General features: G+C 46.8%; 1 protein-coding gene and 3 pseudogenes across 1 annotated transcript; 3 read left to right on the forward strand and 1 right to left on the reverse strand.

Annotated features, from left to right (window-relative positions):
* Nucleotides 1-2,747: 2,747 nt before the first annotated feature.
* On the reverse strand, nucleotides 2,748-4,379 carry LOC146205141 (putative nuclear transport factor 2). Its single transcript, XM_084589832.1, has 4 exons — nucleotides 4,132-4,379; nucleotides 3,782-3,853; nucleotides 3,529-3,627; nucleotides 2,748-3,091 (listed from the first exon to the last, which is right to left on the reverse strand). The coding sequence occupies exons 1-4, from the start codon at nucleotides 4,240-4,242 to the stop codon at nucleotides 2,978-2,980; spliced, it is 396 nt and encodes a 131-aa protein (XP_084445958.1). The 5' UTR covers nucleotides 4,243-4,379; the 3' UTR covers nucleotides 2,748-2,977.
* Nucleotides 4,380-28,820: 24,441 nt separating this feature from the next.
* On the forward strand, nucleotides 28,821-29,249 carry LOC146205142 (ras-like GTP-binding protein Rho1 pseudogene; annotated as a pseudogene).
* Nucleotides 29,250-30,206: 957 nt separating this feature from the next.
* LOC146205143 (ras-like GTP-binding protein Rho1 pseudogene) lies at nucleotides 30,207-30,421 on the forward strand (annotated as a pseudogene).
* A 1-nt stretch (nucleotide 30,422) lies between these two features.
* LOC146205144 (rho-related GTP-binding protein RhoC pseudogene) lies at nucleotides 30,423-31,362 on the forward strand (annotated as a pseudogene).
* The last annotated feature ends 40,727 nt before the right edge of the window (nucleotides 31,363-72,089 follow it).

Below are 72,089 nucleotides of genomic sequence, written 5' to 3' on the forward strand. Positions count from 1 at the left end.
TAAGAAGGGGGGGCGCAAGAGCAGAGAGGACCCGAAAGGCAGGAACCAGGAGATTTCTGGGTGCAGCGGAAGTGCCGCCGCAGTCTGGAAAACAGCAGCATGTGGTTGCAAAAATTCTGCTGAACGTGAACAGAGAGGCCGGTAAAAGCATAAGAAAGAAATGACAGGAAGAAAGACAAGTGCTTACAGTGACGATGGGAACTGAAGTTTTCTTTCCCAAAGCGCAATGTGTGTTCCATGAAGCCGTTAACGCTTTTCGGTGAGAGTTAAGACACACTCACAAAATAGAGCGACAAAAGAAAGGCGGCGTACGAACACGCAACCGGGACCGGGCGTCCCGTCCTGGACGCGCTTCCTTCTCATGCTCCTGGTTTTCGTCCCTGTTGCACTGCCGAACTGCCAAACTTTGCACATGTCGGCTTCGCTTTGAGTCAACGATGCGGCCTTGACAAGGTCTGAGCTCTTCGTAGTCGGCTAGTCGTCGTTCTAAACTATACTTCAGCTTGCAGTGTTTGTTTTATAGGAAGACATAAAAACGGCGCCAAGAAGATGGGATGTTCGATAGCCCTCTGCATAGCAGCTTGCCAAATTGACTCCCTTGCTTCCTTACAGAAACACTACAAGGCAAAAAGAGAATCAGAAGAATGGAAATGCAGAAAGGTTAACTAGGCAAAAAAGTGCAAAGCATCAGGAGCCTGTAACCCTCAACTTGAGTCTGGCTTTTGTCATGGCGGGAGTTAAACGCAAAAGAACAGAGCTGAACGTAGGCGCCAAGAAATATGTGAATACAAGCGGCAAAAGCCATCTCAGTCAATCCAAGCCGCGAGGGACTAGTATCGACAGCTCAGCTGTTTCCTCGCCTCAGGAGAATCTCAAGCAGCTTCTTAGCGGCTACTTTGCTCAGTGAAGAGGCCACTTTGGAAGTGGCGGTGAGTAGAGAATCAGACGCTGATTTATCGGCCAGTGAGGAGTTCGTGCTCGAAAGTTCGACCGACACAAAGCCCAACATCACAGGTGTCATGGTAAGCGAGTCGCTTCAGACTGCACTACAATTTTTCGAAGACAACAATGACAAGGATAATGCACTCAAAATTGCCGGTGTTCTGTGAAATTTTGAGTCCAGTGCACACCGTTATGTACAAAAGTGGTCATTAATTACAATTCTTTTTTCTCAATAAAACCCTTTTTGTTTTTATTCATGACTCGTTATTATGGATGACTCTCTTTATGGACAGTTTTGGTCGGAAACCAGTGTCCATATTAACGAGGCACGACTGTACTGCCTAAAAATGAAACCACGGCAAAAGGGCCTGTCAAAAACAAATGGCAAAGCCTGCCATTTCATTTCAAAACATAGAACAGAGGAACGAACAACTTTTGACAAGCTTAGTTGACAGCATGAAAAGGAGGAGTACTGAGCAAGTGCTGCACTCTATGCCAAGTTTGTGGTGGCCCAGCATGAGCATACCTGGCCAAACAGTGCTTTTTTTTTTTTCACAACCACACTTTTAATTACAAAGCATTAAAAACTTTCCAGGCAAGTGCTAGCTGAAGATATCTTGATTTTTGTAGTCTCAACGAACTGTATTTTTGTTATAATCGTTTTTTAAGCAATGCACTCAAGTTCCAATTTGTATTTCCAAGAATGCTTTACCTGCGAAATATGCCGGTGGTGGCAACATCTTTAATTTTTTAATTTCATTTTTCAGGTCCATGTGTCTTCATAGCCAGAGTCGCTTTGGGACAAACTCCATAAAAAACGCATTTTTTAGGTCCTTTCCACCTTACAAAAGTTCCATTTTCAGCAAGAGCAGTCTCTCTGAGTTTTACTTTGGTAAAAAAAAGTAAAACTGCTATAATAAGCCAACTTATTTTGTTCTCTGTGTATTGTTCACATAGTTTGTTTTCAATTCTGCAAGTTGTTTCACAAATTCAAGAAGACTGATGCAATGTTCAGAAGTGGTTAAGCTAACATGGCTTACAGACTTGGTGCATCTGCTTCATAAGTGGCATTCTTAGTGGAAGGCTATGATCCACTGCGCTATAATGGCTTTCGCCTCACCGCACTTTAGTGGTCCAAAGTGCCCTCTAGAATTTTTTTTCATTTAAATTTAAGCGCAATTCTAAATTAACAGCACTGCTAATAATTCAAAGGATATCAGCAACAAGGTTTAAATTAAAACACAAAGCATGCACAGTGACTAATTGGGATAATCAAGGGCCCAAGTATGCGATATGAAGAAAATTTCAAATGGGTCTACTCGTTTTCCATTTTTTGTGCATGCACAGTGAACTTATCATAGCATTCTTCTAATCTTTCCACAGATGAAAAGTAACAAACAGTGTGTCCCAACATAGCTATCAGCAACACGTTTTGACATTTGTTGCCACTGGTGCACTTTAAACATTACTTTTTCTAATGCTGTTAAATGCAAACATCCGACGTATTCCATCACAAACCCCAATTTCCTCTATTGCATCCACAGAACATTTGCAATTCATGCCTTTAACAATTAACTAAACAGAAGAGAGTATGTGGTCTTTCCAATGATAAAGCTACATTTTAGCAGATGCACACTGCAGATAGTTTCTGGAGAAGCAATACACAAGCTCACACCTGCACTTGCATGTTGCTTCTGTAAACTGTCCACATCACCATGCTGACATGAAGAGTGTCTGGGAAGTGGGCCACTGCCTTCCAGCAAGACGCTCAAAGTACAGCAATGATGAGTACACGAACTGTACACTGCTGATCAACTGTACACTGCTCCTCAACTGTACACTGCTGGCAGTGAACTGCATTTTGGGATACTTGTGAAAAAAGGAGCAGAATGTACATTTATTACAAACCATGCATACAACTTTAAAAAGCAAAGAGAGGGGCAGTCTCTGAAGTGCCCATGCAGTTTCTACCGGAACCACAAGACAGGCAGCAGAGGTTTCCTCTGATAACAGCTCAAGCTGCTGCCACTGTTCTTCACGCCGTATGATGCAGGGCTAGCCGGAAGACATCGTGCTCCACGTAAAAGCTTTCTCCAATTGGCTTCAACACAAACACTTGGTTGAATGTATGCGCTGGGTCGTCATCAGTCTGCAGGAGAAAAATTACACACTGCCTACAACGAGTGCCTTCTAACCCATGCAAGCATGAACACTTCTGCCCGCAATTACATGCCCAAGCAAAGCACATGATAGCAGAATTTTGCTCGGTTTTCACTGCAGGAGAGGGCCTTGCATTTAAATATCTTTATGCATGTGTGCTTTATAATTCACGAATGTAGATAGAAAAACACTTAGGTGCCGAGCACTGGTAAAATTCGACACAATAGTGCGGAGAACAGTTATTTGTGCATGGTAGCATAACAATGGCAGTGAGGCCGAGGTGCTGAACAATGCAATGTCTTACACTGGCAAAAATTCGAGATTAGTGCGGAGAAGTTATTTGTGCATGGTAGCATAACAATGGCATTGAGGCAAAAAGGCAAAGTTGCCAGTGCGCATACAAAAAAAAAAAAAATTTCGACTCACCTTGAGCTGGCCTAAGACAAATATTAGAATGCCCCCGTCGAACATTGGCTGACAGTCAATGATGGTTACCGAGTGGCATATCTTCTGAAAGCCGAGGCCCTTGAGAAAAAGAACAGCATCGTAACTCGTAACATATCATGCGCTAGTTTGAAAACATTTCACTGTGAGCATTGGTTTTCGAGCATCACCGCAAATCTGCGAATACAGTCGTGATCGAGCCGAACTTTTGTTGAGATCACTGCCGGCAACTTACCTGTATTTTTTCTAGAATTTTCGTCCGCCCAAAAATTTGCTGGCCTTCAAAAGTCATCAAAGATTTTTCTTCCTGAAAAGAAGAAAACAGAGTACACTCACTGCAACCCAAACAAGCCAGCGAAGTACAAACTTGGCTGGAATCTTGACAACGGGTCAAGCGCCTCCACCCACAAGCATGGAATTTCGTTCATTATCAACATACTTAGCACATTTCTCTACTAAAAAAAAAAAAAAGCCGCGTATCTCAGCAGGTAACAATAAACAGCAAACTGCAAAGCACAGATAAAGCACAGCATGTCTGTATTTCACACGCCTGCCCGACAACACGACCGAAGCAAAATAGCTTACATTGTACAGCGTCCCCAAATTTGGTCGCAGAGCAGGATCGTCGAACATAGCATAGTACTGCTGTATGAAAGTTCTTCCAATTGTGTCGTACTGTGCATTTAGCAGCGACATGCTGGACAGTACTGTTAAATACGTGAGTTCTAATACAACCACGGAAGAAATAAATAACCACTGGCAGTAGGCCTAGCACGGCAAGTCCGGTGCACGGGGGTACCGCACTACAGACTCCACTCCGCTCCTCCGCTGCTGCTAGCAACGTTAGCTCTCTGATATCGTGCAACCATGTTAAATATTAAAAAAAAAAATGTCTTGGACATTTTTTAGTTACCTCTAAAATCAATTTTATGCAATAAATAAATCGCAGCTTAACTTTTTAATAATGCGCTTTGAAGGTAAAATTATAAATCTTTATGTATCACCTTTTTGAAACCGTCGCGGGAATTATGGTATGGTCGTATGGTCAGTATGGTTGTAGTAGTTGCATGAACATATATATACCTTGGTAGTTGTAGCGCCAACGCGCTTGGTCCTGTGTACATGTATACGTCATATGGTACGTCGTGTGATCTGTGTGGTTTGTTACCTGGGCTGCATCGATTTGATTTGACTGTGAGACTTTCGTGTTGCATGTGTGGTGGTTGTTCGGCTCTAAATGTTCTGCACGACCGCGGCACCGCGGCACGAACGGAAACGCGTTGCGTTATACGCGTCCAAACGGTCGATTCGTGGGTGCTGCAAAAGAAAGTGACGTGACAATTTTGCGGTTAAATAAATGGCTAGTTATGCTGGTCACGCGTAACAGCATGGACGTTTGGTCAACTAGCCATAAAGTTCACAGTTTTGTAGGGGGAGGACGGGGAGATGAGTGTTCGAAGTAAAATGTGTTTTAATTGGAGGAGGACGGCGGGGGAAAATGAAGTCGCACCCCCTCCCCCTCATTTTTTGTTGTTTGTAGAGGACCATGCCTTTCTAACTTTGTTACAGGACTACTTGGGTAACACAGGAGTCGGGCAGGATGCCCGACTACTGGCACCCGGGTTCGATCCCGACTGCCGGCGACTGCGTTTCGACGTAGGCGAAACGAAGAGGCGTCCGTGTGCTGTGAGATGCCAGTGCACGTTAAAAACCCCGAGGTGGTCGAAATTACTCCGTAGCCCTCAAATATGACACCTCTTACTCTCAGCTTTCACACTTACCTTCCCCTCCCACTACGGTGCAGTTCAGGGGTCCACTGAACAAGTGTGACAGATACTGCAGTTTTCCTTTCCTGTGAACCAATTATTATTCTGCTTGGGTAGCTGTCGAAAGTTTGAGTAGTGCCCTACTTTGGTGTGACGTAAAAAAAAAAAAAAATTAGTATAACATTCAAAGTGCAAGTACTAATGTTCACGTGATGTTCTATGTTGTATCATAAATATTATATTTATGTGACAGAAAATATTGTTCAGATATGATGTTATAGTAATGTTTGGATCATAACCATAACACAACATGGCAACTGTATTTCAAGCATTGAGTCCCAGCACTTTTGCCCTTTTTATTCTAATAGAGTTTTTTTTTTATACATATATCACTTGTCTGAAACTAAGTCTTTGAGATGATGCCTGCAGTGGAGTGCTCATATGCATATCACTATTATTTTGTAAGAAGCTTCGCTTATTATCATTTCGCTACTGCCATTCATATGCATACACCCCTACATTATGGATATAACAGCTTCCCTATGCGCCGCCCTCATTGTTGGTCTCTGCAAAGCGTTCAAGTCGTTGAGTTAGAGTACCATCTCGAATGGTTGGTTTATCATTTTCAAGAATGTAACATTTATGTTACATGCATGTTATCTTTACGTTTTTGAAGCGTAGAATTGAAACATTATTATAACATTCATTTGTAACATTGCTAATGCGTTACATTAGGGACTAGAGGTGTGCACGGACCGAAATTATGAGCCCGAGCCCGGCCTGGACTCAATGCTACAGATCAGAGCCCGGCCCGGCTCGATACTGAAAGCGCATGAGACGACCCAGCCTGGTCCTGAGCTCAGGTCTGGGCTTCCCCATCTGCTATAATTTCAGTTGAAGTGACGATACAGAATAATGATAGTAATAATATTAAATGGACACAGCTCCGCTGTTAAGGGAACGACGTGATAGCGTTTCACACACACATTGGACGATTTTTTTCGTTTTTTGTTTTTATTTCTTTAATTATTTGTATTTTTTTATTTTTAAGTATTGCAGTTTTTTATACACCAATACTTAGCATAAACAAACATCGAACTGGCAAACATCTTTTATTTCCTTTTTGATATCTAATAATAAATAACCACATACTACTTCCATTCTGAGAAATTTCGCAACTTTGGATGGATTTCCGTTTTTTTTTTTTTGCGATTTTATTGATGAATTGTTCAGTTGCACACTCTAAATTTTCTTAATTAGCAATCGTTGGCTTTTAATTCTGAACATTCTGACGCATTTAGACCCCATTTTCCAGTTTTTCCATTTCCTTAATTCATTTATCTACAATGACTTCATTGATTCGTCATTGCCTATCATACGCCAATCAATCATAAATCACTAGAACCACAAATTACCATGATAATATTTTTTTTTATGCAGCCCCCGGTGCCGAATACTACAACGACTACTACCACGTCGACGACAATTATTTCTTGATTTCCATACTTGATGGAGGAGACTGCGGGTAAAAGTCGCCTTAGAAGCAAGTCCCTAAGGCAGGCAACGATATAACCGAAAATGGACATGTATAACAATTGACTTCTAATGAAATATGCGCAAAACATAAAAGCAAGGAGATATGAAAATTACATGAAAAATGCTCTTCAATTATTTACAAAGAATGAGTGACAAAGAGTTCACGTAAGGCTCGCACATGACGAGTATAATAATCAAGACCTGATTTTTGAAGCCAACTTAAAACTGTTGGCAGTATGTATACGATATTTTCTGCGCAGAATGATGGCCTCGTGGTGTGACCACCTTAATTTCACTGAAACAGACGGGGCTTCCGGCGGCATCGCTAAAGTACAATTTAGCATTGCTCCTTGCGTTACTTCGCCGTTGCCAACATTGTTGCGCATGAAAATTCCAGTCATTAGTTTTGTTTCACGTAAGTGGGTCGTGTCAAAAAATAATTGAGGTGTTCGCACAGCTGCGAAAGCTCCTCCGGAATGCGTTTCTGCCAGTTTCCTGGCATTCGGAGAAAAATGTACTGCGTCGCTTTATTGTGCTGCTCTGAGGAATATTAATAGCCGTATTATGTGTGGCAAGTCAGGCATCATCAGAGCATATTGAATGTTCCTTTCATAGGTGTATGTGAGAGGAAGTTGTACACTCTTTTTACCCATTAGCAGCTGATAAATGAGCGTCATTTGCGCGCTGATAATTTGTAAAAGTGGATGCAACATGGATCGTACATGGATCACACCACGTTGCACGTATGGCTTTGGATGGTTTGAGAACTGTTTGTGCTCATTTGTGTTTACATAGGCGACGAGCGAGCCGTGAAGCATTGCTATCTGTTTGCATGCTACGTTTGCTAGATTTTGCACAGATGGCTGTTCAGTTTTCAATTAGTTACGGAATATCATCCATTGCATGTATGTGCCGAATGTTGCAGCTCTCTTATTTGTGCAAATAATGCAGTTTCTAACAGACATGAAGCTGAAACATCGATGTACGTGTAGAACCTTTGAGGTCGTTTGATGCTAGTCACTTTACTTAGGTGCGCCTTACTTTACCTTCCCATTTGTTTGTAATTGGCGAGAATTTGGTTGCAAAGTTCTTTTCCAGTTTAGATATTACATCCGCGCCGGGACTCGTTTCGTAACTAATAACTCTTGTAGCTTCTTTGTTGACGGACGTTCGCTTTGCTTTCAAATTGAGCAAAGATGGGAGTTCGTGGGAGCCAACAAAAAGCACCAGAGTCTGCAGCCAGCATTTCGTTAATGGTGAAAAGTAAAATGGCCCGAGGACTCCGGCATACCTACACGTAATATTTCCAACAGGTTACAGACGCTATAAACAAACGAGAAGTCATAAACATTTATTTGTGTGGCTTTCTCGCTTTTCATTTCAACTTGGGTAATGCAAGTCAGGTAATTGCATGGCACAGAGTTCTGAGGCAAAAATGATGTGATGCCAGCCTTAAAAAAAAATGTGTATGAAATTGAAACTTTAGCATGCAAGACAAATAGGTAAAAAAAATACTGAATGCATTGCAGAATTCTCTCTCTCTCTTTTTTTTTTTTTTTTTCAGACCAAGCGCGGCTTGCTATATATACTGTTACGCCAATTACACTGCGCTGCGCGGTGTTGCGCATGTGCAGAGGAAGACAAAGTGGACGGTTGCGCTAGTGAAAAAGGAGAACGAAGTGGTGGCGCGTAAACTCGTTCGGGGATAAGCTTTGCTGAGACTGTGCTTGAGACTGTACGTAGCTTTCATGCATTCCCTGAATATTCTGTAAATATTAAACCCATTTCCGCCGTAACAATACGTACTATCGAGGGGAACAGCTAGCGTTAAGAGAGAAGACCTGAGTCACCTGACTACGCAAGAAGTATAACTCTGAGCAGCCGGGGTTGTCGCATTAGCTTCTTAAGCTTACATTCAAAAGCAGTTATAGGTAATGCCATACCCATTGTCGTGCGCGATTTTCATCCAATTATGCGGAACATCTTCACTACAGTCGTGTCTAATGTAGCTTAAGAGGGGACCGCATGCGAGGAGGCATTCACACCGAAAACAAGTGCTATTTCAAACATACCTGCCTGGTGGTACAGATGCTCTCTCGCTTTTCAACGACGCGTTACAACCGTGTCGAATTCAATAAAGACAGTGAAAAACTATCGCCGATTAGAGTTCAGCACTTTCGCCTGTTCACAAGCGCACCTCGAAAGCACGCTCGCCCCTCTTAATGGCCACTTGATCGGGCGCGCAAAGCAAGCCCCACTTGCGCTTAAAAAAAAAAAAAAAAAAAAAAAAAAAAAAAAAAAAAAAAAAAAAAAAAAAAAAAAAAAATTGTGTAAACGTACATATCGATTTTAAAGCGAAAGAGAGGGATTAGGCGCATGATAAGCTCGACGGCGTAGCCGGTTTTGGTGACACAATTATCTGTGGCAGACATTTCACTCGAATGCGGGTCGGGTCGTCCCACACATGCCTCCACTTCGGACACATATGTCCACTTTCGAGCAGTTCACTTTCTTTTCGGACGCTGTTACCGCAAAAATAATTGCCACGCATCCGCACGAACGGCAAATCGCATGTGCGAACTGATATACGCTTGCTGCCGCAATGGGGCAGCCGGGGACTTTGCCCCGTCTGTGCTTCTCGCAGCCACCGGTAATTGTGACCTTCAGTGGCGCCCCTGAACCAGAGACACCGGGTGAATGAATCTGCGGATACTAATTCTGCGGTGCAAGTTAGCAAAAAATGGTGGCTGAAAAGCAGAAAGGTGACATAAGTGTAGACATAAAAATTTAGTAACAGAAATGATGACATAGTTGAGGGCTTTATAGCAGCGTTCAAGATATAGGGGGAAAAAAAAAAGCGTAACATGGTGGAAGCTTCCACCAACTCGTTTCAAAGGGGAATCTCTTTTAATCCATCCGCAGGCGGTCGCTCACCGCATTGTGTTCCTTTCACAGCGCCGGTAAGGTGCCACCGCTGCATTACCTGCACCGAGAAGCAAGGAAACTACCGCGGATGCTTTGATTAGGTGCTATGTCCTGCTCCTACCGATGCTATGTCGAGTCCAGGAGCAAGCGACAGCAGAGACATGCGTGAGAGGCGACAACACGCGATTCTCGCAACGGATGTCTAAGGATCTGCGCCGGTGTGACCGAAGTTGGGGCCGCGAAAGTCGAAACTATAGATAGCCCACAAGCGGCCCTTCTGCTTGGTCATTGCAAAGGACCGTTCGAAGGCGCACGGTGGAAAGGCGCATCAACGTCGGCATCACGGTGTAAGAAGGAGAGAACTCAGGCGCTCTCGCTTGGGGAGGACGCATGAAGACACTTAAGGCTGCATATTCGAGACGCGTAACGCACCACGACCATGATCTTACTTTCGCTGAAATTGCATATACAGCATCAGTGTGTCCGGCCCGCCCGAGAGAAAAAAAAAAAAATGTGGCGGTTTAAGCATGGCTTGAACCAAGTGATAGAGCTAAAGCTGTGATTATTGCAGCGATAAAATAACCCCTGTAACATCGCCTTCTCAATCCGTGTTTTTTTTTTTTCCATAATTTTTCTTAAGTTATAGTTTAGAAGAACTTCTTGCTGGGCGAGTTGGTGCATACTATTGTAGAAACAAGTTGCGCACAGAAGGACACACACAGGAATAAAATAAACACAGGTAGGCAAAAAGAGCGCAAAAGTTATAAGTTATAGTTTTGGGGAAAGGAAGGTGCCTTTTACTTTTGGGTAGACTCCACGAAATGGTAGACGCCTACATCTAATCAGGTCAAGGTCACGTTTTCATATTTTTTTCTTGTAGTTATAAATTGATTGATAAAGAAAGCTTCGGCTGTGGGCGACCGAGCGTTGCATCGAAAATAACCAGCGTTTCGTTGAAAGCATCTCAGTTCACCGGCGTTCTAGGCAGAATCCAATTTCATGCCCTGCACATGCGCTGCCGGCAGACGCTTTCCTCATCCACTTAGGGGCCCTATTTTCGACAATTCGCCATTTTGTTCAAATTGGGACGTACGCGTCACGTGTGCAGTAGGACGGTGCCAGGCTACGTAAGTACGCATTCTGAAGAAAAAGAGAAATAAAGTGACAGAAAAAAGCACGCTGTCGTCTGCTACTATATATTGGCGCCAAGTGGCCAAGTATGAAAGACGACGATGATCCTGCAACAACAAATATGCTGCGGTGCATTCTGTGATTCGGAAGCCTCGAGTTGCTGTGAGGCGAGTGAAGTATGTTGTGGCGTTGAGGTATCAGTGTGTCATGGCATACTTGCGGTCGAACATTCGACAGCAGCTATGCACGGAGAGGCTGCACGAGTTTTAGCTGAAGGTCAAGAAAGGCAACGGAATATGCGCAGTGGGTTGGCGGAGAATGGGCGCGGAAAGTAGCATTGCTCCTCACAACCGCCGATAACCGCTCGCGTTCACTCATCAGCGGCGTTTAAATGCACGAACTAATACGTTTATGGACTTGGTCGTGAAAAGAAGGAATCGACAGATTTCCAAAGGCGCCGGCGCAGCTGGCATGGTCCATGTCTGAGGACAACGCTCGCAGTCCCAAAATATCAATTCCCGTTAGGTAAACCTTAGATATGCGGATGATACCGCTTTAATGGCAGTAAGTGAAGTGGAACTCGAGAGACTTCTGATGCGCATACAAGAAGAGAGTGAGAAGTTTGAGCTTAAACTGAACATTAAAAAGACAAAGATCATGGCGTCTTGCCCTATCAAGTTCTGGAGCATCAAGGGACAAGAAATGGAAGCTGTGACAGATTTTCTCTTCTTGGGCTCCAGGATTACCCCGGAAGGAGACTGCAGCCATGAAATTAGGAGACGCCTGCTTCTGGGAAAGAGAGCCATGGTTAGCCTTGACCGCCTATAGTAAACAGCAGAGACATTAGTCTGCCAACCAAGATCCGTATAACTCGTGCTATGGTCTTTCCAGTTGTGATGTATGGATGCGAGAGTTGGACTGTGAAAAAGGCTGATCGCCGAAGAATTGACGCGTTTGAATTGTGGTGCTGGCGGAGACTCTTGAGAGTTCCTTGGACTGCCAGAAGATCAAATCAGTCGATATTGTCGACCATAAACCCTGAGTGCTCATTGGAGGGTCAAATTCTAAATTTAAAGCTCAGCTACTTTGGTCATCTGATGAGAAGAGAGGAGTCGCTGGAAAAAGATTTGATGTTGGGAAAGGTTGAAGGTCGCCGGAGAAGGGGTAGGCAGCGAACGCGATGGTTAGATGGCATCCTCGAAGCGCTGCAGATGAAGTTATGTGATGTTAGGAAAATAGTGAGAGACCGGAAAGCGTGGCGTGACATGGTCCATAGGGTCATGAAGAGTCGGACAGGACTGAACGACTGAACTGAACTGAACTGGCTGTGCTACCCACCTTTTTCGAAAAGCCGCGTTATGAACAGCTACCGTAAGGTCACTAAGTCTGCTGAAGTTTCTAACATATTGTGTCGGCTTCAGAGAGAGAGTCTTCCACACACACACACACACACACACACACACACACACACACACACACACACACACACACACACACACACACACACACACACACACACACACACACACACACACACACACACACACACACACACACACACACACACACACACACACACACACACACACACACACACACACACACACACACACACACACACACACACACACACACACACACACACACACACACACACACACACGCACGCACACGCACGCACGCGCACGCACGCACGCACGCACGCACACACACACACACACACACACACACACACACACACACACACACACACACACACACACACACACACACACACACACACACACACACACACACACACACACACACACACACGCACACACACACACACACACACACACACACACACACACAGAGAGGAAATCGTGGTATGAAGCTAGGGCGGCGCCGTGCGCGCGTATTCCTTACTGTGGAAACGGTAAAATGCAAATCAATAACAGGGAGATTACTTTCCGGCTGGATTGAAAAAAAAAGCAATCAACACAAAATGTCACCCAACTACATATCATGGGATTAGAGCGTACCGTCATAACGTGCTCCGGAGTACTTACTTTTTTTTCTAAAAAATAAGCAAATGATGAGCCCGCATGCATATTGAAACCAAACTTTATATATGAAACACATCACGTGTGGCAAGCAAACATGTGCCATTTACATGGAACATATACATTCCTTTAATAAAATAGAAGCTGTGAGTATTTTTGCTTGCGGTTCCTATCGTGGAAAGGCTGTTTAATTCATTAGCATTGCAGTGATAGAGTGAATAGTGCAAGGCAAAAAGGCATTGTTTAGGACCGACGTTTAAGACAGTCTTTGGTGATCCATCGCTGCCTGTCGCGCGAAGTTCCTGCACAGCCATCGCACCATATTACCCCTCAGGTTGTACTCGCGAACCGACCAGACAGATAATTAGAAAGCATCGCGGTGCTCTTTGAAATTCATGATTGTTTGATGGGCCCTGTTTAACACAGAGACAAAGAGAAGAAAACACGGGACTGGCGCCTTTATTTCTCTTTTTTTCTTTGTCTCTGTGTGAGCCCACGAAACTATCATGAACAACCTACAACTCGCCCAACTTTCCTTTCTGTTGCTTTCTGAAATGCCTCGTCTCGCGCAGATCTGCGCTTGGCAACGACGGCGCGGATCGATGGTTTCTTTATGAGAGCAAAGCATTTGCAACGGGATGGTGGGGAGGGTAGCTACGACCCTCGTGCGGATGTAAATATACGTCTTCATTATTAATCGTCTAAAAGATGACGCAGCTGAAAAGTTCCCGTATGAAGTCGTTTCAGTGCTTGCTGCAATTACAACAAGATGTGTCAGCTTACTTCACCACCCGCCAAACTGTCTGCCAAACTGCGGTGAGCTAACAACCGCTTACACTGCACGTCGAATTCGCCGTTTTTTTACGCGGCCGCCTCCAGTGGATCGGAATGCGGCGTCCAACTTTGGTAATTTACAGCAATGGCAGAACATCCTTTACGTAATGAAACGTCATTTTGACGTCATCATTAAACGTTTACGCATGATGTATTTCCCGCCACACAACGTCAGCCAATCAGATTTCAAGACAGTGGGCATATAGTGGGCAGTTGATTTCAGCCCATTCGTAATACAAGCGTAAGTGCTTCCCTTTCTATCATATATACCTCTGTTGTCCCTCCACAATTACTTATAAATACCATCCAGACATCATGAATAGCGCTGCCAATAATCAGTTTTCACGTTCACGACATATTCACGTCACCGCAAAAAGCCGTTTCGACAGACCGCAATTTCGCGCCATAAATTTGAAACACGTTACGTTTCTGACAACCAATCTGAGGAACAACATGGCGCCGAACGGCGGCCATGTGTGTCGAAAATAGGGCCCTCGGTCAACCCTCCGCGGCGGCATGCGCAGTGCGCAAAACTACCTTTCTTTCCGTGTCGACGAGCGCATCTGCTGGGATTGCGCTATTCTCCTCCTCTCTGTAGCGAGCGCAGCTGGTTGCCTTGATTATGGTGCATGCGCAGTAGCCACTTGTGCCATGCACGCCATCTTGGCTCTACTCGGCGTAGTGAAGCTTTCGCCTCATACTTCCTTGCCCGAGCCCTGCCCGCGGGCCGGGCCACGTTGGGCCGGGCGGTGTACGGGCTTTCAGGTCGGCCTGAGGCCGTGCACACCTCTATTAAGAACCTCAAAATTAAGCACATTCAAAGGTGGTAGTGGGGGTGGTGGTAGTAGCAGTAGTAAGTAATACTAGTAGTAATAGCAGCAGTATTACGGTGCGTTGCGCAATTACATGCGGGCCGTGAAAGCTTCTCTCAGCTAAACCGCTGAATCCTTGCTGCTCAAATTTCGCGCAGAAATGGCATCATAAATACGTGCGTAGAGTGGTAGTATAGTTATAGTAGTGGTAGGAAGTAGTAGCAGTAGTGGTAGTGGTAGTAGTATTCGCCATGAGATCGACCTAGAGGTGGCGCCACCGTTGCTCTGATAGTGGTATACCATAATAGTGGGGATCGGCAGCCGGCGGCGCTCGCAGAAACGCACGCGGCGTATGTCTGCTTCCGAGTTTACGGAGGGTTTGTTGGCGATGAAAACGTGTCCTATGCAATGCATTAGCGATTTACTGTTTAGAAATCCGTAGATTTCGCCAATGAAGAAGAGAAAAAAAAGAAAGATGCGGGGATTTTAGGAAAGCTAGGCACGCAACCACTCGTCTTTAAAATTTATTGGCATCGCTTTGCGCGCGTTTTGCGTTGTACGGCGCTCACAGGCCCGATACTTCGGCATGAACATGGTATATCTTATCGTCTTTTCAACAGCGTGCGCGTGTTTTATACGAGTGAGACAGGCAAATTTAGTGCCAAGCCCACGGAGATACAAGATTCGTGCTCTGACCTGCAGTAATTTCGAATGAATCGAGACAGTCTGGTTCATTATATCGTACTTGACTCGAGGATTACGCAGGTTAGATTTAGCACTGACAACGTACTGCTCGGCGGGTTGCCGTATACTGAGTGGACATCAACTCTGGCTGGACAACCAGGCACAATAAGCATTCCTCAAAAATGAGAATACGTCGACACTCTACAGGAAACCTCGCCGCACAGGAAAGCTGATTGCTGAGTGGATTGAGTTTGCCGAGCTCGCAACAATGCGGATGCTTCTTGCGGCAGATAATCCGGTGTTGCACTGCGAAATGACTCTAAATGATTTCCTGAAACCAAGGGAAGTATAAGGAATTTATGATGTCTGTGATGTTTATAAATGATAAATTAGTAGTGTAATTATTTTTTTCAATGACACTGAATTTCACCGTGTGACAGAACGTTTACACACTTGACAAAATTTAGGACTTTCAGCGACTAATTTTTAATAACGTTAAAGTGCAAGCCACGAATCAGTAGCTGCGAAGACGTCGTAAAAACTGGGCTTGGTCGCTGTCTTGTTCTGGCAAGGAATTTTCAAGGCTGAAGATTTATTTATCATTGCAATTATTGTTGAGCAGTGACTTTGGGTGATTCTGTTTAGTTCATTTACTTCCAAAACAGGTACCGTATATAATACATTCCTGAAAGAATTGGAGTTCATCTTATCATGTGACTATAAATATGTATCTATTCCCTAACTAAACATCGATGGTTAAGCCCGTACGAAGCTATTTGACTCCCCTTGTCAGAAACAACCAGTTTTCTCCAAATATAGCACAGACGAAAAGGGGTTATAATGATTCTAATGGACTACCACTGTACAGGGTGATCCACTTCTAGCTATAACATGGCCACTGCTTTCAAAGCATTATTGCGTCCGACCCGGTCATTCCATAAAGCTAGGCGGCAGGCCATGCGAAGCATCACCTCCGCGTCCTACTGTGCTTATATCGCTTTGCTTCGATAAACGCCTGCATCCGACGCAATACTGCTTTGAAAGCAGTTACCGTGTTACAGCTAGAAGTGGATCATCCTGTACATTGATCTATGCGTATTATGTGATATTTAGTATAACAGATGCTGTGAAGATTTGTTTCTCAAACGTTCGAGCATTTTTCTAAAGCGAAATGTGCTCATTACCACTGTTACGAAGGCGCATCATCCTTCACCAGAAAAAAAATAAATAAATGAAATGCATATATGGGTTTAACGCGCCATGCGACATCGGCTGTATGGCGGTTGATGTAAGGGCGGGCCTCGGTGTCGTTGACCACGTGGGATTGTTTAACGTGCAGTCAAATCCCACAGACGAGGAGTGCCTTTCGAAACAGCGGGATCAAACCCCTTTTCCTCGAAATCAGCAGTCGAGCGCCCTACCACTGCGATATCACGGCAGAGGTTTAACAAAAAAAAAAAAAGAAAAAGCACTCAGACAACTCAATCGTGGATACAGAAGGCACAGCATGGCTTGTTCAAACTGCATTTTGCTATGTAGCAGACTGCGGTCGCATGTTTCAGTAGTTGCGGTATTCGAAACAGAAGCGGGAATATACAATTTTTGAGCGTTTTCATTATGTTGTATTGACGGCAGCAACCTGTTTTGCTTTGACACAGCGCCTAACGACAGCAGCGCTTCGTTAGAGACATCACTTGTCAAAGAATCTCAAGCACCGAAGATCGCGACCGATGATGTCCTCTCCAGCGTGACATACTCATTATGGACAAGTATTTTTTCTTTAATTCAGCGTGGGGTAATAGCCTGTTCATATTTATTTTGCCAAGGCAGTTAGGGAAGCAAAAGCGCGCAGCAACCGCTAAACAAACAAAAAACACTCTTGTACATGCCGCACACGCGCACGTAAAGCACTGCGGGCTGACATGCGACGCTAACACGCATCCACACTGGGTAGGGTTCGCCATTATGCCGCTAGGTGGCGACTCTGCTTGATCTCGAGGCCAATAGTAGCAGTAGTACAGCACGTTGCGCAATTACATGCGGGCCATAGAAGGCTTCTTACATCTTAATTGCAGCTCAATTTCTCACAGGAATGACATCGAAATTACGTAGTGCAGTATATAGTAGGGATAGCACTGGTAGTGATGATGGTTTTTGGCGAAAATGGAAGACACCAACCAGAACAAAGGATAGAAAGACGTTTCGGCTCCCGCACGGGAGCCTTGTTCACCCCAGAGCTCTTTTATTATCAGCTACGAAACTTTCCATTGGGCCCATGTATAAAAAACGGCGGTTTTGATTGGTCAAAATTCGGATGTACACAGATAGTAGCGGCGCCCGCGGTTATAAAAGTAAACTGTCTGAGTTGTAAATTTTCACAATGTTGATAAAGGCGCAACTACCTGACAAATAAAATAAGCTAAAGAGGTGCACTAGTAGAAATTATTAGGCGTGAGAGTCATCAGTTCAGTTCAGTCGTTCAGTCGTGTCCGACTCTTCGTGACCCTATGGACCATGTCACGCCACGCTTTCCGGTCTCTCACTATCTTCCTAACATCACATAACTTCATCTGCAGTGCCTCGAGGATGCCATCTAACCATCGCGTTCGCTGCCTACCCCTTCTCCGGCGACCCTCAACCTTTCCCAACATCAAATCTTTCTCCAGCGACTCCTCCCTTCTCATCAGATGACCAAAGTAGCTGAGCTTTAACTTTAGAATTTGACCCTCCAATGAGCAGTCAGGGTTTATGGTCGACAATATCGACTGATTTGATCTTCTGGCAGTCCAAGGAACTCTCAAGAGTCTTCGCCAGCACCACAATTCAAACGCGTCAATTCTTCGGCGGTCAGCCTTTTTCACAGTCCAACTCTCGCATCCATACATCACAACTGGAAAGACCATAGCACGAGTTATACGGATCTTGGTTGGCAGACTAATGTCTCTGCTCTGTACTAGGCGAGGTAACTAAGAATAAAAGTAAAAATAAACGAAGCGATTTTCAGAAAGCAATTACGGCAATAGCAGTCAGCTTTTACGGCCGCTTCTAGAGGGCGCCACACTTCATAAGCACCCGAAAAATTGTGTTGAAGCTAGTCACTTTTTGAATCGGAGTTTCCCAACTGGTATGATCAAAAAGCTCTGGTTCACCAGAGCTGCCAGTTGGGAAACTCCGCTTCGAAAAGTGACTAAAAAGCTCTGGTTCACCTGGTAAACCCTCGGTGAACAAGGCTGCCGTGTGGGAGCTGAAACGTCTTTCCATCTTCATCCTTTTGGTCGTCTTGCACTTTCGTGATGCATCATCCCGACCAGGCGGGATTCTGCCAGACCCTTGACATCTAGTGGTGATGGTGATAGTGGCGGTGGCAGTAGTAGCAGTACAGCGCGTTGCGCAATTACATGTGGGCCGTGGGGTGCTTCTGCCAGCTAAACTGCTCAATCATTGCAGGTCAAAATTGGCGAAGAAATTGCATTTAGTCATCAGTATTTTTATAGTTGTTCCGCATAAAGAAAGCAACAAAATTCTCATAAAGAAAGGGATTATAGGCAAGCAGACACGATCTCTCCAGTACTGTTCACAGCTTGCTTAGAGGAAGGTATTCAGAGACTTGAAATGGGAGCAGTTAGAAAAGGATGGATGAAGAATACCTCAGTAATCTGCGATTCGCTGATGACATTGCCTTGCTAAGTAGCACAGGGGATGAATTGCAAAGAATGATTGATGACCTAGACAGAAAAACAGAAAGCTAGGCCTAAAATCAATATGCAGAAGAATAAGATGATGTTCAACAGCCTGGGGAGGGAAAAACAATTTTTAATAGGTAGAGAAACACTAGAAGTCGTAGATGAATGTGTCCCCTTAGGACAGGTAGTAACCGGAGATCCGGATCATGAAATAGAAATAACTAGGAGAATAAGATTGGAATTTAGTGCATTTGGGCAAACACTCGCAGATTATGACTAACACTCAGTTGGACCCCATTTGATGCCTGCTATTAAACGAAGAACATGGCAAAAATTGATTAGCTTTTTCTTCACCATATTAATATGTTTCGACCAAGATAGTCTGCGCGGTCAATAATTACTCCCAAGAATCTGTGATTGGAGACATACGGTATCATTACTCCAAGAAGAGTAATCGGGTAGCGGCTGACACATTTTCCCGTAAATGCAATCATTGCACACTTTTCTACTGCTAAAAGCAAGCCTTGACGCCGCAGGTACATCGATGTTGATGACACCACTCGTTGCAATCTCGCACGTAGTTGTGAGCGCGTTGAGCCAGAAGATGTCAGCATATGCACGGATGTTTGGTTTGGTTTGTGGGGTTTAACGTCCCAAATCGACTAAGGCTATGAGAGACGCCGCAGTGGAGGACTCCGGAAATTTCGACCACCTGGGCTTCTTTGACGTGCACTGACATCGTACAGCACACGGACGCCACTCCGTTTCACCTCCACCGAAACGCAGCCGCCGAGGTCGGGTTCGAACCCGGGTACTCCGGCCCAGTAGTCGTGTGTCTTACCACGACACCACCCCGGCGGGGTATATGCACTGATGTGGATATTAGTTGGCAGTTCACTCACCAGGTCAATTAGTGCAATGTTAAATAAAGTTGGCTTGAGGGCTCCTCCCTATGGAACTCCACGACCGACCTGATAGCGGGTAGTATCTCCATCAGGCGTAGTCATGTAAACAGGGCGGCCGTTCAGATAGCTCACAATCCACAGGTGCAGCCGGCCACCAACTCCCAAGTGATCAAGTCCATCAAGAATAGCATCATGGAGTACGTTGTCGTAAGCTCCCTTTATATATAAAAAGACAGCATGCTACTAGTCGACGGTGACGCTTTTCGTGTTTTACTGTCGCCACAAGGTCGATGACGCTGTCGACGGAATAGTGTCCCCGGCTAAATCCAGTCATCATATTCGGATAAAGATAATTAGTTTCTAGAAACCACTCAAATCTTGCCAGCACCATTCGTTCCGTAACTTTTCCAACACAGCTTGCTAAGGCAACTTGACGGGATGAGGGAAGCTCAAAAGGGGATTTCCAGGCTTCAAAAGAGCAACCAGGAGGACAGCACAGAGGGCTATGGAACGCAGAGTGGTAGGAGTAACGTTAAGAGACAGGAAGCGTGCAGCGTTGGTCCGAGGAATAACTCGAGTTAATGACATTTTAGTGGAAATCAAGAAGAAGAAATGGACGTAGGCAGGGCATGTAGTGCGAAGAGAGGACAACCGATGGTCGCTTAGGGTAACAATTTCGCTTTCCCAGCAATAGTTTCGAGGGCGCCACTTAGTTGCATTCCGTGTTATAAAAGATCTATTGTAATACAAAAACAAAACTCTTCATATTTAGCGCAGTTTTGACGAAGTGCTCATTATTATTCCTAATTCATTCGAAAAAGCCCTTTAAACCTTCCGTATAACAGCTCTGCCCGCCCACCTTACTTCGCCTAATCTCTGTGGCAGTATTGCTGCAAATAAAACGATTGCGTTACCCTACCATGGCTGGGGGCAGTGGCTTGTTTTCCTAATATAGACAATTTTTGGTTGTGTGCCCTGTTCTTTGCAATGATGGGCAAGAGATTGCTGTACATGGCTCATTAGATGATATTTGTCTACGTTTGCTAAATGATTTTCAATTTTTGTTTTTGTTTGGGGGGGGGGGGGTAATTCAACTGCCGAATGATGTCTGTGACGTCGAATTTCAGTGTAAGTGACATGAGGGATAAAATAACTGTGATATAATCGCTCCTTCGTAGTTTTAATTCACTGCAACGCTAAGCCACTCTGCTTCAAGAACATGGAGTGAAGAAGAAAGGATTATGTCGCAGTTGTTGTTCATCACATCACCAAACCTATACACTTCACTTTGACGTCACAACGATTGCTTTACTGTTGAAACATAAATAGGAGACAATAATATTTACTTATGAATTATTAAGCCCTCAAGGGCTCTGAAGGTTCGGTTCCCACCTCACCCACCCATTCAAAGAAGAAGCCCAAATTGGCAGCTCCTGCCATAGCATATGGTCCCGTTACGTCGCAACCCGCTGACCAATCAATACCCGATTATGTTCCCAGCCAATTGTGACCTGTCAGAGTCTTTCCCGCAATTTTGAGCTCGCAACGACGACAACGACGGATTTTCTGCACAACGGGGCCTTTAACGATGGCACCCCCTGCAGACCTTCTTTCGCATACCCGCCCCTCCTAATGGGGTCTCACACATACTCAGCATGCAGCCCTAAGCTACCACGTCATGTGGAAGACCACCAGACATAGATATATAAAGCCTCGCTTTAAGAACGCCGTCTGAACGACCTTGCTTGCCGTATGGGTAGCTTGCCTAAGGGCCCCGGGTTCGGTTCCTATATCACGCGCCTACCAATTCGCCATATCTCTAGATGTCACGCAACCCACTTACCAGTCAATACCAGGCATACCACCAGTCAGAGACATGCTCGTGATATTTCGCTCACAACGCTAGGGATGGATATTCTCCAGAACTGGGTGTTTAACGATATCGCGTTAATAACCGTGTATCTGTTCCGGAGTTCAGCGGATGGCTGGTACGTGTCCTGCCACTGCCTGCGCTTGCCAGCTGGTCACCTGCGGCTGTGATCTTTGTGCCGCTTGCTGAAAACAGATAGAGCAACGAAACATCACATGAACCTGCTCACTATGCCAGCTTCTACGGAACGCATCGTGGTCCAGAGTGAGTCGCACATGCCACATAACCACCCTCAGCTACTGCTGTCCGCTTGCCGCCTTACCGGGGAGAGCAACCCAGCCCTCATGTTCTACCAGACGAGGCGGACCTATTTCGCGTGACCTAGTCAATATTATATCGCAAGCCACGCGGTATTTACACGGCATCTTAAATTTCACCGCAACTGAAGAGGTCAGAGATATTCTGACCCGTTTCCGTTAAACCCCTGCTTATCCCTGCGACCAGCTCAAGACGAATCCTCAAGCGCACGCGTAGTGAGCAGTTTCATCTGCTGAATAGCTTGTTAACCGTCATCCCAACCAACTTCTGCATCACATGGTATAACTTCTCGGCGCATGAGCCCGCAAGGTTAGTGACACCCTTCTTCATGAGCTGTTCCTCCAGCGGCATCAACGTCCAGATATGATCTTGGTGGCTGCCTCGACTATGAATCTTTCAAAACTCGCTGACTTAGAAGATCCTCGAAGTCAGAAACTCCTTCCCCCAAATTGTCATCGTCAGCTCTACCCCCGCTACCTGCGTGCTTCAGGAACCCATATGCTCTCATCCGGAGCTATCGGTTGCGTCAGTGTCTATCGATTAGCGCTGGCTCGGTCAGCTTATCGCTGCCATAGCATCTCGAGGCCGCTGTAAGTATCGACTGCCTTTATGGCAGTACGCCTCATTCCGGTTCCGAAAACCTTTGTTGAATGTTTCCATCCAGGTCACCGCTCTGTTTTTACCACGGGTGTTTTGGCGCCGACGCCCGTCATTGCTTGCTGCCGTGCTCTTTGTCGGGAAGTCGGTGTACAGACTGCTGACGGCGACGAGCGGTCAAGGCCGGGTTCCTCCCGCCTATTTCGCGTGACCGGTAAGATCACCGGAGCTAATTAATTCTGGATTGATATCGACGCCAAAGTCATTGTTTTTTCTGCTATATAGGCTCCACGGCCGTACTGCAAAAGCCGCTAATGACGATGTTGCTTCCTGTGTCGCGGTTGCTGATCCTCCGTTCAGCCCTTAACTACGAGATTACTCTGCCCTCACGGTCCCATCGGATTGGACTCAGCGTGTTTAGCATTTGGCACGCCACCACCTGGTCACTACCGGCCCACCTGTCTTTCCTCCCACATCGCCTTGTTCCGGACAAACTTGATAGCTAGATATATCGAATCTTGATATATCGAAAAAATACTCATTTATGTAGCAACAAGTAAAATGTAGTTTACATCTTTAGTTCAGCCCGCCCATGCAACATGCATTTACATCGCAAGTTCGCACCCTGTGAAAAAGAACAGGTGCAGTTTTCTCTCTGCCTCATAGTCATTGTTTTAACGTGACGGCGTTAAATACCCTGTTCTCCGGAAAATACGGCGTCGGCGTTGTGAGCGAAAAATCACGTGCATGGCTCCGGTAGGTGTCTGCTTACACGGCATGGCACTGATTGGTTGCGCGATGTCACGCGACCACTTGTCGATGTGGATTACGACTGTATGCTAATGAGTATGTGTGAGAATATAACATAGACGAAAATTTAGGGATTAGTGATGAAGCGAGTTGCAAAGTGGATGTTTGCGAACGAGGATCCGCAAGGGGAGCAGCGGGCGGTAGCCGTCGATGTACCATGAAAGGCGGAGCTTAAGAGTTCCCCCAATTCTCATTTCATGCAATCTACCATACAGCAACATGCATATGGTTTGCATTGTTGTAATACTGCTTTGCATGCTGCATGTCTGGGTCTGTCTGCAAGCAATGATAATGTCTTTGCGGATTCGGATGAGCAGCGAAATTAACTGTGACTATATGGAAATGGGAGCGTCGCCTGCAGGTACGGTCGCAAACCTTTTGACATAGATGTGTTTTAACGCGTAGCATTAACTGGCTCATGCGCGCTGTGTACGGAATGTGTGTATGTAGCTTATGCCAAGTATCATAGCCACAAATGTTATATCGTTGGATAGCTTAAGTCGAATATATTTGCACTGGACTGGTTCCAGGCCTTAGTTTATCATCATTAATTAGTTTTGATTAAAAATTGAACGTTATGCTGCAGCACCAAGTCCTATGTTAGATAGCTTATATCGAGTATAATTGCACTGGACTAATATTTACCAATAATTACTTAACTGTGAGTAAAATATAACCTTAAAGCTATAGCGTCAAGTTATAGTTTATATCGAGTGCGACATGTACTGCCCTGATTGCAGGTCTTAGTTTAAACCCTTCACTGTTATCAGTAATCGAACTTTAGGCTACAACGTCGTTATATACCGTTGAAAAGGTCTCGACCAGTTTAATACAAAATCAAGCGCTAAACCACGCAAAAATCACATAAATTCGCGTGCTAACCTAGTTAACGCTCGTCTAACTCAGATAAAAAAAAAAAAAAAAACACGCAAGAGAAGCAAAATAGCAGCATTTAAAGGGACAGTCTATACTGACTTTTTCGTCAGTTTTTTTTTTTCTTGTATAAATCGAAGCTCTTCTTCCCGACGAATACCTGGCTGCGTGGTGCTAAGAAAACACAGCGCAAAAATTTTAAACTGAATTTTTCTTATGTCAGTCTCGTTCTCTCAGCGATAGACACTGTCTGCAAACCCTGGACTTCGGGGACACCATATATATTTGGTATAGTAACTTGATGAATCCCGAAATTTCGATGTTCCTATTGCCGCCAATTATGATACTAACAAAGAAATTTCACAGATCGTTGTAAACATTATTCGCAGGTATTTTGTGCCGTGAAACTATGCACATGTCTTTCTGAAGGCCTCGATACATCATTTAGGAGAAGAAAAAATATTTATTTTTGATGCAAAAAAAAAAAAAGAAAGGGACCTGGCGAAGTGACTACGCAGCTAAAGGCGAAGTTCGCTCAGCATAGCCAATTCAGATAAAAAAAAAAAAAAAAAAAAAAAAAAAAAAAAAAAAAAAAAAAACACCCCGCCGGGTTGACGCAGTGTCTACGGCACTCGACTACTGTGCCCAAGGAAGCGGGATCGAATCCCGGCCTCGGCCGCTTTTCGATGGAGGCGGAAAGCAAGGCGTCCGTGTGCTGTCAGTGCACGTTAAATAACCCCAGGTGGTCGTAATTTCCGGAGTCCTCCACTACGGCGTCTCTCATAACCTGAGTCGCTTTGGGACGTTAAATCCCACAAACCAACCAATTCAGATCAGAAAAACGATATCTCCGAGATTGTAGCGCGTGCATTAGACAGCGTTGTTCTCCTGGCGTAAAACGCATGCACCGACCTACATGATTTACGGCAACGTCCAACTGATTTTTGTGTTTCTTGCTTACACACGTTGAATTATTCTTACAAATTGGTAGAGCAGCAAAACAGGCTCTGTTCAATGCTTGCGAGTGCCATCCCTTAGATTGGAAACATATATATAACCTTGCCGGGAGGGGCTTTGATGTTGTCTAGCAGGTGACTCATCACAGTTGAATTCCATGGAAGTAGCGACCTAGCAAGAGGCCTTTTAAATATTTCGAGGCTTTTCTAGAGCTTTACTGCAGGTCACTCCGAGAGAAAATTGTGGGGTTTTAAGCGTGACTTGAGCCTAGTGATAGAGCGAAATCTGCGATTGTTGCAGCAGTAGCGTCTGTAACACCACCTTATCAATCCGCATTTTTTTTCCATACTTTTTCTTCAAGTTAGATTTTGTGGAAAGGAAGACGCAGTATACTTTTGGGTGGACACCACGGAATCGTGGACACCCAAACTTAATTAGGTCAAGGTCACTTGAAGGTCAAATTAGTGTCAATGCGAAGACCGGCTCTTTCACTTCAACTGTAAATTGGCTTATAAGAAAGGAAAGACGCCGTATCTGTCAAGGTCACTTGAAGGTTAAATTATCAGACAGGCGATGCTCGGCTCTACATAGCATACTGAAGCTTTTGCTCAAAAAACAAATTGTAGGCACCTGCGCAAAATGATCTGCACGGCTGGTGCAGAAATGGATACCCAGCCACTGCTCACCAGGATGAGACGAATAACTTGCCCAAGAGAGCTGTATGGTATGGACGCAAAAGTGTCGCCGCCAAGAGCGGACACAACAGCGTGGTGCAAATGTGACATACAAGCCCTGTAATGTATTCCGGCAATAATGTCTCTCTTCTTTTACTTATATGGTATAGAGACGAGACCAGAGGCAGCAGCCACGCAGCTTTGTTGGGGGGAGGGGATAAGCTGATTCGGATCCGAATCCGTAAAGCTGTTTGCTTGGAAAATAAAAGCTATCTGTGATTCCATCCGGCTTCTCCTTTACTGGTCAATCACAACAGCTGAGACGTCGGTAAATCCCGAATCTTCGCTCAAACGGCGCTGCGAACCACACCCGCGAATACCCTGTACATACATTCTATCTTGTGTGTGTGTGTGTGTGTGTGTGTGTGTGTGTGTGTGTGTGTGTGTGTGTGTGTGTGTGTGTGTGTGTGTGTGTGTGTGTGTGTGTGTGTGTGTGTGTGTGTGTGTGTGCGTGTGTGTGTGTGTGTGTGTGTGTGTGTGTGTGTGTGTGTGTGTGTGTGTGTGTGTGTGTGTGTGTGTGTGTGTGTGTGTGTGTGTGTGTGTGTGTGTGTGTGTGTGTGTGTGTGTGTGTGTGTGTGTGTGTGTGTGTGTGTGTGTTATAGTGAAAGTGCCGCCCAACCAAGCAGTGCTGCGTCACTAGGGAGGTGCGGACAACAGCTCTTGCAGAGCTCTGGGGGTGCAGCTGGGGAGAGTATGAAGGAACTTATGGCGAAATGGTAACTAATTACCCTGTGAAAAAGTGAAAATGGACGCCTATCGCTAAGATAAAGTTGAACAAGTCTCTGATCACTACACGCTGGTCATAAACACAAGAGCACAAATAAAAACGAGTTGCGGGGACTTTTTAACAAAGTCCCTGTGCTATAGGACGTATAGTTAAGAAAAAATGTAAGCTAGGCAACTTACGTCCTGCATTATGTGGGTCTTGACTTTTCCTCTCTCAACAAGTGAAGGTTTTGGTTGAAATGAGAAAGACGGATTGACGGAGTGAAATCCGTCATAAAGTCGAGCTTGACGACGCCCGGCATAACCCAGCAACAAATGGCCGTTTCGCGGATAAATATATTCTGTTGGTATGACATCAGTACGTGTTGACAACTTTTCGGTCTGAATGCGGGGTACAAGTTACGGAATAGAGATGTCAGAAGTGAAATGTAGAGAATGCAAAGTGCAACGACTTCATTTGGTTGATGCCTTTCACAGTTCGTGGCCTGGGGAAATGCTCTGCTTGGTACCAACGGTTTGATTGCAAGCGCTTGAATGGGTTAGGGGACTGAGTCGTCTGAAGGGGTGTTTCTCTGTGAACTTCCATTATGAGACTAAGGTCACCAAGGCCGCCCTCCTGATACCAATGCACGCAGTACCCAAACCCCAAGCTGCAGCCAAACGCTCACTTCTGGTTGCGACATGTCAGAGGCGCTTTCATTTTTTGAACATGCCCTGAAAACAGCTAGCATCGTTTAACAAATGAACGTTTGAGGGTACAGTGGCGCAGCTGTTGCCGTGACTCGGATTTAAACGCGTGCTTATTCTATTGTGTGCACCACGAGGTAGGATTATCAACTGACACGGAAACTTTGAAGTTAGTACAAGGCTTGAAATATATTTGTAATATTGTATTATAACTATTATTGAAACATTAAAACGTTTAGAGGACAATATTGCATGTATGTTTAGCTTTTAAAGTTATACTACAATGTCCACACCACAGCACGATATTTGCACGATTAAGAACAGTTCCAAGACGCACTACCGGTGACGATGCCGCTGGGCATCGCCTGTACCGGGGCGGAATAGGATGGATACGGCGATTTTGGTTTCTTCGTTCTTCACATCGTGAATTATCGAAGATTAGCCACACTTGAGCGTCCTTGCCTTGAAGCCCAGCATCGCTGATGTCTTGCACCTGAACGTTTGTAGGACTGCATTTGCAGACAGCCTTTCGGACCTTTCGATAGCTGCATGACTTCGGAATACCTGCTGACCTTCTTAGACGCCAGAGAGGGATATGCTCAGTGCAAGGTGACTTCCAGTGGAAGCAGAGGTCACTAGGAAAGATTAAGTCCTTCAGACAGTGCATCCCGGCTCCATTGGAAGAGCGACCACAGATGGCTGATATCCGGACAAAACTAGTAATAGTCGGCGACGGCGCCGGCAAAAAAACGTGCCTCCTTATAGCTTTCAGTAAATATCAGTTCCCTTAGGTTTACTTGCCAACTGTCTTTGAAAACTATATGTCACTGAATCAAGGTCGACGGTAAACAGGTTGAATTAGTACTGTAGGAAACAGCGGGGCAGAACTACGACCGAATGTGGTCTCTGTCATACCCGGATACGGACGTCATCCTCATGTGCTTCAGAATTGACACGCTGGAGAGCATCCCCGAGAAGTGGACGTCCGAAGTGCGCCACTTTTGCCCCAACGTCCCCATCATCCTGGTGGGAAACAAGGACCTCCGCAATGGCCCACACACACTGCGGAAGCTGGCCAAGCTGAAACAGAAGCCCATGGCGCCGAGGAATGGCGCACCATAGCGATGATCCCCAGACACGGAAGTCATCCTCACGTGCTTCAGCATCGACTCGCCCGACTCGCTGGAGAAAATCCCCGGGAAGTAGACGCCCGAGATGCGCCGCTTCTGCCCCAGTGTCCACTGTCTTGGTGGGGAACAAGAAGGACCTCCGCAATGACCCGCACACACTGCGGGAGCTGGCCAAGATGAAGCAGAAGCAGGTGGCGCCGAGGAATGGCGTACCATGACGGAGAAGATCCCCAGACACAGAAGTCATCCTCATGTGCTTCAGCATCGACTCGCCCAACTCGCTGGAGAACATCCCCGGGAAGTGGACGAACGAGATGCGCCGCTTCTGCCCCAAAGTGTCCGCTGTCTTGGCGAGGAACAAGAAGGACATCCGCAATGACCCGCACACACTGCGGGAGCTGGCCAAGATGAAGCAGAAGCAGGTGGCGCCGAGGAATGGCGCAACATGACGGAGAAGATCCCCAGACACAGAAGTCATCCTCATGTGCTTCAGCATCGACTCACCCGACTCGCTGGAGAACATCCCCGGGAAGTGGACGAACGAGATGCGCCGCTTCTGCCCCAAAGTGTCCGCTGTCTTGGTGGGGAACAAGAAGGACCTCCGCAATGACCCGCACACACTGCGGGAGCTGGCCAAGATGAAGCAGAAGCAGGTGGCGCCGAGGAATGGCGCAACATGACGGAGAAGATCCCCAGACACAGAAGTCATCCTCATGTGCTTCAGCATCGACTCGCCCAACTCGCTGGAGAACATCCCCGGGAAGTGGACGAACGAGATGCGCCGCTTCTGCCCCAAAGTGTCCGCTGTCTTGGCGAGGAACAAGAAGGACATCCGAAATGACCCGCACACACTGCGGGAGCTGGCCAAGATGAAGCAGAAGCAGGTGGCGCCGAGGAATGGCGCGCCATGGCGGAGAAGATCCCCAGACACAGAAGTCATCCTCATGTGCTTCAGCATCGACTCGCCCAACTCGCTGGAGAACATCCCCGGGAAGTGGACGAACGAGATGCGCCGCTTCTGCCCCAAAGTGTCCGCTGTCTTGGTGGGGAACAAGAAGGACCTCCGCAATGACCCGCACACACTGCGGGAGCTGGCCAAGATGAAGCAGAAGCAGGTGGTGCCGAGGAATGGCGCACCATGGCGGTGAAGATCCCCAGACACAAAAGTCATCCTCACGTGCTTCAGCATCGACTCGCCCGACTCGCTGGAGAACATCCCCGGGAAGTGGACGAACGAGATGCGCCGCTTCTGCCCCAAAGTGTCCGCTGTCTTGGTGGGGAACAAGAAGGACCTCCGCAATGACCCGCACACACTGCGGGAGCTGGCCAAGATGAAGCAGAAGCAGGTGGTGCCGAGGAATGGCGCAACATGACGGAGAAGATCCCCAGACACAGAAGTCATCCTCACGTGCTTCAGCATCGACTCGCCCGACTCGCTGGAGAACATCCCCGGGAAGTGGACGAACGAGATGCGCCGCTTCTGCCCCAAAGTGTCCGCTGTCTTGGTGGGGAACAAGAAGGACCTCCGCAATGACCCACACACACTGCTGGAGCTGGCCAAGATGAAGCAGAAGCAGGTGGCGCTGAGGAATGGCGCAACATGACGGAGAAGATCACCAGACACAAAAGTCATCCTCATGTGCTTCAGCATCGACTCGCCCGACTCGCTGGAGAACATCCCCGGGAAGTGGACGAACGAGATGCGCCGCGTCTGCCCCAAAGTGTCCGCTGTCTTGGTGGGGAACAAGAAGGACCTCCGCAATGACCCGCACACACTTCTGGAGCTGGCCAAGATGAAGCAGAAGCAGGTGGTGCCGAGGAATGGCGCACCATGGCAGAGAAGATCCCCAGACACAAAAGTCATCCTCACGTGCTTCAGCATCGACTCGCCCGACTCGCTGGAGAACATCCCCGGGAAGTGGACGAACGAGATGCGCCGCTTCTGCCCCAAAGTGTCCGCTGTCTTGGTGGGGAGCAAGAAGGACCTCCGCAATGACCCGCACACACTGCGGGAGTTGGCCAAGACTAAGGAGAAGCCCGTGGCTCCCGAGGAAGGGTGCACCATGGCGTAGAAGGTCAACATCTACGGCTACCTGGAGTGCCCCGCCAAGAACAAGAAGGGCCTTCACTTCTACGTCCTCTACTCCTACCGTTTATGTTCTTTCTTCTTCTACGCCGAACTCAGGTGTCAATGTAGCATTTTTATTAATTTCCAACATCATAGTAACATCCAGGACACAATATATTCACTCATTGTTTGCTTTGAACCTGAAATCAAATAATAAAATACGAGTTTTTGTTAACTTTCAGCGTTAAAATAACATTCCGGCGTAGCATGCAACCCTAATGCAACTAATAAAATAGCAATTTTATTGTCACTTTAATTTTTAGTGCTACCTGCGGCACGTGGGTGGCGAGGAAATGGCGTGGGTGAAGCTTGTTCAGCATTTTTTTTTTTTTTGCTGAGACGGTACAGTCTCTTTGGCGTTTGCATCGTTAACATAGTGGGTTACATGCAGAGGTTCCTGTATACACTCGCTGCAAGCTACGTGCCGCGAAACGGCGTACGACAGATGTGCGAAAAGTGCAGAGATGGTTTCCAAAATTTGCTTTTATTTACGCGAAAAACGAAGTTTGCTTCATGATGAATTCCCGCGGAGACCGGCGATATATATACCGCTGACCATTGAGCGCACAAATAGACGGAGGAAGTCGCTATACTGCTCCCGCCTTGTGTTCCTGTTAAATGCGACCTGCCCAGCGAACCGTGCTTCCTGGCGCATCTCCGAGTGAGTGACACCCTTGGCATAGGTCGTTCACACCGATGAGATTTAGGCTCGAGGCTCATACGACCCGCCGATAGTGCATGCATAATACGACCTGGCTCTGCCTTGAGCGGCGGTGCTGGCGCCGCGCCAGTTCTTTGAAGGCGAAATAAAAGAGCTGGCGCGGATACGATGTCTGCTGCGCTGTTTAGGTGGCTTGCAGCGACAATATTGGGGATGACTCTAACCACAATGCACACAGTTTGTTAAAACTATAACCGGTACGACGAAGGTAGTTTTAAATTAATAAAACTGTTAATATCTGTCAGAGATATACCCACAATCGTTCTTGCCTATAGCAGTGCCATCGATGGCAGCACTGCTGCAAGTATAGCCGCGTTGTTGGTTGTCTGATTTTTCTTTTGTAAGCATTTTAAAAGTTAATCAAACAAGATTAAACTATGAAAATAGCTGCTCGTTATTTAAAGAGAAATGTAGGCATGCAATTTTAGGTTCATATTGCCAAGCGAGGCTTTAATGTATCTACAGGATATTTACAGAATGACTGGCATAACAGCCAGCAGCACTAAGGGACAATTCCTCTCCGTCATCTACGTCTGCCACTTCCACGAGGCCAGGGAGGTAAACACTTAGTCGTCGTCTTCTCCTAACAATATAAACATTTGAAGTAATCATGTTTCTCCGTAGGTGGCATAGTCATAAAATTGCGGCGAGAAAACGGTAGCATGGCGCCATCATCTTCTCAAACCTGAATTTATAGATAAATTTAGAATATAAATTATGCCTAAACCGCTATTGGCCCTCATCCTTGTTACGAAGTGGTCACATTATCGGAATATGCCATATTTTTATAGCCATTTCCGATAGTAGGCTGTCCCTTTAACGCATACGAATTCATAGCACGCAAGAGAGGTAAGAACCCCCGGGAGTTTGTTTGTTCGTTTGTTTGAAAGTCGAGCATTCACGCTGTTTTAGCACAGAACCATTTCAGACGAAACGAAAAACGCAATACAGATAACCAAGCTGCGGTCTCCCGAGGAGCAGATTTTTAACCTACGAAATCACTCGAAAAAATATTCCTTTGGAGCAAAAATAAACTGCCCGATGTTTTAAGATTCCGGGCAGGAGATGAGGCACTAGCTCAAATGAAGCGAAAATATACTACCGAATATCAACCAACATATTCGCGTATCCTCCTTCAGTAGGTTTGTAGTGTTTCCTGTTTAAGTCCATAAACTCAAGCCACTTTTTAAGGAATTCTTAATTACTGGTGAATGCAAGATGAATTTTAAAATAAAATTTTTGCTGCACGCCGGAAGCTTTGACCATTCCTTTAATCATGCGCAGAAGAGTATCGTATTGCCATATCCCACAGTTGCCTCAAGGTTGAAGGCATCCTAGAAAGCCTGACTTGTTTTAGATAAACAAACTTTTATCCCTCGCCGAAAGGCCACTGTATCCAATACAGATGGGAGAATTTCAGCACCGCTAATTTTTGATTCAGCACACATTTTGAAAAGCTTGAAAGTACTGCTTCCTGATACAAACAGCAGCTACGCAGCGACTTTCGACCGCGATACTGCGACTGAGCAGCTGAAGATGAAACTTCGCAGCGGCATTATTTTCGGCTGCGAAACTACTCCCGCTGACAAGGCGACGGAGTAGCTTAGCAGCCTGAATAGCATCTATGTACATTGATTAGCCTCATTGACTTAATAGTCGGCAGCTGCAGGCAGATAGGTTTCAGAAAAACGGCCCTAATACTATAGCGTAGAAGTTGAAACCTGTATACCGGTCTTGAACGTGTTTATACCGGCAGGAATGGTGATCAGAACGAACGAACAAACAAACAAACAAACAAACAAACAAACAAAAGCTGTATAGCTTAGTTTATCACGGCACTAGTATTGGTTCGGGATAAAAGTACTGTATTTTTCAGAAATACGCAATACACTAAATGCGTACAAATAAAATGTTCGGGAGCCATTTGATTGCCTGAAATATCTGGGCCTATAAAAAATGAGCCGCTGCGGCTCACTGAGTGAACTTTTGCATGGGCATTTCCTTCAGGTCTTTTGACGTTGCAGAGGTATTTCGCGGTACGCTCTAAGAACCCTATCTCCCCCGCCTATAAATCCGACCCTGGATGCACCTTACCAGCGCAGCTGCGCTGGTAAGGTGCTCTCATCAGTCACTAGTGACTGATGAGAGCATGACAATGCTTTAAGAGAAGTGTGCCGTGCCGTATAAGACTGAAGCAATAGTGCTAAAGTTTTAAAGCCGACTGGAGCCGTACGTAAGCGTAAAAGACACCTCTCGTTACCTGACTGAACACGAATACAAGCAGACTGCGGTGAGCCTTGATTCGCAACGTCGATTCCGCTGCCGTTACCCCCGACTTATGGCCTGGTGAAAAAGGAGGGCATTGTAAATAGTTATGCAACGGCCATCGAATTTTGTGGTTGTGGCCGTGGAAGTCTCCGCTCATATCGTAATCGCCGAAGAAAACGTCCGAGCCGGATTTTCATTTGGCAAGCCTATCCGAAGCCAATGTTCTCACTTAGCGGTTTTTTTTTTTTGTAGGTGCTCGCTGAGCAAAGAGCACTGCACCGATAACTGATAACGCTACAGTGGCGCGCCGAAGACAAACAGGCTGTTGTGATAACTGCGCAGTGGTGTTGACGGTGCCTTCAATCGTGTGCTGGGGGTGGCCGATCGCCATGCAGACGTGAAGCCACCGCAAGAACCATGCATCACGCGATGGGAGGCGGATGCAATGGGGAAGCATTGCTATTGATTCCGACGATGATTTTGTAAATAGGTTTACGCTCCGAACACTTAAGCAGGGGCGCCGCCAGACGCCGAAGCAATTGATTAGCGACGGATCTCGCGAAAGCTAACGCGTGATGCGTTGCATTACCGCGTTTGCGTCACTCACCTTCTCTATTTCTGTCTCTTGTAGGGGCGCTGGGGAAAAAAACTGAAATTAGCTCTTATAGATATATTAACGCGTTACGACAAAAAGGCTGTCTTCACTGAGGGAGAAAATGGCCTATATATAATATAATCTCCGTCATGACCTGATTTTACAAGCAAATTGAAATGTCGGGAAGGCCTCAAGGGTTCTGCCGTACCGCCACCCACTTCTCACTACTGAACACGCAGTACATACAGTACACGACGTCATCGTCGACGTCGCGAGTTTGAACCGAGTGGCGGAAGAAAAAACAATGTTGTTTTTAATTTCAAAATGCTCAGCAGTCGACGCACATTGGCTTTGAAGTATAATTTCAACAGGGCCGAAAAAGGCCACTACTCGGATGTCATTTATTCACGATACCCACAGGGACCATTCAGGGGCATTATTGTACGAGTAATAAATCACAGCAGAACAAAAAGAGTATACTTGAAATTTGCCTTTCTACGAATTCGTGCTGGGCTGTGATTTCATGTCGTTGGCCTCCATGTTTTAGACACACGGGTGAGTACCTGCATATACTGACGAATATATACATATGATGGCGGGCGGTGCTCAATCTGCAGCAGCCCCTTGAGGGAGCCTGGAGTGTAATAATGCATGACGACTGAACGGCAGGGGTCTTTCCCGTGAAATCCATCTGCGCAAACTGAAGGTGCATACTAGCAATCCAGTATACGGGGCGTAGTCTACATATTCTCCTGTGTAGTCTACTATAGTATGTGCATACTGTATGCACGGTCTACGCTAGTGAGCTTTAGTAACATGGATCAACTAGCCAAACTTGTTATATGTATACCTGGTAGCTATACATCATGGGTAAGCCAGGATATATGCTTTGAAGAAATGCAATTATGGCAATACAAATATGGAATCCCGTGAATTGGGCATAGTGATATCGACACGAAAGCAACCACAACTACCGGGTTTCCTAGTCTCGGCGCACCGCCCTCGCAGCTGGTGGCGAGATCGTGGGCATCGATCAGTGACCTCGTTCTCCCGAACGTCGACCGGTGGCAAGGCACAGCGATGCCTTCCACGGGCAGGATCGAAAAACCCTGGGAAAGGGCACCCCCCTCCCCTCCCAACCTCGCTTTCATCAGAAGCATCCCTTGCCGGGACACCGGCCTTCCTCCTATTTCAGGCGCGAAGTTTTATATCAGGTTTTACCTATGCAGCATTTCATCATCGTAGCTGCATTTGTAATGCAATCGCATCTCAGTGAACGAGCCAACCTCTTTCGTCCAGCCCGCAGGCCATCCACATCATGGCGAGGATCCCGACAATAGCTCTAACATCTTCAGGCATCGTGCGCAGTAATGGCGAGCGCTCTCTGCTGGCGCCCTATTGTTATACGACGTTAATTAGCCAACTGTACGGAAGTTACCTTCGGTACAATTAACAGTTGAGCGCGGCGAAACATACGATTCATGTGTTCCCTTTTATTTAAAGTATGTCGCCACCTTTCTTAATTGTAATGCCAAAATCTACGCTAACTCCATTAAGTGAAAATATATCTGTCCATCTGTCTGTCTGTCTGTCTGTCTGTCTGTCTGTCTGTCTGTCTGTCTGTCTGTCTGTCTGTCTGTCTGTCTGTCTGTCTGTCTGTCTGTCTGTCTGTCTGTCTGTCTGTCTGTCTGTCTGTCTGTCTGTCTGTCTGTCTGTCAGTCAGTCAGTCAGTCAGTCAGTCAGTCAGTCAGTCAGTCAGTCAGTCAGTCAGTCAGTCAGTCAGTCAGTCAGTCAGTCAGTCAGTCAGTCAGTCAGTCAGTCAGTCAGTCAGAAAAATCCCCTCTGGCAGATGGTGTAATTGACAGGTGGCATGGCCAGGCACTGATTGTTCACCCGTATTGTTCGCTCCAGTTTTGTGAGCAGCATGACAGCGAGACACTGGGCTCCAACAGCCATTTGATGTAGACGCCTTAAAAGGCTAGATCTATCTTACGCTGAGTGCCCCGTGGAACTAGACAGACATGGACTCAGACAGCGTAACCATCGAGCGGTGTATAACTTGCATTTTATTATACTCGCTGACTCTTCATGTTGGTCTTATTGTCACTTCGCTAATACTGTATGCCGTACTGTAAAATAGTGGTGACAATGCCGAAGGCAACGAACGAGGAGAACCACCGCGGTGGCGCAGTGGTTAGGGTGCTCGACTGCTGTTCCCAAGGGTGCTAAGTCCCTGCCGCGACGGCAGCTCTTCGATGGAGGTGCACAGCATGGCGCCCGTGTGCTGTGCAATGTCACGACGTCTTTCATAGTACGAGTCGCTGTTGGACGTTAAACCCCATAAACTGAACCAAGCTAAACTAAATCAAAGGGGTTGCAGTCTATTTACTTCTTCAGTCTATTTACTTCTTCAACTCTTCATTGAGCTGACGTCCGCCCGCAAAAGAACTAAGTTACTCGGCAGCGGCGATGGCAGCAATTATGCTCGGCGGTCGTGCACTACGAATGCCCTCTCCACTCGGCAGCGCTCAATTTAAAGTCTCGAAGAAACATATAAAGTCGTCAAATGTAACTAGAACATTAAAAACGTGGAAGCAGACGCGAGTGGCTGCAATCACTTAAAATGAATCTCGGCGCATCTTGGACAAGAAAATGATGAAACCACGCTCGGCCTTCACCATCGAGAATATAACAAGTCAAGGTCTCGACAGTGACGACTCGGCTAGTTTGTGAATGCACAAAAGAACAAAATGTTCTTGACATTGCCTAGATTATTTTTTTACATTAAAAGCAAATTGACAAGGCCAAATGCCTGTGGCTGTTGGCAGGAACAAAATAAAGACTATGAAGAGTTCGCGGCGTTTGCGCGTTTGCACATGCGCGCGAAAAACGGGCAGTGGCTGCTTCCTTGGCATGTTGCGCTAGCACACCTCGATACTTTCATCTGGGCGCTTTGCCAGAGACTTGGAAAGCTCTCCTGGCAACGCGGGCGCCCCTTAATCTGCGTGCGCAACACGAGTCTTGGCTCGCAGTTGGAATTAAGTGCACTCCCAATATGTGTGAATATAACCGTCTCTCTGTCCTCTCCGCATCGTCACCTACAGTTGAATCCCGCCACAACGAATACCGCCACAACGAAATTTCCGCGACAACGAATAATTTTTTATTCCCCGCGAGTATCCTATAAGAATTAATGGCCTAAATTTCTCTGCACAACGAACCATTTTTGCAGAGCGTTTCCGCTTCAACGAAATTTTCGCGTTCAAAATCGAAACCGAAACTAGTTTTATTGGCGAGAAGTCCAAGTCAAATCCAAAGCCACATTAAGCATGAAATCACGTGATTGCAGTTCCGCCATTTTGGCTTTGTGTCGTGGTCGCGTTGTTCACTCGCTGCCTTTCTCTTCGACAACGACGAGTTTTCATCCGCAGGACACGATGGCAACGCAAGTGAAAAAACGCAAAACTCTTTCCCTTGAGCAAAAAGCTCAAATAATCGGCCAAGCAGAAAGCGGAAGGAAGAAAGCGGCAATTGCTGAAGACTTCGGAATTCCTGCAAGTTCGCTGTCAACGATTCTAGGCAATAAGGACAGCGTGAGAATGGCACTTGCTTCAGGCACATCCTCGAAGCACAAAAAGGTGACGCGGCCCCTCCATGAAAAGTTGGACAAAGCAGTGCATGCGTGGTTTGTGGAAGCACGAGCCAGCAACGTCCCCCTGTCCGGAAGCATCGTCCAGCAGAAAGCCTTGAACTATGCATGCCTACTTGGCATTGATGATTTTAAAGCCAGCATTGGCTGGCTAAACCGTTTCAAGGCCCGCCATAACATCGTTGGAAAAGTGTTGTGCGGCGAGTCAATGTCAGCAGACGTGGACGGAGCAGCTGCTTGGAAGGCGAGTAACATGGCCGGAATTTTAAGCAACTTCGCGCCTGCAGACATTTACAACGCCGACGAGACCGGGCTATTCTACGAGATGTTGCCGGCTAGGACGCTCGACTTCAAGGGGCAGCGCTGTCACGGCGGCAAACACAGCAAAAAACGCATCACAGTGCTGCTTTGCACAAACATGGATGGCTCGGACAAGCGTCCGCCGTTAGTCATAGGCAAAAGTGCCAAGCCGCGCTGTTTTAAGGGAACTCGTAGCCTACCTGTGCAGTACAAGGCGAACAACAAGTCATGGATGACCCGCGCTATTTTCACCGAGTGGATGATGGCATTCGACCGCGACATGAAGCGGCAGGGCCGTAAAGTTTGCTTGCTTTTGGACAATTGTTCAGCGCATCACTCCGACGAAGTCAAGCTCACTAACACGGAGCTGAGGTTTTTCCCTCCCAATTGCACGTCTGTCTTACAGCCTCTCGATCAGGGCGTGATTCTTAGCCTGAAGCGCGCTTACCGCGGGAGGTTAATTCAGCGGCTGCTTTTTAACACTGAAACCGGCCGAGACACGAAGGTGGACTTGTACGTGGCACTGCAGATTATGTCTGCTGCCTGGAGCACACTGGGGCGCTCAGTAATTGTGAACTGTTTCAGGCACGCCGGATTTGCCGAAGGTCGACCCGTACACTCTGCTGGCCTAACACCAGGCGTTACAGACGACGACGAAGAGGCGTCACCGGCTCCGGGGATCGCGGCCGCCTGGAAAACGCTGGGAGAAATAGGAACCGTGCCGCCTAATCTCGAGCTCGACGAATACATCGGCGCTGACGCTTGTGTTGTTGTTCACGAAGATGTGAGTGATGAGCAGATCATAAAAGCTGCCCGGAATGATAAGGACTCTTCCGATGAAGAAGACGACGTACAGGAAGCGCCGGCTGCGGCAACCGCCGTACAGGTGATGGACGCTTTTGATGTCATCAGGAATTTCGTTGCTGTCCGAGACGACGATGTTGCAATGGGTTTGCTGACCGAGTGCGAAAATCGCGTGACGGCGTTGCTCGCCGTGAAGCGTAAGCAAACCAAGCTTACAGATTTTTGGCATTAAACGCCTTTGCTGCTGCTTGGGCAATTCTTTCTGCGTTTCACGTCAAATTTTTGCGATAACGAAGTTCCGCGAGAACGAATTTTTTTTCGTGCACCGTGAATTTCGTTATAGCGGGATTCAACTGTATTTAACCCTCTTTCATCTCCCGCCCGTAGCAGGCAGGGTAATCGTTGCTCCGGCCTGCTTCTCTGCCTTACTCAGTCTCTCTCGCAGATCATGCATATATTTTGGATCAATGAGGGTTTATTAAAAAAAAAAGAAAGAAAAACTTGCTGCTGCTTTAGCAGTTGTCAGCTCCATCAGTTCGCTTTCAAGTTGGTGGACCGCAGTACGCGAGTATTTTAATAATGTCACGTGGTAGTGACAAGGCCGCGGGCAAAAAAGAAAAGACAGTCGTAATAGCACTAAAGCCAGCTCTTTATTGGGCTGGCTTGCGCCCACAAAAGAACTGAGCAACTCGGCGGTGGCGATATCAGCAAATGTGCTCGTCGGTCGTCGAACAAAGAACGCCCGTCGCACCTGTCAACGTTCAATTTAAAGGCGGCCAAGAAACGTCGAGATAAATCCGCAAACGATGACTAGCCCAACCTAGAACATTGCAGAAACATACGCGAGTGGCCGGAATCTGCGAGACACATCTCGACGTAGGTTGCGCGACAAAGAAACAGATAAAGCTGCATCTCGCGACAACGAGCGTGAACAAACAAAGAATACAGAACTGATCCGCGTGCCAGAATCAGAGTGATAAGGCCGCATGCCGGCGGCTATCGAAAAAAGAACAAATACAGATTTGAATGGCTGGCGGCATTACTCTCCCCCTCAAAAATACATCGACATGATGCTTGCAAAAATAACCACAGAAAGCTAAAAAAAAAAGATATTGAAATAACTAGCGCGCGTAATAAGGTTTGAGGCGCACAACACGGACGATTTCTGGACGCGCCCTGCGCCGTTGGGAAGTGGTCGTGCCGTCGGGGATGACCTCGTAGTCAAGCTGGCCGATGCGTCGTATGACTCTGTATGGTCCGAAGTACAGCCGCAGGAGCTTTTCGCTCAGTTCGCGGCGGCGTATCGGCGTTCATATCCACACTTGGTCTCCGGGCCTGTACTCTGCGTCGCGTCGACGCAAGTTGTATCGTCGGCCGTCAGTGTGTTGCTGATCTTTTATGCGCAGCCGGGCAAGCCGTCAGGTCTCCTCTGCACGCTGAAGGTATAGGCGGCGACGTCCAGGTTCTCCTCGTCGGTTACGCGCGGCAGCATTGCATCGAGCGTCGTCGTGGGCTCCCTGCCGTACACAAGCTTGAACGGGGTCGCTCTGGTTGTCTCCTGGACGGCTGTGTTATACGCGAAGATCACGTACGGCAGGATGGCGTCCAAGGTCTTGTGTTCGGCGTCGACGTACAAGGCGATCATGTCTGCGATTGTTTTGTTGAGGCGCTCTGTAAGTCCATTCGTCTGCGGATGGTAGGCAGTTGTCCTCCAGAGGCTCGTTTGACTGTAGTTTAAGATGGCCTGTGTGAGATCCGCCGTAAATGACAATCCCATGTCCGTGTTGACCACTTTGGGGGCGCCGTGTCGCAGGAAAATGCGTTCGACGAAGAACTTGACGACTTCTGCACCTATGCCATGAGGCAGGGCTTTCGCTTCGGCGTGCGGGTAAGGTAGTCAGTGACCACGATGATCCACTTGTTATCCGCAGATGAAGTTGGAAAGGGGCCGAACAGATCCATCCCAATTTGCTGAAGTGGCCTATTCGGGGGTGGTATAAGGTTGAGCAGCCCAGCAGGTCTGATCAGAGGTGTCTTGCGTCGCTGATACGGCATGTTTTCACGTTATGGGCAACGTCGGCAGGCAACCACGGCCAGTAGTATACTTCTGAATTCGCTGCAAAGTGCGCGCAAACCTGAGATACCCAGCTGTGGGCTGATCGTGCAACGTCTGCAGAATTTCCTGCCGGATGCTTTTAGGCACAAAAAGAAGCTGCCCCTGTTGGGTGCAAAGTTCTTCTTCATGAGGACGTCATTGTTTAACGCGAACGATGACAAATGACGCCTGAACACAACAGGAGGGGAAGTGGGTAGGTCTTTCAGGTCAGAGTCTGATCGCTGTAGTTCGGCGAAACTGCTGGTGCTTACTGGTCCCAAGAAGGCGTCGTCGTCGTCTTCTTTCTGGGGAACGTCGACGGGGGCTCGGGATAAGCAGTCTGCGTCGGAATGCTTGCGGCCAGACTTGGAGACTGCAGAAATGTCAAATTCTTGAAGACATAGGCTCGATCGGGAAAAGCGGCCGGGGTCTTTCAAATTGGCCAGCTAGCAGAGCGCGTGGCCATTTCTTACCACCTTGAATGCTCGACCGTACAGGTAGGGTGGAACTTTAAAGTTGCCCAGATGATTGCGAGGCACTCTTCAGTCGTCGAGTAATTGGCTTCGGCTTTCGAGAGGGACTTGTTGGCGTAAGCGATAACTTTATCCTGTCCGCTACTCTTATGAACGAGAACAGCGCCTAGGTCTCCCTTTCGTCGGTGTGAATTTCAGTCCTGGAATTTTCATCAAAGTGGCCTAGGACAGGAGGGAAGGCGGCGCTTATGTTCGTTGAAGGCTTGTGCTTGCGGCGCTTCCCATCAAAAAGGGACATCAGCATTTGTAAGCTGAGTCAACGGCTCGGCAATGCGCGAAAAGTTCCTGACAAATCGCCGGTAGCAAGCCATAGCCCAAGGAATCTGCGCACAGCCTTTACGTCGGCAGGCTGTGGGAACTGTGCGATCGCAGTTGTTTTCTGCGGGTCTGGGCAAACTCCTTCCTTGCTCACAATAAGGCCCAGAAAAAGCAGCTCCTCGTAGGCAAAGTGGCATTTCTCTGGCTTCAGTGTTAGACCTGATGATTTGATTGCTTCCAGCACTGTCCGAAGCCTTTTTAGATGTTCTTCAAAGCTCGAGAAGAAAACAACGATGTCGTTTAAGTTCAGCAGACAAATTTGCCACTTCGAACCAGCCAACACGGTATTCATTACTCGCTGGAACGTTGCTTGTGCACAGCAGAGGCCGAATGGCATATTACCTTGAACTCGAAGAGGCCGTCTGGCGTGATAAACGCGGTTTTCTCACGGTCTCTTTCGTCGACCTCGATTTACCAGTACGCGCTCTTCAGATTCATTGACGAGAAGTACTTAGCGTTGCAGAGCCGGTCCAGTGTGTCGTCGATGCTGGGGAGCGGGTAGACATCCATATTTGTTATGCTGTTCAAGCGGCGGTAATCAACGCAGAAACGAAGTTTTCCACCTTTCTTCTTAACTAGAGCGACGGGAGCCGCCGTTGGGCCGTTCGATGGCTTAGCGTTCTCGCGGCGATACACGATAGGGGCTTTGACGAAGAGGCCAGACGTATTCACCTGTGATAATGCTGTGTTTTGCCAACGGCGTCTGTCGCACCTTCGACGTTGACGAACAGCACTCGCAGTAGCTTTCGAGAAGAGTGCGAATCTCGGTTTGTCTCCTCCGTGGTAGCGCAGGGTTGATATCGAACGTCGGAAGCTGGCCTTGGTCAGTTTGGTCATTAGCGGGTTCGTTGGGGAGGGCGAAGGCGCTTCTGATGTCTGTTAACTCGTCGAAGAAGGCGACCGTTGTTTCCTAGTTGAGATGCCGCTATCATTCGGTGAAGTTGGTTACCATCACCTAAGCTTGTCCATTCCGGAAGTGGGTGATGCCGGTGCCAAGTCCTTTATATAGTAACAATTGGGTGTTCCCTTCGACCCACAGAGACGATGACGCTTGATCGGGGCGGTACGGTCAATTCTCCGTCGAGGACGTTGAGAGCGACGTGATGCATCGAAGTTATACCAGGAATGGCCTTGTCCGTCGTGAGCTTGATGAGCTTAGATCGGAGGTTGATGATCGCCCGATGCTCATTCAAAAAATCCATGACCAAGATTACGTCGCGTGCGCACTGGTGTAGGAAGAGGAAGCTGGTAGGGTAGGTACGTCCATTTACTGTAACCATTGCGGTGCATCGCCCCGACGGCGTAATAAGGCTACCATCAGCGATGCGAATGAGCGGGCCATCCCAAGTGGTCGTCACTTTCTTGAGCTGGGCGGCGAACGGTACACCGATGACAGAATAGTCAGCTCCGGTGTACACTAGAGAAGTAACCGTGCGACCGTCGATATCAAGTTCAAGGTCACTTGTTCGTGTTCTTGCATTGCACGTGGGCCTTGGCGTCCGATCTCAGCTCCGTCGTGCACTGAGGTCGCAGCTGGAGCACACTGTTGTCACTTGCGCTGGGCGGCGGTGTTCCCTTGAAGTCTGGTCGCGTCGTCTTGGATGCTGTCGTCGTGCGTAGCGGCGGTGTCACTTTGAAGACTGGGCGCGTGATCGTCAAGGGCGTCTTCATGAGAGGCGTCGGCGTAGTAGCGACGTCATCGTTACTCGTCGTCGTCTGCTGATGATCTTCGTTAGTTCGCCGTGAAGCAACCTCACCTCCAAAGGTTGCTACCTTTAGTTTCCCGCTATGAGACCTTCCTCGCACATCGTCATCGTAGTTGCGGCCTGGCGACGCAAAGCGGGCCCTGCACGGCGATGACTGCTTGATAGCGCAAACTCACCGCTACGCAGATAGTTCTAGATTTCTTGTCGTTCACCGAGGCGGGGTCGTGGGGCGTCGACTACAAATCCGCGGAGGCCGATTCATCGGTACGGGCAGTGGCGTAGAATGTGACCGGCCTCACCGCAGTGAAAGCATAATGGCCGGTTCGCAGTTCTTCAGGCGTCGCACTTCCTGTGGCTTGGAGGTCGTTGGTAGGCTTGGCGGGCGGGGGCCAAAGGGACGGCAGCGGCGAGGGCTTGGAAAGTAAATTCGGGGCGCAGTACGACGTGCCGCAGCGTAGTTCATCGCTGTTGTTTCTTGTGCTGGAGCCGTCGGCGAAGTCGCTTGAGGAATACCCAGCACCTGCTGGACTTCACCGACGACGTCCGCGAGCGTCGCCACCTGCGGTTGTTGGAATGATGGCAGCAACCGGCGAAGTTATTCTCGGACGATCTCTCTGATGAGGCACCGAAGACTCTCTCCGCTCGTAGATGCGCTGCTGTAGGGGCTTAAGCAGACCGGTTGGAGTGGTCGAGTGACGCACCCGAGTGTCCATCGTCTTCTCGATGGTGGACGCTTCACTTTCAAATTCCTCCACAGTTTTCGGCGGATTTCGGACAAGTCCTGCAAAAAACTTCTAACGCCTCGCATCAGCAGTTTAATTTCCTATATCCTCTGTCATGCTTGCGGCGGAAGAGGCGCTTCATTTCCTCGACGTAAGTGAGGACAGATTCGTTAGGGAGCTGGGTTTTGGACTGAAGAAGTAGTTCTGCTCTCTCTTTGCTTACCCCGCTCGTGAACTGTTTCAACAGTTCCTTCGTGAAGCTCTCCCACGTCCTCAGCGAGAACTCGTGGTTTTCATACCACGTCCGCGCTGTTCCATCCAGAGCTAAGAATGCGTTCTAATACACATTTAATTGACGAAAACTCACAACTTGCTAATTAATTAAAGCAGATGATGGTACATGCCGCAATATAGAGCTCGAAGCCGTGGATTAGACGATGCCATATCAGTTCCTGAAACAAAGAAAAAACTTATTTTCTAAAGCTCTGCAGCGCAAGGAAACTCGGCTTTTTTTTTTCCACACTAAACTTAAACCGAGAGCATTTGAATAACTACGCGCCCAATTCAAACTGCGTGCGCTAATATACCACGCCTACACAATTATGAGCAATAATATGAGAAGGAACAAAGTTTGAGCATTCATTTTTTGATTACCCCTTAATTATATGTGGCAAGCACAGTTTTCTTTTTCTAACTAGTTTTACTCTGGAACAATATTATCTAAATTCAGTCTCATACTTGTTTTATTCCCGCCGGGGTGGCGCAGTGGTTAGGGCGCTCGACTACTATGCCCAAGGATAAGGAATCGAATCCCAACCTCCGCAGCCGCTTTTCGGTGGAGGCGAAAAGCAAGACGCCCGTGTGCTGTGCGATGTCAGTGCACGTTAAAGAACCCCAGGTGGTCGAAATTTCCGGAGTCCTCCACTACGGCGTCTCTCATAGCCTGAGTTGCTTTGGGACGTTAAACCCCACAAACCAAACCAAACTGTTATTTTGCTTCTCCACTTGTTGACATGGATGACGTAGTTGTTGCAACGTCACGTAATTTTCGAGATGACTAACTCTTCATTGACGTTAACCCCACAGCTGAGTTATATAAAATGATTAGTTGATTTTAGTTAAATTGCTTTAAAAAGTAATTAAAACAGCAAATTACATTTGCTGTTAGCTGTTAAAACAGCAAATTACGTCCGCCGCTGATGACAGCGGCATATTCTGGAAAGTATTTATTCAGCAATTTCTGAAAGTGGTCACTTAAGCACCCGGTAATGCGGTAGATTAATGAAGCAGTGACACTATGTATATTCATTTTGCGCAAGAGCCTGCAATAACGACATCCCCACATGCCGACGGGCCTTGGCCAGTGGGAACTCCGCATAAGCGAGAATAAACAGCCCTGCTGTTCGCGCATTTGTGACACGTAATGTCACGTCGTTGCCGGGGCATCATCACTGTCGCAGGAGGCGTTGACTCCTTTGTCTGTGCGCCGAGTGAAATCTAATTTCGCGCGTGTCGGCTTAATTCCTGGGGCCCCTTTTTTCGCGAATGAGTTGCGACACCATGGCTCAGCTAGATCGCATTAAACATAAATAAACGAACGTCGATAAGCGCGGATCACTGACCCTTGGTCGTGGGTGACAGTTGTGGCCTATGCTGATGTCGAAAGAACTGGACGAGCCTGAGCTCACGTGGGGCCGCTGTTCATCAGGCAACACTTAATCGAGTCCCAAGTGCATGCTTCTTTAAGCTCCTTAAGAGATTAGCTGTTCTCCCATCTCGCTCCGTTTTATCGTGCTCCTGCCGACTGGAGTCGTGACGGCTTCGTTTCTATTTTAGATCGGTGTGAGGATTCCTGTCGATGTTAATCCGGTGTGGTTGTTGATCATGCACGCGGGAATTACGGGCCGCTGACTGTACACTTCAAACGCACCCGCTTCTAAGGTGGGCAGCGTAATTTTCTCTCTTCTGTTTTCCTTCGTTGGCCCCGTTTTTTCTTCTGTTTATAGTCGGTGGCATGAAAAGTAGTCCACAAGATGATGTTGCTGCTGCACTGTTCTGAGCACGACGCGAGGGAGACCTGTAATTAATTAATGCTATGCCTTGAAATGGGTCGTATACAATGGAGTGTATGGTATATCATTCAAGCCACCAGTGGTTCTTCAAGGAGGGTTACCGTACAACGAGGACGGTATGGCGAGAGCCGAGAAAGACGCCGATGGAGGCCAGTATAGTTGAAGTCTGGCATTTTACAGGGCCTCACCTGGTAAGCTGGAGCTGGTAGTGGGTCTTGCTTCGTTGTGGTCTTAGTAGTGATAGTAGTAGTAATAGAAAGCAGAAAGTAGTGCTCTGTGAATATACATATGCATGTCGCTCTCAGGAGTTTACTTTAGTGGACTGTGCAATGAAAATACGCCCTCTCCCCACTTTCCTAGTTGTCGCTGAACACCGCGTTACTTTGAATGCAAAAGCACTAACCCGGAGGTTCAGAGCCTAGCGGAATCGCCTAACACTCGAGTGTCCGCCTGTGGTGCTAAATCACACCCAGAAAAATAGTGAAGGAAGCGTCGAAGCGGAGAGGTCTCGAACCGAAGAATTTCTCGTGGAAAAGCGAGTACGGTACGTCGTAACCATCCTCACAGCCGACCGCCTCGCGTGCAAACTGCAACATAAGTGCCCTCTCGTGCTGTCGTTGTTGTTGTTGTTGTTTTATTGCCGTGCTTTGACAGACATCAAATAACGTTACAGAAAATTATCATAAAAGCCGGCAACTCTAAAGAGTGTGGCTTTGTAACGGTGAAATTATCTGAGCGTAACTAAGGGATCCAACCTTGGTAGCCGGTCCGGGGCACATGTTTCGGAATTCAGTAGCTCAATAAATTTGTGAATACTTTCGCAAACGTACATAGCGCATTCCTTGCATCAATATCACAGTGATTCCCTGCCAATCGAAAGCGCCATATACAATTTATGGAGGCCCACGACATAACTAAATCAAAAGTACAACCATCTTCATTATCTGTGGAGAAAAATTTGTTTCCATGTGAGGTCAGCGGTAACTTCTTTTATAGCCATTTGGATCACGTTCAAAAAATAAACCCCTTCTTAAGAGTGCAAAATTACGTGATCTAGTGTTTCGGGTGGTTTACAGATGAGACAGCTGGATCCCCATCCTAGAAAAACATCGCGTTTTTCTTGGAAAGATTTTACAGGCCAAGTTCTAGTGTTCAGTTTGAAAAATATTTTTTTTCCGCTGTGGCACCTACATCTTCTTAACCCTTTGCAAAATATTGCTGTCTGGACTTCTGGAGTATAACGCCGCATACACGGGCTCCAGAAACATATTGTCGCGTAAATCTGTGTACAATGTTTGCCGTTTAACATTGCTTAAGTAAAGTAAAACCTGGCAGTCAAAATCCTTACACTGCGAACCACTTCTTTAAAGAAACTGAAACTTCCGCCTGCAATGTGCGCCGTTCCAATAACAAAATCGGGCAAGGCGCGCGCAAGCCTGATTCGGAACACGGTACGCAAAAACAAAAAAAGAAGAATTTTGACGTCGCGGAGAAACATGAATCGATTTACGATCTGCCGCACGAACAAGTGTCCAAGACTCTCGCGCTCATTGCACGTCGTCGTCTCCACCAACTTCCATGTTTGCGCAAATGCTTTGTCACGTCCTAGTCGGTTTACGTACAATAAAATCCTTCAATTTTTTATATATATATTTTTATTTTTGAGAAAGAATCACTTTGCTGTTTAAAAGCGCTCGACTGATCTCGCACCACCACGGCGAGCTGGTTTTTTTGCGCCGGCGGCAGCCAGGCGCTTCAGCAGAGGTGGGAAGGAATGAGCACGTGGGAGGGAGTGGACAGAGGACATGATTAGAGAAAAGTCAGCGGTCTAAATTTCAACGAGGTAGTTGGAGCAGGAGCGATGTCAGAAAAGGAAGAGTTGAGGCAGGTGCCATTAGGGTGTTTGGATCCCGCACAATGTGTGTTCTTGGGTCACGCCGTAGAGCTGAAATTTTTGATTACAACGTTTCACAAGGATATGTTTGTTAGCCAGTGCTCCGCCCCATGCTGGAATGCTTGACCTGTTGATCACAAGTGCCCATATGGAAAAATCGCTGGCCAGCTGATCGGCCAGCTTATTTCTACAATTTTTTTGCATGGCCTTCCGGACAGTGACTGCGGACGGGGTCAAAGGATGTAGAGCTGCTTCTAGGGGTTCTTTGAGGTCGAGGGCCCGGAATGTAAGGTGAATAGTCGCCAGGGAGTGGGGAAATTGTGCTCAGAAAAGGGGAATGGGAGCATTATATTTGGCGCTATCTCTAAACTAGTCACGGGAGGGGGGGGGGGGGGGGGGGGGGTTGCTGTTTGGGCTACATGTATAAAAGGACAAGTGTGGCTATAAAGGCATAGGCATGGAGACTGCGTCTGCCGCCGAGCCACTGTCCGATATGATTGCATCGGATGAGGACGTGATATTCTGCCTGCGTCTCCTTGTGCTCATTAATCACGTCAGGGGCCATATGACAAGACAGAAGGGCGAAGCAGACATTTTGGGTAAGGAACGGGGTGGTCTGGTGTAAATGAAGTTTGGAGGATGGGCTGCTCGCTCTAGGGTACAACACCTTGCATTGTACTGGATAGTGGAGCCAGCTTCCTAGTTTGGTAGGATCTGAGTAATGAGTAATCGAAAAGGGAGAAAGAGGACCGAACCTTGGAGCCGCCGAGTAGAGATGGAAAAATTGGTCTTAAAAAAAAAAAACGAATACCACATACCTGTCTAACTTTTTGGTGAAAACCTCAACTGCGTCATGAGGAGATGGAAGAACGGGGTAGTGAAAGAAGAGAGAAAATGGTGCCGCGGTGGAAGATTTCGCGATAATTTCGGCCAGCTGGGGATCTTAAAGCGCATTAACATCGCACAGCATACTGGCGCTTTTTGCGCTTCTCCTCCATTGAAACCCAGTCTCCCTGGTTTGGTTCGTATCTTGGTACTCCGGCTCAAACTGAGAGTATGGATAAAAATATTGAAAGGTGCTTTTGCTGGGGCTGCTTAGTACTGATGAGACTTCGCGGCGTTGTTTTTGTGCGAGTTCGGATATGTGATAGAATTTGAAGTTAGCAGAAATGGGAGAAGCGGAAAATATGTTTAGAGAAGGGGGGGGGGGGGGGTAGTATAAAGAGAGCAGAGAGGTCGAAATACCGTGCATGCGCATAGGGTACGCATAGGGGGTGCTAGTTCGTTGTTTCCTCGCTCCCAGTCTTAGAAGATAGAGGCTGGGATGGTTTGCCCCCATATAGCACGGGGGCTGCTTGTAGGTGCGTGCAAAGTTATCAGTAGCTACAGGAGAAAAAACGCAACTAGAGCTTGATGCGTTTCTTTTTTGTCGAGCGTCCCATGGTTACTTTCGATTTCGATTGTTCGCGATAGATGTATTCGAGGTGCAGAGAACTTGGCCTTCTTGCCCACTCGCCTCCATACGCTCTATACACCACAATAAGGTGGACTACTCTTGACTCGTTGCTTTCGCATTCAGCCGTCAATGCTTCACGTTTGAAGACTTTACCTGCAAAATCAGGGATGTTCCATGCCGTAGCCGAAAATTACGTATTTGAGACCTTTTTTCTCCCCAGCAGCCGCCCCAGGAGGTGGCGGCTGGCACGCAGCCGCCACCTCCGTGCCAGTTTTGCCTGTCTTCGCAAGGCGCCCGTGTACTGCGCTATGCCAGTGAACGTTGAAGAAATCCAGGTGGTCGAAATTAATCCGGAGCTCTTCACTGCGGCATCTTTCATAGCATGAGCTTTTTTGGGATGTTAAACGCCCTCAATCACAAACCATAGAGGTAATATACTTCCTACAGAAGGAAAGCTGCCCATTCAGCCAATGCATTGGAGTGGTGAACGCATATGATTACCTCCATCATCAAACTGATGGTTGCAGGTGACTTATACTCGGCAAATATGGTCAATGAACAAAATTTGAACCTGCTAATGTCGATCAATGGAAGGTGACGGCGTGCAGTTAACTGTCGGCTGCTGTAGAGTAGCTGCTGTAAACAACGACAAAATCGTCGCGTCTGGAGTATTTCTGACGGTATGTTTGCGTCGCGTACCTACTGTAATCATATATAGGCTTAAAACATTTTCTGTGTTGTTATCTTAAGGCCAGCAAGCCCTTCGATTATTATGCGCTTCGCGGGCTTTAGTCCGTCGAGTATACACGCGTCTCCTCTGTTCTGAATGCCTGAAAACACGTCGGAATTTCGCTTTCGCACAAGAAGGCCAATACAATATAGAAAAAAAAAAGAAAACGCTGACGAATTCTACATAAGTAACCCTCCGTGGATTATTATGGATGGCCAACGCTACATAGAGCAAACGTCAAAGGGTGCTTGCATGTGGGTTTACTGCTCACTTTATTTGGCCTGTGTTCTTTCGTTAATTGGCAGGGCCAGATCGGCGGCGGCGAGCGTTTTTTCCGACGCCGGGCATCGAGTGCGCGCCGTCGAGTGTTAAAAGCAGGCTTAATTGACGCGGCAAAAACGCTCCATGTATTCCGGCCTTTAGGGAGGCTTTCGTTCAGAAGCCATGCAGTCCATAGTTCTCGTTGTGGAGGATAAAACCAATAAAACCTGTCATGAAATTCGCGAACGTAGGTGTAATGCGGCGCGTTTGCTCGCACGTGCGTGAGGCGATATGCCGGATCCTTTTGGAGCTTTTGCCTCGCATACAACGCATGAAGGTTCCATCATGATGCATGAGTGCAAATTGCTCTTTGTTACGAACGGGTTCCTATTTTAAATGCTCTGACCTTGCAACTGCAAGCTGCAGTGACACTTGAAAACTAAAATTTCAAACCGAAACTCAGAGAGCGACAGCTCGCAAACATGATTTACAATCGAAATCCAAAGTTTGACGAAAACTCGTCTGGTCGAGTTGTAGATTCATGTATTAAGAAAAGGAACGCTGACCAAAGGTTGTAAAAAAATCCTAGAGCACTGTGGAATCCACATTGTAGAAATGCGAAAGCTTAAGCGTTGCTGGTGCACACGGTGCATCACATTTACTCTCATTATCATTATCAGCTAAATGTACCATCATTATCATTGCTAATGTCATCATTGCCATTATCACTAATTGCAGTGTAATTATCATCGCTACTATCATCCTCACGGTAGACAAGGATAATTATAATGTGCGTTTCACGGTTCCAGGCGTGGACGAAGACGCTATTCTAAGCGGTCGCGTTCCTCGATGTTCTCCGCACTAGGGCTTCAATAAGCCTCTGGCCGAGGTACCGCTCAGGGTACCAGCAGCAGTAATGACTATCGTATTGTTTTGCCCATTCTCCCAACTGGTAAGCTGGACTTTGACTCCGGTTTCTTGCATGAGGACCTTGCTTGGCACTCGTCCCTTGGGAATGTTGTGGACTTCAAAAAAATTAGTTCAATTGGCCAATTTCAAATGTCCCATGTATGGATGGTCACCTGCAAATCGGCACAATATGAATAGAAACAGGTGGCTTGCTGTGATCTCGTGGTTAATGGCCATCGCTGTGTCGTCGTGGACCCAGAAAGAAAAGTGGTGCTTCCTGAGCGCTTACGGGAGGCACTCAAGGCATACTGGAAGATGACTGCGATTTCGGCGGAAAACTGGAAAGTGACGAAAATGAAAGAGTTGAGAACGCTGAACCAGGATGTTGTGTCTCTCGCTGAAAGAGTCGACGTTGGCGACGTCCCACATCTGCTGACTGTGGAAAACAGAGCCTTGTTCTAATACCAGGTAGACCACCGTTGTGCCTCCGATGCAATCGTGTTGACCACACATTCGTAGGCACTGCCGTACGCCACGCTGTGAGGACTGTCGGCGCTTCGGTCACACCGCAGATGAGTGCGTCGTTACTTATGAGGATAAGCTGCGGCATCGTGTGCGGGCAAGAGCACATGATGGACGTCATGAAAGTGTTTGACGCGGCTGGTGACCTTTCAGTTGCTATTGCGGACACGCCTTCCAGAGCTAGCACATCGGTTGTTCCCCAGGGTGGCTCCAAGGAGAGCGAGGAGAAAGAGGAAGAACTTGAAACGCTGCCTCGATGTGAGACGCCGAATCCGATACACGGTGTGGAGCCTGCCACCTGCTCTAATCCTTCCAAAGGTGCTGCTCCGGTTACTCTAGCCTTGAGGTAAATGCTGAAGAACAGCTTGCAGGTCAGGTCACTCTACCTGCCACTGGGGCCGTCCCTCCTGTTAAAGAACATCTTCAAGAGCGCCGGGCACATTGCGCATCTGGCTCAAATGACGATGGGGATCCGGTAAGCGTGAAGCATCGCCGTCGTCGGCGAACATCGAAACACAAGGGGAAGTGCCGGCGTTCGCGTTCCCGCAATCGTGGAGGGGGTTTCGAGGCGACGTCACCGTCTCCGGACGGACAGACAGATGCATGTCTAGTTAACACTTGTGTAATCATCATGGCGACCTCTGAAGAGCTGGTGTTTGCAAGGCTGAATCTGCGAGGCCTTAGATTTCATCAAAAGCAGGTGCAACTTCGCCGACTTTTCAGCAGCAGGCACTTTATTTAGTCGCCGTCCAGGAAACGAAGATTGAGAGTGAGCAGGATACAGAGAGGGCACTAGGGCCCTTTTTGTCTGATTAAAATGTTATTGTGACGCATGCAGTTGGTTTGTCAGCGGGCTGCTTCTTGTTTTTGCGAAAGGCTCTCTCTTTTTCTGCGTTATCTTACTATACCAACCCTGAAGGGCGGCTAATAAGCTGTGATTTTTTGCTCCACAGGAAGCTATGGAGACTGGTCAATATTTATGAGTCCAAAAGTGCAGCTGAGCGTGTCGATATGTTTGAAGGCACTCTTCTAGGTTGTGACAGGAACGTTATGCTAAAGGGAATGCCACCGGAATGGTCGTGCCGTGCCTAGTGCGCACAGAGACAGAAGTGATGAAGTGTTGTTGCATGTTATAGATGATGCAGGGCTCTTTGAGGAGCTTCATGTTATGCAACTACACTGTTTATGCACATCCAATGGAGGTCCCACGCGCGCCTAGACAGGATTTACGTTTCTTCCTCGCTGGTTTCTCGTGATCTGTTATGTGAAAATGTACTGGTTTCATTTTCAGATCATTGTATGGTGGTTGCTTGGCTCAGGAGAACTTACTGTTGTAAACTTAGGCCGCTGTGGGAGCTTTTTAAGCTACATTCTTGACTTGTAAATGACCAGGAGTTTGCCGTTTGAATACAGTAACTGCAAATACGTTTTACAAGTGCCGTATCGTCCTTTGCTGCTTGAGAGCTCTTTAAACAGGAGGTGCGAGCGACAGCAATTGAAATTGGGTCTGTTAGGTCGTTTCACAGGAAGTTTCGAGAGAGGACACTGCCACGGCCGCTCGATGGAAGCGCACATCGAGCGGCCGTGACACTGCATAAGAGCTTGTACGACCTCTATGAATTAGAATGTGAGGCGAAATGGCTAGTGTAAAGTGTGACCTACAAAACTGGACGCTGAAAGATAGAGTGGTGCCCGAGTCCTATGCGAGAATACTACGCGACAAGCACTACTTGACGAACACCGTCACTGATACCGGAAATGATGTGCAATGGTACCCTTGTAACGAAAGGGTGTGATGTGATCTGTGTGTTCGTGAGCTATTACACGGCACTGTTCATTGACGCTACTGCTACTCCTAATTCGGACCTACTAGCTAAATTCACAGCTCTTATAGCACCTTTATCAAATGATGATAGTGCTGCTATCAATGGCCCTGTCACGTTGGAAACAGGCAATTGACCAATTACCTCTCTTCAAAACACCTGGCCCTGATGGCATCTCATGCGAGTTTTATAGAGCTTTTAAATCTTTGCTGAGCCCTGTCCTGCTGCAGATGCTCGTTATAAGTTTAGATGTAGGGGACCTTCCTCAGTCTTTTAATAGGAATCACACAGTCATCATTCGGATAAAGAAAAATTGCGCTCAGTGCATGGATGTCTACAGGTTAATCACGTTGGCAAATGTGGACTACAATTTTTTTTTGCGAAAGTTCTATCAACTTGTCTACAATATGCGATGATGGTTCTCATTGGCCCTCATCAGACATGTGGTTGGAGGGGCCACTCCATACAAAGTAACATACATATTGCACGTACAATTTTCGAATCTTGCTATGGATCTCATGACCGACCTTGCGAAGGCATTTGATCGCGTCCGGCATTTGTTTCTGTTTTCTCTTCTCGAGCGTGCCAATGTTGGATCAACCGTACTTAAAGGGGTGCAACTTTGTTACGACAGCTGTTCCACTCGCTTGATTGTAAATGGTCACCTCTCAGAGCTTTGCTATTTCGATCATCCATGAAGCAAGGCTGTCCTATGTCACCGCTACTCTTTGTCATCTAACTAGAGTCGCTTTGAATGCACTGCGCAACAGAAATATACGTGGTTATGTTGCCTTTAGTAATGAAGTCAAAGTGCCTGCGTACGCCAATGATCTGGCGTTTTTATGCCCTGATAAACCCAGTATATTGAGAAAACTATAACCATTATTGAGCAGTTTGACATTATCTCTAGCGCTCAAATGAATAGGTCTAAAAGTTCGGGTCTGTGGTTTATTTCATGGGGATCGATGCCGACTCATTAGGCTGGAATGGAATGGTCTCGTGTCCCTCCTATAAGCCTTGAAGTTCACCTTCATGCATTCACGTCTATAGTGGATGCTACTGGGAAGAGCGGGTCCCGGCCATTCAAAGCTATACTCGGACTTTTGTTGAGCGTCTTGGTGGAGTGCAGGCCTGCAACATGTTTCTGGCAACAAAACTGTATTATGTTTTGCAGGTGCTTCATTGCGCAAAGCACTACATCCAAAGCTTTCACCGAACGTTTGCGACATTCATATATGGTCCTCCAGTTTTTAGCTGATGCGGCGCGATAACCTTTTCAGGCCTAGTTCTGCTGGCGGACTAGGTTTGACACATCTCTATGTCAGAGAATTAGTTGCTCGTTTCTTCTTTTTCCGTAATAGCTCCCATCCAATTATCAGAGCATCCCTACAAACTAACTTTGTGAACCTTCTTCCACACTAAGTGGCCTCTTCTAATTTAACTATCTTTCCTTATTATTTTGTTTTGTGAAAGAAGTTAACGATTCGGTACGTTTTTTTGGCAGATCGTTTTTCTTACGAGTATTTATTTTCTTTTATAATTTATACAAAGACTTGATATCTATACTGTTCCCGCCTCCATTATATCGTTCTCTCTACTCTAATTGCATGGGGCATGATGTGTTGAGAAGAGTACGTGAAATTCCGATCTTGCCTTGTACTAAAACGTTTTTCTTTAAACTTCATGCCTACGTTCTACCTATTAATGTGTGGCTTCACAAAAAAAAAAAAAAAATATTTTTTTTTTTCTGTTAATTGTTGCCTATGTGATATACCTGAAACCATCGAACAATGTTTCATTAGCCTGCAAATATGTGATATTATTTTGGGATTTTCTACAAAGAACACTGAAGAATGACTTTATTTAGAATTCTCGCAGTGTGCGTTATTTAATGGCCACCCAATATGACCATGAACCCTTCGATATAATTTCCTGCGTGGACTGCACAGCCTGTGGAAAACGCGTATATTGGACCGGAATGCTGAGAGTCTCGTTTCTTTCAGTACTCATTTCGGCCAGATGGTGCACCAGCTGAGAGCCACTTATGAAGATAGTGACTATCAACCGGACTGCCTCCTATTATTGATGTGTTTGTTGTCTTTCCTTGCCACCGTTTTAGTGAAGTTGTGCTAGACGTAGGGGGGGGGGGGGGGGGGGGGTTGCGGCTGTGTGATATTGTGTCGTATGTTTCAATTTGCACTTGTTCGGGTGCAGGCTGATTACTTTGTAAATAATGTATAGATCTCTTTCCCGCATTTAAAGGTTTGTAATAAATACCATGCTGAACAAAATCCCGGGTGTGGCGCAGTTGGTTAAAGCACCCGGCTGGGGATGCAAGGGATGGTGGTTCGATTCCTCGGTGGAGACAGGATTTATTCATTTTTTAAAAGTTATCAGCCTCACGGTATACAAGGAGAATTGTGATGCGTGTGTCACGATACCCGGGCGTGGCGCAGTTGCTTAAAGCGCTCGGCTGGGAATCTGATGAATACAAGTTCGAATCTCGATGAAGACAGAATTTTTATTTTTCTGATGACGTCACCATGACGTCATTTGATTGGCAGCTATAGTGTGACCGAACGCCGACAGTATGAGCCATTATACGAAGACGTTTCGGCTTCAGTACAGAAGCCTTGATCACTGAGCGCTAAGCTCAACGCGCGAAGATTAAGTGCGTCGCAGTTCTCGCCCCAGGCATCTTGCGTACGTAGGCGGGAGGAGTATTGCCATTCCCCGAAACCTGCAGCAATGGAAGTTCCGGGTGCGTCACTAAAAAATAAAACACAACAAAAAGGAAGTGAATAAAGCTATATGCTTTGTTGAGTATACAATGCAGTATATAAACTAAAATGCATACACAATAAAATAGTTTGCTAGATTAGAATTGCTTGCAGTAATCCTCTGATCATTCCAGTTGCATCCCTCGCGCCATATTTAGTACGTTGAATCAAAACCAATAAAAGCTCATATAATAAAGTTCGTACTTCCCGACGCTTGCAGAGAGAGCGAGAGAGAAAGCTGATTCATGGCAGGGCAAGCCGTTGTCAATGTTCTCACGCGCTTATGTGTGCAATGTTTTCCTTGTGGCAAAGATATGGTACGTAATGAATGTGCTTTCGGCGACTCGTGTTAGCATTCAAAAAATTCATCGTGTCTTTGCCGTTTTCATGTGGGCATCAACATGGGAAAAGTGCAGCAGAACCAACCTCTTTCTTCCTGTTAAGGCGGGGGGCTTGGGCCTTGTGCATCTCTTTTTGCGACAGGTTGTCTCGCGTTTTTTTTTTTTTCTTCGTGATCAAAACGACAAATTCTTGAGGACGGTCATGCAAGTACGACTGTGTAAAATGCTTCCAGAATACGTTGTCTGTTCTGGTGAGAATATGAGTGGCGCTTTAAAAGGGTACATGCGCGAAGTTGTCTTGTCTTTCAGAATGTTACATGCGCGTTTTTCAATGGAATACTTGAGCAAAGTGTGTAAGAAGAAGCTGTACAAAGATCATCTGGATGTGACGATACCGTTGCCGATTTACCGTGCACCACACCGTGGAGGCCCCGGACAGGATGTCTTAAAGCGTGTGAAAAAGATGCCAGTTAGGCCTTCAGTTAAAACGTTCTTCTTTAAGCTACATTCCAACACATTACCTGTTAAAACCTGGTTACATGAAAGAGGCTTATTCGTTCCCTGGACAACAGACTGTCTCCTTTGCAAAAAACCAGAGACAATCGAGCACGTCTTTCTGGATTGCTGGGACCCAGTCTTTCACTGGGATGTTCTCCAAAGAACACTAAAGAAAGACCTTCCGTTAGATCCGTATGGCATACGGTTCCTTCCAGTCGAGAGTGAGGGTATTCCTTTGGATTTAGTCATGGTCTTGGGCCTCCACAGCCTGTGGAAAACAAGGATGCAAGTGCAACATGCAGATGTCAACACGCGTTCTGTACGCGAGAACTTTATCGAGAGTGTGCTGCTCCTTAGAGAAACGTATCGGGTGCTTTCTGATCCACCTGACTGGATCAGTGTGCTCGATGAACTGGCTGTCCTCAAAAAATTTTAAACCTTTCGTGACAGCCGAAGTCTGGTTGTTGCGAGTTTTACCATTATTGTGGATCCTTTTTGAATTGATGTGAACTCAAAACAGGCAATAAAGAAAAAAAAAAGCTTCTGTGGCGCAATGGATTAACACCACATACCTGATTATAAATCGTTTGTTCGACTCCCGTGTGTGCAATTTTTTTATTATTTTTTTTTTAATTCACAACATTCAAATAAATTACAAACATACTTCCTGGGGTGTTCTCCTCTTTAGGCTGCGAAATGCAAGATTTTTAATTCCTAATAGCAGCAAAACCAGCCGCGAAAATATCCAGGATGTGACGGTATGACAACGGTTACAGTATACAATTACTTTCACCGTAATCAATTCCTGCTTTCAGTGAGTGTATGTTACCTTCAGTTTGCGTTGAGAAACATTTTTAACGGAATTACGCCGCGCCAATATTCAAGTTATCTTATTCAACGTAGCAAATATTGCGTTACGGACACTACCGATGTATTAAGCTCTTTACTGTAAGTAATTTTATTCCAGAAAACTATTTTATTAATAGGGCATTTCAGTTTACTTACTGCGGTTTATGCTCGAACAAAACGTAAGGTTGTGCTTTAATTTTTAATGACGCACCCGGCACTTCCGTTGCTCGAGTTTTCGGGGAACGGCAATACGCAGGCTGAGATTACCTGCGTTGTAGTTAAGGATTCTTTCGGTTTTTCGATTATCAGGGATTCTAGATATTCACGTGACAGCCAATTCTTTTTTTTTTAGCGATGACTGATGCTTCTTCCCAGGTTATTTTGTACGTCGCTGCTTCAACGTGTTTCGCAAGTGCATTAGATGCAATCTTCTCGTTTCTGACGTCACTCTTGTGATCCTCAATCGTCTTTTGAAGTTCGTCTCTCATCTATATAACAGTAGTCGCAACTTGCGCAGGATATCTTATAGATGACGCCAGAAAACTTCTACTTATCTTGTCTTTAACGGCCACTGGCTTGTGCCTCAGCTTGCACACAGAGCGACGTGCGCACCGCAAGTGTCCAGAGCGAGAGCCAAAGACTCGCTCACGCCCGCCACATATGGAATAGCGGTCCGGGCTCGGCAAGGAGGGTCAGCTGGTCCCTATGGGCGTGATGAGCGTCGTAGAGCGGAATGCACGAAGTGCTTGGGGTAGCCGTACTTGCCAAGTCCTCGGCTCACTTGGCGTAGGTCAACCCGATCTTCTTGTCTTGGGCATATGTTTTTGGCATGTCGGACGAGGGAATCCATGACGGGATGTTAGTGATAAATCGGGTTAACAGAATTAAAATGTAGGTACCGGCCGGTGTGGGTATCCTTTCTGTAAACATTGCAAGAAAGGCGGTTGCTACGCCGTTCAACCAAAATGACCAGAAAAGAAAGACGGCCGGCAACCTCCTCCTCTACAGTGAATTGATTGGAATGTTCCATGCTATTGACGCGATCTGTGAAAGCAGCTAACGCATTTTTTTTAGAATGCGGAAGCAGTGGTCGATCTAACGTATAAAAGACCTTTGGGCGCGATTCGAATGCAGCCAGTGCGCGAGCTTCTATTGCTTCCATGGTAAAATTTGCGGTTGTCACCGATATAGATGCGCCCATATCGGTGCCATGAACTTGACTGCAGGCTGAGCCCAGGAAAAGAAAGTAAGGGTTCTCAAGGCAGAACTGCAACAGCTTCAGAAGATCCGATGCTTCGATAGGGGTTCTTTCACACAGTCCGTCGTCATTCTACAGCTCTGAGCAGCACACCTCCACAGCCAGATCTATAGGTACGCTGGTGAATAGAGATTTCACATCAAAGGACACCATATCCTCCACCGGGACGTCACGTACTTAATGAATAAAATTGAAAGAGTTACGTATGAAAGTCGAGCCCTTTCTAAGAAGTGGCGCAAAACATTGTACAAGTAGCAAGGTGATCAGTCTCAAAATTCATGTTGTTTAGCGCAAAAGGACAGGACACACAGTAAGAAGACACGTACACCCCAGGCGCTACTCACAACTGATTTATTGAAGTCTAAAATACGCATATATATACTCACAGGCCTGCGCGCGCACAGCATAGCAAGTAATTTGAGTACAGCACAAAGTGGTTGCACGTGGCGCGAAAGAAATTCCATCTCTGCATTGTACAGAGCAACTGAGGTGTCACTAACCGACCCGCTTTTCTGATAAAGAATGCCTCCAAAGGTTCACGGGCGGTTTTTTGCATACTTCTGCCTAGAATCATAACCACGGGCCTCCCTGTTATTTAGATCTTTTGCATGCTCCCTGAGTCGGTCGTTCACGCAACGCCTCGTCTGACCGGCCGATGTACGATTTGCCACAGGATAAGGGGATCTCGTACACAATGTTCGTGGCACATCGAACAAAACGCTGTTCATGCTTCTTTTTACAGCCCTGCTTTTCGTCTTCGCAAGTGATGCGACGGCTCAGCTGAACGAGCTTCTTTGGGGCAGAAAAAACCGTCGGCACGTTGAACCGTTTAGCCACCTTCTTAAGGCTGTGGGTGAATTTATGCATATAAGGTACAACTTCGGGCCTCTGGTTGCCCTCCAAAGCTTTTGCAGCTTTAGTGCATGTCCCGGGCTTCATTTTCTTCATCAGCGTTTCAGCCACAGAAACAACTGACCCAGGGTAGCCGGCGGCAAAGAGCCTCTCCAACCGGTAACCAAAACTCGCCTGCACCTCATGCAGACAGGATCGCCGGAGCGCAGACTCCAGGCAGAGTGAAGCAATGCCTCTCTTTACTACTTTTGAATGAGCTGAGTTGTATGGCAAGAGCTCTTTTTGTGCACGAAAAGAGTATGACTGGCACACGTCCTTGAACTTCAGGCGCAAATCTAGAATCTGTGTCCTGTCCTTTTGCGCTAAACAAGATGAATTTTGAGTCAGTCAAAAGAATCTGCAAGTTTCTGCCTTAGCGTAGGGTCCCTCTTCAGTGGCAAATACGTACTGTCGTCCTGCAGAAGGCCTGTCATTTTCTCAACGTAGTCGCTTTTGTCCGAGATGACAGTAGCGTTGACTTTTTCAGTGGGAAGTATTACAATGTCCGTGCTTCTACAGTTGTCGTACATCAGCTCCTTATGCCCCAACCAGTGTCCGAAATGTGTTTTAAATTTGAAAAAAAAAAAGACGTAAAATATTGTAAAAAGAAAGCTGGCCACGGTTAGGAGTTTTATGACGGCGCTCAAGATGGCAGTATGTTTGTGGAAGCTTCTTTTCGGTCTCAGCTTTACCCCCTGTCATAGACCGAACCAAAGGACACATTTTAAGGTGGAAGCCTTCATTGCTCATCGTTGTCGTCAGCAAAAGTGTCACGCTTTTGCGGTGGCTCTGATTGGTCGAGACGGAATGACGTCATGGAGGTCTCGACCAATCACAGATCACCACCACAGTATGCGCGAATGCGTGCCTTATATGGCCATATGCCAATCAATGATTAATCACTAATTAATAACAAATATATAATTATTTAAATAATTGTTAATCACAAAACACTAATCAATTACCACGTACTAATTATTGACTAATTACGAATTACTGATTGATGACTAATTATTAATGATTACTAGTTAGTGACAGTTGCGTAAATAATGCCGCGCACCTGGTAAAATCAACGGAGTGCAATCTCGCCGCTGCCAAGCAGAATTCACTGCTTACAAATGCTGCACTGATTAGTTTTACACGAATAAAGGAACTGGACAAAAGCTGAGGTTAAGCGCAATATATGCCCTTAATTGCGCTCAACCTCAGCGTTTGTCCAGTTCTTTTGTTCGTGTAAAACTAATCAGCGCAGCATTTGTGAGAATCCATATTTGGGAACACAGCGCGGAACAGGACGCAACACAAGAGAATTATATATCCTCCAGTCAGGCTTTAAATCTGCAAGGGACAGAAAATATAGAGAGGCGTATCTAATTCATAAATTTTGAACATTGGAACCAGCAGGAATAAACATATCTAAGGGAACATTAGAATCCCTCAGGTATATTCTCTCTCTATCATAACTATTCGGGAAAACAATTTCACATAGCCTTAATTGTACAGTTTATTCACAACGCATGTACACCCTATTCCCTTCCGCAATAGCATAACCCTACACGTTCCTCTGAACACATTTCCTCCTTATCACTTGTTGCTTGAATTTGTCCTCAAACATTTTTTTATATATATTTTTTATTATTATTATTCTCTTTTTTTATTTTCTCATGTCAGTTGTGGTTCCCTGTGCGCTTATTATCCTGTGACTTTGTATTTCCCCCCCTTTGCAGAAAGTTTTAAGAATTGTCCCCCTCAGATATATGCCTTATCAGGGCCCTTCGCGAACCCTCCCTTTGAGGTGTATCTGTACCAAACCCGCCTAAGTGGTGACTAATCATCTACCCCGTATTGGGATTTTTTTCTTCTTTTTTTTTTTCCCTGGTACTGCCGCTTTTACTTCTTTTGTAGGCCACAGGATCTCCGGTTCCAGGTTGAGATACACACTTAAGGTTATTATTATTTTTCACTATGTGGTTATTATCCTGTGACTATGTACTCCCCGCCCTACCCCCTCCTTTTAAAAATTGTCCCCCTAGATATATGCCTTATCAGGGCCCTTTGCATAGCCTCCCTTTGTAAGGTGTAACTTCACCAAACTGTCTTTAGTGGTGACTAATCACCTAACCGGCATTGTAGATTTTTTCCTGGTACTGCCGCTTTTATTCTTTTGCAGGCTACAGAATCCCTGGTTCCATGGCTGATAAGTACATACTCAAGGTGCTTTTTTTTTTTTTCCTACTTCATGACCCACTTTCTTCTCACCCATCCTCTCCTCCCCACTCTTTCGCACCCACTTTTCCCTCCCCAGCTTTTCTTCCTCAGAAGCAAAAGCGTATTTAAACCCCTGCCAGTGATGATCGCTTTGCCCAGACGAAGACAAGTCCACTTGTCGAAACGTTGGCTCATCTGCGACCTGAGGTGTACCCTATTTACCCTTGTTCAGTTCTTCTTTTTTATACAAGAGAACGAAGGTAGACAGGACGGAGCGCTGAACTTACAACTTTTATTTTCGAAAGAAAGAAGGTGACCCGTATTTAAGCGGTGCCTATCAGAACACGTGATCAATGCAGGGAGCAAAACACTGCTAAAAAACCTTTCTTGAAGAAAGAATTGGCCAAAGAGAATAAAAATGTTATGAGGCATAAGCTCTGATAAATAATTTCTGCTGCATGAAATTTATCTCCAGTGCCGATAACCAGAAAAAAGAGATGAACATTTAAAAGCAAAAAAACACAACAATGTTTCTACAAACAAGAATGTGAACATGGCACTAACCGCATTGAAAAGAGGTAAACAGGTTTGAATGCTAGAAATAAAAACATTGACAGGACTGTGAGCATGACGATAACAGGATAAAAGCCCAACAAAAAACACGGCCAAAAAATGATCACCAATGATAAACAACTAAAAACACAACCAAAAAGAGGTGAAAGTTTTCGAACTCTGTTAAAATCTGTACTATCTTGAGAGAAAGGCTACTTCTTTTTCTGACAGTAGAATTGAAGGCATGCTTACGCACTGATCATTCATCCTTTGAATGCTGGCAGCTTCCATAATCTCACGTGTTAGCTTATCGACATGTCTCCCTATCACTGAGGTTTTTTCGAATTCTGGTAAGCATCTTGATTCCGCATGTTCGCAGTCCCTACAGTGAATGCCCAGATGGCGCGACTTTTGAACGGTTACTCTGTATTTGTGTTCTTTCAATCTCTCGTTTAAGCAACGACCCGTCTGACCAATGTACTTTTTGCCGCAAGACAGAGGAATGGAATAAATAACCGACTTAGAACACTGAACAAAGGGCTGCTGGTGGCGAGTGGTGCAAATGTTCCTTACTTTTTTAGGTTTATTTACACGATTGCAGAGACGTGCTAAACGCTCAGGGGCACTGAAAACTATTTCTACACCAACTTTTTTTTCCAATTTTTCTCAGGTTGTAGGAAATTTGGTGCTTGTATGGCAGAACAACCAAATTATTTCTGCCCATCTGTTGTCATTCAGCTAAAGGCCTTTTTGACTTATTCAGCATACCTTCAGCAACAGATCGTTATCGTCATGCTCACAGTCCTGTCAATGTTTTTATTTCTAGCATTCAAACCTGTTTACCTCTTTTCAATGCGGTTAGTGCCATGTTCACATTCTTGTTTGTAGAAGCATTGTTGTGTTTTTTGCTTTTAAATGTTCATCTCTTTTTTCTGGTTATCTGCACTGGATGCAGCAGAAATTATTTATCAGAACTTATGCCTCATAACATTTAGAAATGTTTTTTAGCAGTGTTTTGCCCCCTGCATTGATCACGTGTTCTGATAGGCACCGCTTAAATACGGGTCACCTTCTTTCTTTTGAAAATAAAAGTTTTCAGTTCAACGCTCCGTCCTGTCTACCTTCGTTCTATTGTGTTGCGTCCTGTTCCGCGCTGTGTTCCCAAATATGGATTTGAACCAACTAGCCCAACAGCAAGTGTTGCTTAAATATATTTTTGAGAAGATGTTCCAACTAGCTCAATCTCAAGCACTTCTTAGAATTCACTGAATAAATGCACTCACAGAATGTGAAAGAGTAGTCACTCGCTTTACTTGCAGCAGCATTCATCGCTGCATGCGCGATAGTTGCGTAGCAGAATGCAGCACTCAGACTTTCGCCTTTCATCACTTTAGTCGCCAAAGTGCATGTCCTCGAATTTTTGATAGTATTTTGTGCCATGAGCTTTGATTACCAATAGAAATTGTGGTAGTAACAGTAGAAATATCTGTCCGTTGTTGTAGTGACCTCACTCCAGGAAAAAAATACTGCAGTACTGGAGAAAAATATTGCATATTAGAAATAAGAGTTTCGTTACTACAAAACGACAAAGCGTTTCGCGTGTTTTGATCACGATTTTGTTGTGGTTGCTGTGTTTTTCGGTTGCTTCGTGGCCAGTTACGGCTCTAACCGAATGTTAGCCAAACCGTGGTCTTGTGATGACTCGAGTTACTTAAAGTTGTCCTGGGTCCATAATGGGCATGAGGAGATGGAAGCACAGACTCGAGACATAATAAACATATTTAATTAAAGACATCTGGCTCAATGTCGCTTACGGCTCGTTGTCACTGGTCTGCGTTGCTGCGTCGGCGTGGTTCGTCACGGCCAGGTGGCAGAATGCCGAGTGCTGCTGCTGCTGTCTTCGTCTCCAGCGGGCGGTGGGATGAGCTGCCAGGCATAGAGGCAGGATGACAGGGGCTGAACATGAACGGAGGCTAGACCCTGGGCTCGCATTATAGTCTTCTGCCCTGCTCGTGTTCGATCTCGTCTCTCTTTCGTCTCGCCCCATCTCGTCTGCTGCCCTCGCTCTCCCTCGCTCTCCCGTTCGTCTTCTCATTTAAGCCCTCCGCTCCATTGTTGGGTTGACCGGTCTCCGCGGCCGCCAGCTGCCTTTGTTAGCTTCCCCACAGCTTTCGCCCTTTCACCCTTTTGCAGGTCCCGTTCCAAGGGAGTAGTCGGTGGTTATCGATATATGGGCAGGTTTCCGTGCTGCGATACCAAATAAGGGAATGTGTACAGTTTGGCCACTCGACGCCGGCATGGCGCGGTCAGCAGTCTCCAAGAAATGTCACTGACCGGTGTCCGCAGCCTCGTGCACGTGCACTAGTCATCAAATCCACTCCTTCTAAGAAAGAATGTTCGTCGAACGTTAGGATTTCACCGTACACACACGCACACGCACAACCTTTCGAGTGCGTATTTCAAGAATGTCACTGTTTTTCTTCGTCACAGTATTGAGCCAGTGCACAATGGGGGGGGTCAAAAGTAGTCTTCAGTGTAAATACCCTTCGAGTGCGCAATGAGATAACAAGGAACACTATGCACATAAACTTCAAAAACGAACAAACAAAAATGCAACTGAAATAAATGCGAGCGTTAGGTACAAAACAAAAAATATTTTTTTTTTACTTCGAGAGAGAGTTTAGCTGTTTCATCCTTTCTTTCTAGCTGTTAGCTAGGGACGTCCGCGCCAACCAAGAGAGGGAGCCGGAACCGAGCCAGCTGGAATTGCTTGTTGCAATGTTATCTGCGTTAGAGTTTCAGCCGACTGCAATGCCTCTTCCTCTAGTAGGGCGCTATCGAGCTGCGACTGCAGAAAGATTTCCAGTTCATCACAGGGACTAAAGTTTTCGCACCGGCTGCTCTTTCCCCTGTGCTGTAATGCAGGGATGTTGATAACGGTAGTTACTGCGCGCTGGTCGTTCTGCCCCTTTTGTTCCCGTGAGACAACCGTGTCGGCAAGAGATGAGTATAGCTGGTGATTGTTTTTGTAGATTAGCGTGAACTACAGCCGTCGAAGCCCCTTCGATCTCCCGAATCCTGAAATTGACTGCCAAGAGCTGCTCTACTATGCGGTATGGTCCTTTCCATTTAGGGGAGAGCTTGCTGGCGAGTCCTGCCTTTACCTGCACGCACTCTATGTATACGCGGTCTCCCACCATGAGTGGAACCGCCCTAGCCCTGGTGTCGCACTGCCTTTTCCTCCTGTCGGCTGCTGCCCGTAATTCTTCCTCTGACAAGTCATGGGCAACCTGCAATCTAGATGTCAGTTCTGCTCGATAATCCTCCAGCGACCCATATGACATCCGTCGCTCTCCGTCGACCACCGCATTTAGTATGTCTGGGTCGCGGTCAAATAAAAGGTAGAAAGACGAGTCACCGGAGATTTCATTACCGCCGTGTTACGCGCAGACAGCAAACGGTATTTGCAAATTTCAATCTCGCGAAACGTAGTGGAATAACAGTTGGCTCGCGGTTTGGTTAAGCCTCTCCACAGCGCTGTTTCAAGCCGGGTGGTAAGGGGTTGTCTGCCTTTTGTCGATCCCAAGAAGCAGATAGACATCTTTCATCAATCTCGAAAGAAAGTTTGACCCTTGATTCGTTAACAGCTGCCGCTTGGAACGCTGTGCCGCAAAACGACCGCTTCTACAAAGGCGTGCGTCACAATTTCTGCTTTTTGGTCAGACAGTGCCGTTATTTCAGGGTATTTCGTCAAGTGATTCACACACACCAGTACATATTTGTTTCCTGTCGTCGTTGTTGGAAGTGGGCCCATGATATCCACTTTCACCCTTTCAAAAGGTGTCGAGACTTCCTCAAATTCCTGAAGGGGAGCTGGCCTGAGGTTTTTCGTGTCTTTCTCCTTAGTCAAGATTGGCAGTTAGCGTAGTAGTCTCGAACGTCAGAACGCATGCCTTGTCAACAGTAGTAGCACTCCTTCTCCGCGTCTTTGCTACTCCACAGTGGCCCGCGCATGGAGCATCATCATCATGTTTGCTCCGCAGCACGCCGCTCGAGCATTCTAAACAAGTTTACTGCCCTGTTCACATTTTCCCTGACGTGAATGTTCAGCGGGCGATCACGTATGAAAACAACTCGCCTGCGAGATCGAATGCTTTGCCGATGATCGCTCATCGGTTGATCTTCGCGTAAAAGGGGAATAACCGAGCAGTCTCAAGGAAGTGTCCATTATTCTCTCACTGAGGCTAAATTTTCAACGCGGAGGCACAGAAGGAGAATGCTCGCTTCGTCGTTGATAGTAGGGAGTGCTTGATCGTGGTCTCGCCGCCTCAGCCGCGGGAAGTTAACTTTGGTAGCAGGCACGAGATGGCGACACTGAAACGCACTTCGCTGAGCCGGACGCCTCTCATTGGCTCTTCCGATTCGCGGCACGCGGCAAGCCGCCAAAAATGGCTCCTCGGACCATTCGGCGCGCGGCAGGTGTACCTGCCGCTGCTGCATGCCGCGCGCGTCTTCCCGCTAGTGTGTCCCTACCCAGGCCCAAACATTCCGATCGCTGCCCTTGGTCGGTTGCGCGCGGGCGGCAGTTTCAAAGGGACGTATGTCCAGGCGTCTTCCCGAGAAGACACCAACAGCAGTTCCCTCTGCCGCGCATTCTCCCCAGCCCGTGTTTCGCCGCGATTTATGGTCTCCGCGCCCTACCCCCTCAAACCGAGAGACAGAGCAGTTAGCGCCGAACCCACAACTACTGCGCTTACGCTGTGCTTTTTAACTGCTCTGGTTTGCCTCCTTCGCGGCACGGTCGAAGCGCGATTTTTCCGAGAATCGGAACGGACCGAACCGACGGCGTCGCCGTTTCCATGTGTTCCTACCAAGGGGGATATATAAAACTTGCTGGAGTGGAAGCCGCCTATACGCGCCTATGCGGTAGAGTGAAGCCTTGGCTGCCATCTTGCCAGTGACAAAAAGCAGCAGTGCGCAACCGCGCTCGTGCTTCTCGCGCTGCCTATGAAGTTGCTCGTGTTTACAAAACAATGAAAGCAAGCGGTTGTGGTTGTAAACGTTTATTTTCCATCCATCAGCAGCCAACTGGCATGTAAAAAACAGTTAACGTGCACAAATATTAACGAAACAAAAAGCTTAATAATCAGCCGCACAGTAAAAATAATGGTGAAAGGCACCCTACTGGTGATTGAAGATAATCACCCTTGATAGAACTGGTCTGACTTTATTCTTGATCAGTTCCCGGTTTCGTTCCTTCGTCATGTGGTGTATCCTCACTTTCACGTATTCTTCAGCGATTTTTTTTTTGCACAAATTGTAGATATGGTTGTCAAGCGGATCGAAGTCGAGGATGTGCTCCTCGAGTTCCTGGAACCACTTTTTCTCTGAGGACACACCCAGGACTTCCAAGATAAGATGCTTTGCCCTTGCGTGCACCGTTGTAATGGTATCACATTCAGCCTGCAGCCGTCGTAGCCCCTTCTCAACTGCTTCACACAAGCCAATGACCCAATGACGTCTTGCGACGGCGAAACAAGTCCACCTCGGCTCTTCTGCTTAATTAAAGGTGCAAGCTCATCGGAGTGCAGGGCTGTGATGCACTGATCACATGTTGTCGTTGTACTAACTTTTCGCACAATGAAGCCTGCTATATATGGCACCACGGCACCGACAAAGGCAGAAAGACTTTCGGGTCAGTCAATGCGATGTGTGTAGTCGTGGTATCGGGCTGCAGGACCGATGACCTGCGCATGTCAGTGACCGTGCTTTTTGCATCTACCATGGCTACAAGTGGTCGAATTCAAGATGGAGACGATGTCTTGGGAGCAGTTTCCAGAATTGGAAGACGTCACTTCCGTCTGAACCAACAGACGCTTGTATGCAGCCATAAACTGCGCAGCTGTTGGATTGTTGTTATGTCCCCCTCGTCCACGTATGGACCCGAAGAAGTTCTCGGCGTGATCTTGACTGAGTTTGTGGGTCAGCAAGTATTTCAGTTGATCCTGGCCGACAAGCTCGTCGAACATTCTTTCGGCGCTTGCCATGCATATCAAAAAACCAACGAACCCAGTTTTTTTTAGTCCTTCTGTAACTGGACGTCCTGCCGGGTCTCTCAGCCCGTTTATGTACGCCCGGGCCTCCGAAAAGAATGGCTTCCAGCAGGCTTCATTCTGCTTACGAAGAGGTGCCTTATAAGACCTTGCTAATGGGTTCCTGGAGTTCATGATGTCGAACAAGTGATCGAAAATTCTAATAAACTTTGATGTTGCGCTGGCACCCTTGAATTGTGGCAGCTTGAGCACTTGTTCGCAGAAGTCCAAGGCATCGGCAACTGAGGCACTCAGTGCTTGTACAGCATATCGGACCTTCATTTTTTGCTTTTCCCACTGAACGTGGACTTTTTTGAGCTTGTTGCCAAGCCGCAAACCCTCTCCACGTTGCAAAGCCTCCAATGCTACTACATAAGCCCACTTCACATGCTTTCCTTCAGCGTCGATGAGTTGGCTTACGGTTGCCAATGAGTTGCGGACGAGCTTAATCATATGGCAGGCATCTAAAATGATGTGAACATTTTTAGTGCAATCAGCTGGGTTGACAAAGCTTGTAATAAACCCATCAGAGTCCGGTCGAAGCTGAGCACCTAAACACTTAGCCATAGTGAAGTTCGATGAGGCACCGTCAAATGTAAGGGAGACAACTTCAGCCTGAACTGATGCAAGCTTCTCAATACATTGTTTGGTCAGCTCCGCCCTCTCCGCTCCAGTGAGTGTGTCAATTAAAAAGTATGCGACTGGCATCTTGAGTCTGATGTTTATACCAACAATCATGAAGACACAAACATTTCTGGCTTCGGGGAGACTATCATCATCTCTTCCCGTTCCAAAGTCTACATACCCGACTACTTTGTCTCCAACAAGTTCTACGTGTTTTCTTATGGCCATGTCATCTACGACCAGAGCGCAGTACAACGGTTCACTTCGTGCTTGTGCAAACTTTTCGAGGAAACAAAATGCTTCACTCGTGAAGCCAGGGGCTCCGTGGATTGATCGATACCAATCCCGAAGTGTTCGCTGTGACGGAAGGGCATCATTGAATTTGGATCGGACGTACTCGTATGCGGCTGGAGAATAAAAATGTAATGTCAGCGCGAACGCACGCAGCTCAGGTGGGTACTTGCCCTTCTGTTCGTTGCTCGCCCTGCACATAAGTTGTTGAATGTCACTTGAAAAGGCAGATGCAAACACGTGCGAGCCTTCCTCGGACAGGAGTTTTCGTTCTCTGATTTCTTTTATGATTTCTTGTGCTGTCTCATTTCTCTTCGCAAGCCTTCGCTTCGTTTGCTGCAACATCTTAATTTTCTTCTTCAACTGTGTTATCTCTTCTTCAGAGGCACTGACTTTGTCCTTGTACCATTGTTTGCTCGGCGAAGACGCAGTTGATGGCTCTCCAACTTCAGGCATTTCGCAGTCTTGATGCTTGCGCTCTGGGCGCTTTCTTTTTACCTGAAATGGACACCACATATTTCTGTTGAGTCTCCAGTAAGAGAAAAGCGTAGCTGCGAAAGCAAATGGTTTCATTTCCTACCATGAACTTAGTGCTTCATAACTATAACTTTATATCCGGTTTGACAGTTACCACGTAATCACAATAACTTGTTTTCAACAAAACGATGCAGAAAAAATAGCGCTCACGGCACACCTTTTTTCCACAACACAATTCTGCAGCACGATACTAAACAAACAAAAAAAAAAAAAACACTAGCGACAAGATGCTCAGACGTTTCCTTCCATTTGCTCTCATCCACTATCCGTCAAGAGCCTTCGTCGACTCTCGATTTCGACAGCCGTACTAATGCCACGAACACTTCTCACGTGAGAAAGGCAAATAATTTTGCCTAGCGTGTCATGGTTTAACATTCTCCAGTAATACTCACGGGCTTCTGTAGGTGCTGCGGAAAAGCAGGAAACACAGAAGGCACACTTCCCGCGCGCAGCCGCGTCGTCTGTCCGGTGCGGTCAAAGCACTCGGGCGCGAAGTGTACGGAGCACAGGCGATCTCCATCTTTTGCATGCCATCTTTCACGGCGAACGGCCCGCTCCCACAGGCTCCGCAGCTATTATTTGTTGCACACATCTACAACATAAGTTTGCGCCGCTCGGCAACGCCTGCGTAGGGCTCAATTGAACACGTTTTCGTGTACTTACAGGTGGAATGTGAGGCCACAACCCTTCTTTAGCCTGTTTGCACATCCGTAGGCAACGCAAGAGGCAACCATTATCAAATCGTTGGTGTTTGCATGCCCGTCGCGTCAGCTTGCACTCAAACAGCGCGCGAAAACAGCAGCGCGAGCCGGCGTCGAGCGCGCTTTCTGCCACTGGCAAGATGGCGGCGGCCGGCTTCACTTGACGAGCGCCCCCTCCACTCCAGCAAGTTTTATATATCCTCCTTGGTTCCTACAGGGAGCTTGCATGAAGCGATGCATGCTGGGTAATGCGCCATGATGCTGTCGTTGGCAGCAGACGACGCAGCACGGCACTGCCACAGAGCCTTGTCTACATGGTGGCGTAGTGCGCGCAGACGATGCTGGCACGATCGAACAGGGTAACCTCGGGTTCTTCACTGTTTCAAAAATAC

Source organism: Amblyomma maculatum, chromosome 1 (genome assembly GCF_055883805.1).
Source record: "Amblyomma maculatum isolate TAMU_Amacu chromosome 1, ASM5588380v1, whole genome shotgun sequence".
Lineage (NCBI taxonomy): Eukaryota > Metazoa > Arthropoda > Arachnida > Ixodida > Ixodidae > Amblyomma > Amblyomma maculatum.

What these genes read in the sequence shown, in the direction of transcription:
- LOC146205141 (XM_084589832.1), bottom strand. Translation starts at nt 4,242, where the DNA reads ATGTCGCTGCTAAATGCACAGTACGACACAATTGGAAGAACTTTCATA. An exon ending in ATTTGGGGACGCTGTACAAT is followed by an intron (nt 3,854 to 4,131) that starts GTAAGCTATTTT and finishes TCTTCTTTTCAG; the next exon opens with GAAGAAAAATCTTTGATGAC. An exon ending in TTGTCTTAGGCCAGCTCAAG is followed by an intron (nt 3,092 to 3,528) that starts GTGAGTCGAAAT and finishes TTTCTCCTGCAG; the next exon opens with ACTGATGACGACCCAGCGCA.